This window comes from Micropterus salmoides, unplaced genomic scaffold, assembly GCF_014851395.1.
Source record: "Micropterus salmoides isolate LMB-PRFRI ecotype aquatic unplaced genomic scaffold, ASM1485139v1 Ms_hic_scaffold_17, whole genome shotgun sequence".
NCBI lineage: Eukaryota > Metazoa > Chordata > Actinopteri > Centrarchiformes > Centrarchidae > Micropterus > Micropterus salmoides.
This window is the reverse complement of record NW_024040817.1, coordinates 10,975,900-11,043,906: the sequence shown is the minus strand read 5'-3', so window position 1 is coordinate 11,043,906 and position 68,007 is coordinate 10,975,900. Positions and strand designations below refer to the sequence as shown.

At 39.7% G+C, this 68,007-nt stretch overlaps 8 protein-coding genes across 14 annotated transcripts; 2 read left to right on the top strand and 6 right to left on the bottom strand.

Moving 5' to 3' along the window:
* The first annotated feature begins 1,025 nt into the window (after nt 1-1,025).
* Nucleotides 1,026-6,780, top strand: srsf4 (serine and arginine rich splicing factor 4). Of its 2 annotated transcripts, XM_038725638.1 has the most exons (6): nt 1,026-1,265; nt 2,561-2,751; nt 4,420-4,526; nt 4,760-4,974; nt 5,281-5,358; nt 5,876-6,780. In XM_038725638.1, the coding sequence occupies exons 1-6, from the start codon at nt 1,159-1,161 to the stop codon at nt 6,363-6,365; spliced, it is 1,188 nt and encodes a 395-aa protein (XP_038581566.1). In that variant the 5' UTR covers nt 1,026-1,158; the 3' UTR covers nt 6,366-6,780. The 2 variants fall into 2 exon arrangements, with proteins under 2 accessions (XP_038581566.1, XP_038581567.1); XM_038725639.1 differs by lacking the exons at nt 1,026-1,265; nt 2,561-2,751 and adding an exon at nt 2,758-3,967.
* Nucleotides 6,781-7,267: 487 nt separating this feature from the next.
* Nucleotides 7,268-15,013, bottom strand: msto1 (misato mitochondrial distribution and morphology regulator 1). Of its 2 annotated transcripts, none has more exons than XM_038725634.1 (14): nt 14,822-15,013; nt 12,956-13,085; nt 12,731-12,800; nt 12,291-12,366; nt 11,671-11,728; nt 11,440-11,590; nt 10,517-10,631; nt 10,181-10,315; nt 9,896-10,048; nt 9,371-9,502; nt 9,081-9,265; nt 8,390-8,494; nt 8,177-8,289; nt 7,268-8,074 (listed from the first exon to the last, which is right to left on the bottom strand). In XM_038725634.1, exons 1-14 carry the CDS (start codon nt 14,903-14,905, stop codon nt 7,818-7,820), a joined length of 1,764 nt encoding a protein of 587 aa, XP_038581562.1. In that variant the 5' UTR covers nt 14,906-15,013; the 3' UTR covers nt 7,268-7,817. The 2 variants fall into 2 exon arrangements, with proteins under 2 accessions (XP_038581562.1, XP_038581561.1); XM_038725633.1 differs by having other exon boundaries at nt 11,440-11,593; nt 14,822-15,012.
* A 1,600-nt stretch (nt 15,014-16,613) lies between these two features.
* apoea (apolipoprotein Ea) lies at nt 16,614-22,145 on the bottom strand. The gene is made up of 5 exons (XM_038725640.1): nt 22,047-22,145; nt 21,619-21,682; nt 20,904-21,054; nt 18,613-18,900; nt 16,614-17,030 (listed from the first exon to the last, which is right to left on the bottom strand). The coding sequence occupies exons 2-5, from the start codon at nt 21,659-21,661 to the stop codon at nt 16,724-16,726; spliced, it is 789 nt and encodes a 262-aa protein (XP_038581568.1). The 5' UTR covers nt 21,662-21,682; nt 22,047-22,145; the 3' UTR covers nt 16,614-16,723.
* Nucleotides 22,146-25,775: 3,630 nt separating this feature from the next.
* LOC119907935 (apolipoprotein A-IV-like) lies at nt 25,776-27,581 on the bottom strand. 3 transcript variants are annotated; one of them, XM_038725643.1, is made up of 4 exons: nt 27,447-27,581; nt 27,309-27,362; nt 27,066-27,216; nt 25,776-26,597 (listed from the first exon to the last, which is right to left on the bottom strand). In XM_038725643.1, the coding sequence occupies exons 2-4, from the start codon at nt 27,346-27,348 to the stop codon at nt 26,018-26,020; spliced, it is 771 nt and encodes a 256-aa protein (XP_038581571.1). In that variant the 5' UTR covers nt 27,349-27,362; nt 27,447-27,581; the 3' UTR covers nt 25,776-26,017. The 3 variants fall into 3 exon arrangements, with proteins under 3 accessions (XP_038581571.1, XP_038581569.1, XP_038581570.1); XM_038725641.1 differs by having other exon boundaries at nt 27,066-27,219; nt 27,447-27,580; XM_038725642.1 differs by having other exon boundaries at nt 27,066-27,219; nt 27,309-27,356; nt 27,447-27,549.
* A 3,124-nt stretch (nt 27,582-30,705) lies between these two features.
* On the top strand, nt 30,706-31,944 carry LOC119907928 (apolipoprotein A-IV-like). Its single transcript, XM_038725632.1, has 4 exons — nt 30,706-30,809; nt 30,909-30,956; nt 31,038-31,188; nt 31,285-31,944. The coding sequence occupies exons 2-4, from the start codon at nt 30,923-30,925 to the stop codon at nt 31,862-31,864; spliced, it is 765 nt and encodes a 254-aa protein (XP_038581560.1). The 5' UTR covers nt 30,706-30,809; nt 30,909-30,922; the 3' UTR covers nt 31,865-31,944.
* A 1,505-nt stretch (nt 31,945-33,449) lies between these two features.
* tomm40l (translocase of outer mitochondrial membrane 40 homolog, like) lies at nt 33,450-40,619 on the bottom strand. The gene is made up of 10 exons (XM_038725631.1): nt 40,539-40,619; nt 39,293-39,504; nt 37,742-37,809; nt 37,338-37,430; nt 37,139-37,240; nt 36,570-36,675; nt 36,262-36,384; nt 35,276-35,352; nt 34,777-34,879; nt 33,450-34,224 (listed from the first exon to the last, which is right to left on the bottom strand). Exons 2-10 carry the CDS (start codon nt 39,501-39,503, stop codon nt 34,085-34,087), a joined length of 1,023 nt encoding a protein of 340 aa, XP_038581559.1. The 5' UTR covers nt 39,504; nt 40,539-40,619; the 3' UTR covers nt 33,450-34,084.
* An 814-nt stretch (nt 40,620-41,433) lies between these two features.
* LOC119907926 (probable ATP-dependent RNA helicase ddx6) lies at nt 41,434-55,152 on the bottom strand. Of its 2 annotated transcripts, none has more exons than XM_038725630.1 (13): nt 54,990-55,152; nt 51,543-52,634; nt 51,346-51,450; nt 50,954-51,083; nt 50,559-50,705; nt 50,209-50,303; nt 49,914-50,036; nt 49,394-49,522; nt 49,082-49,198; nt 48,543-48,606; nt 48,341-48,442; nt 47,691-47,910; nt 41,434-45,850 (listed from the first exon to the last, which is right to left on the bottom strand). In XM_038725630.1, exons 2-12 carry the CDS (start codon nt 51,783-51,785, stop codon nt 47,696-47,698), a joined length of 1,470 nt encoding a protein of 489 aa, XP_038581558.1. In that variant the 5' UTR covers nt 51,786-52,634; nt 54,990-55,152; the 3' UTR covers nt 41,434-45,850; nt 47,691-47,695. The 2 variants fall into 2 exon arrangements, with proteins under 2 accessions (XP_038581558.1, XP_038581557.1); XM_038725629.1 differs by having other exon boundaries at nt 41,434-45,855; nt 54,990-55,151.
* A 1,946-nt stretch (nt 55,153-57,098) lies between these two features.
* lipea (lipase, hormone-sensitive a) lies at nt 57,099-67,663 on the bottom strand. 2 transcript variants are annotated; one of them, XM_038725628.1, is made up of 11 exons: nt 67,578-67,663; nt 65,097-65,344; nt 63,699-63,983; nt 63,404-63,494; nt 63,137-63,282; nt 62,845-63,030; nt 62,138-62,290; nt 61,884-62,028; nt 60,566-60,793; nt 59,478-59,869; nt 57,099-58,027 (listed from the first exon to the last, which is right to left on the bottom strand). In XM_038725628.1, the coding sequence occupies exons 2-11, from the start codon at nt 65,334-65,336 to the stop codon at nt 57,761-57,763; spliced, it is 2,133 nt and encodes a 710-aa protein (XP_038581556.1). In that variant the 5' UTR covers nt 65,337-65,344; nt 67,578-67,663; the 3' UTR covers nt 57,099-57,760. The 2 variants fall into 2 exon arrangements, with proteins under 2 accessions (XP_038581556.1, XP_038581555.1); XM_038725627.1 differs by lacking the exon at nt 67,578-67,663 and adding an exon at nt 67,362-67,531.
* Between the last annotated feature and the right edge of the window lie 344 nt (nt 67,664-68,007).

The following is a 68,007-nucleotide window of genomic DNA, read 5'->3' as shown; positions in this document are numbered from 1 at the left end:
ATTACGTTAGATATTAAGAAGGTTCTTCCTATCTACCATTCAACAGATAATCCAGGAACTCTGTTAATTTGTTGTTTGTGACCAGAGCTATCTCTACTACCCGTGGAGAGCATATGAAACACAGAAATTAGTGAAGGGTTACATTTTTGGTGTTTGTAAAATATGAGTAACAGCAGAGTTAATATACTCTGGATACAGTCAAATCCATAATATTTGACTCTCAGTAGGTAGTTGGTGTCAAAACAAAGTGTCACTAAATCAAACCTGTAAGTGTAATTGTATAAATATTATCTCTGAACTTCTTACTCTTAACTCTGATCCTGGCTTTTAAATTTGAAGTGTTCATGTCACCCTACCCCTACTGCCCACACACGCTGGTTGGCTGAAGCCAGGAGAGTCTAGTGAAAGCACTTTGCTGGCTGCTGCGAAACTATGGACCGTGCTTTTAACCTGCGTCTAAACTTTAACACAGTTGGATAAGTAAATGAAATATTAACTGTTAATGTTAGATTTTATACTGATATTTCTCTTCTGGCATCTAGTCATTTTGCAATGGTGAGCCACCATAATTTAATTAATCAATTAGTCGTCAATTGATCAATTCATGTATTCAGATTTTTATTGGCCTCATTTTTGTCTTCATATTACCGTAGAGCATTGTGAGGTAACTAATGATTATTTACAAGAGTGAGTGATTGTTTAAACCCCATCACAGTTTCCTAGACTCCAAGCTGAAGCCTTAAATTACTTGTTTTGTCCAAACAATGGTCCAAGGCCTAAATATATCCAATTTATAATGATAAAGACAATGATGCATTTGAGAAACAGACATTTTGCCTAATCAGTGACTTTAAACTGGTAATCGATTATACAAATTGTTCTCTATTAACCTATCTTTCAGTTGATAGACTAATTTATTAATCGTCTCAGCACAGATATTCAGACCGATTATTAGCCTGGAAATAATGAGTCTACCTGCCAGACTAAACTCAGGCCACAATACCCTTCACACTGCAAGACCCGCCCCTGTAGCAGCGGCCTATTGTGTCAAAGGAGCGCGTGTATGTATCTTTGCAGGCTCGCGCCTCGTCTGTGTGCTCGGATCCCGCAATTCGGTAACACCGCAGTTTATGAGTAGGACACGCAAAAGCTAACACGATGTCGAGGGTGTATATCGGAAGGTTGAGTTACAGAGCCAGAGAAAAGGACGTGGAGAGGTTCTTCAAAGGCTACGGGAAGATACTCGAAGTCGACCTGAAAAACGGGTAAGTTACAATAACGGCTGTTTTAAACTGGGTAACGTTTTGGTTATTTTAAAATCGGTAACGTTAACGGCTGTTTTAAAACCTGATGTTTAGGCTTTTTAAAATGGGTAGCGATCAGCCTGTTTTAAGATGGGTAACGTTTAAGCTTTTTGTCGATGATTTAGGCCGCACCGTGCAGAGAACGTGCAGGCCTTGCTAGCTGCGGCCTGCTAATGCTAACTAGCAAGCGTGTCTAACATTTATCGACGAAAACCATGGAGGACGCGATATACAGCGATGTCTTCGTTTTGCTAAAGCTAATGTTTTCTATTTATTATTTATTTCTAAAAGAAAGATTAGTGTTCGTGAGCGTCGGTATAATATTAATATTAACGCTATCTCGACAATGGTTAACTCGCTAGTTAATGTTAGACGTGGCAATGTCACAGGCGGCTGTGGGAACTACAAGCGAACCGTTAGCTAACTTGCAGGTTCAGGCACGGTCGTTTGTAACGTTAGATTACTAACGTTATAACCTTGCATGCCTTTATGTCGAAAAAGACATTGGGGGGGGGAGTTACATGCATAACTTTTCTGTTTTTCTACATTTAGTTGTAGATTTAGTCTGGTCAGGGTAACGTTAATTATTATTCAATGCTGAAGCTGGTCTCTTTTCATTAGACATAAAGTTACTGTTCCTCGATTAGTATATAGGCCCGCCCATTAGAGATTAATCTTTTTTATTTTCTCAATAATTGTTAAAAAATGCCCATTACTCCAAAAAGCCCAAAGTGGACACAGTCAAATAACGTTAGCTTGTTTTTTCGTATTTCCAGCGGTCTATAGCTAACGTTAGGGCTGGGCGATATGGCCAAAAACATTATCATGATTAAACATTTCATTTGATTTTAATGACGATAAACGTCAAATCGTTATTTCTTTCAGGTTTAAAGGCTGACTTTCTGAGTGAAAGTTGAAGAAACCAGATGGTTAATAAATTGAGTGCTAATTAGTTTGATTAAAATGAATAACATCAATCATTTATTGAACATTTGTTATGTTGTTGTTGAGGAAAATTATTATGCAATTAGTATCATTTTTGGTTTATTGCCCAGCCCTATCTATAGCACTGAAATATGAAGCCACTGCTTAAGGACACCCCTTTTAGGAAATGTAACATGGCCAGGGTCAATGATTTATTGGATGTTGTAAATGGTGTTGGTATGTGTTTGGCCAGTTAGCGCAAAACCTGACATCTGTGTAATGCATTTAATTTACAAACTTTGTTGTGACCCGATATCTCTTCTTTTGTAAAGGTATGGATTTGTTGAATTTGATGACCCCCGTGATGCCGACGATGCTGTGTATGACTTGAACGGCAAGGAGTTGTGTGGGGAAAGGGTCATCGTGGAGCACACTAAGGGTCCACGTCGTGACGGAGGTTATGGTGGTGGTGGTGGAGGAGGCGGCGGCGGGGGAGGAGGCGGCGGCGGTGGTGGTGGAAGAAGTAAGTGTTCAGTTATTGTGTATATACGTCATATTTATTTCACATGAATAATGTCATTGAGGGATTTCATTCATTACAGGGAACCATTAATCTAAATTTCAAAGGGGCAAAATCTTAAGCTTGTCCTTGGTGGCTGATGTGCATTCAATTTATATCCTAGTTCTAATAAAAATTGAAGGGGAGACACTCAAGATGGCTTGACTGCACCTGATACTTCTCAGGGACATTTGTTGCTGTAGATGGCACCTTGAGCTGGGTGATGTTGTGATACTGGATAGCTTTTTCCTATTCACAGAAGCTGCATCAAATAAGGTACTGGCTATTATTGAAAGAAAGCCATGCAGCAGAAATAAGTTTGTATGTAATTTTGGTCAGTATCGCCCAGCTCTACTGGTTCCTCATCTTATTTCCTGATGACTGAATAGAGTCTAATCTCTTCTTGGGACGTTAATTTGTGCATCTTTAAATGAAACTCAGTTGTTAGCATTTCTTTTTGTCTTTGAGTTGCGCTCACACCCATCCACAACCCTCATCTTTATTTCATCAGGGCTTGCTTTTGTTCTTGTCTCAATGTGTCCACCTGGTTTTCAATGGCCTGTTTAACATACAGGCACGTCTCAGTTTCTGGATAGAGCACTCCAGACCTGCAGTTTTGTTTTATATTGTCTTGCAAATAAGTTGGCAGATAGTGTACAAGCACCACTCACTACAGCAACAACAATAGGTGTAGGAGGAGATCTTCAGTGATTAAATTTGTGTGCACCAGAGCCACCAATGACTTGGAAAAATATCTTGATTTCCATATCATGGATTGAAAATGCAGTTACATGTGAATATGTGATGGGGAAATGGCTTACTGGTGGAAAGGATATAAATGTCTTAATTTGAATACTGTAAAATAACCATTTGATTGTCAAATATCTTGTAATCTATTGATGTCTTATTCCGTTTTTTATTTAAAATGATTGTCAATTTAAAGGTAAAGATTTAACAAAGAACCTCAATGTTTTAATTGAAAGAGTCCTTTGCTGACTGCCTGCCCCTATTGCTGGCCATGGTGTCCCCCCTTTCCAAGAGTGTGGTTTGACCATTCTGGGCCCCTGGGCAGACCAAAAAAGGGAGCCATTGTGAATGAAGACCGCTTTTCCCATTAGGCCCAGGCCGGGTGGTGAGGATGCCATGGGGTTAGGAACAGATGTGGGTTCAGCTCTTATAGGTGCCTGAAAAAAGAACATGTTTTGTAACAGTGAAATGTTTCTAGATAGGATAGATTAGAAACTTGCTTTAGTTCATCGCAAGTATTTCCTCGATCAGTTATGTTTTTTGAATTTGTTTTTGTTTTTTTCTTATTTAGAAAAATAGGCCTATTGAAATTTTACCAAAATTGAATAAGCTACAATTGTGTTGTATAGGTTTATGCTTTTAAATCAAGATTTCAATTTAAAGAGTATATAGAAAGAGTTTTTTTTTTTTTTTAAGGATTTAATGAATTTTGTTTTTCTTTTTGTAAGTCTTTTTTCAACTTTGCTTTCTCCCTTCTTTGTTTCCTTTTCCCAAGTGAATATTGGCAATTTTTTTTAGTGTGTAGCTTGGAGATTAGTATAAATGCACCATTTCTGTTTCTTTTTGGTCCTCATTTTTCCTGTCCTGTCCTTGTTACCTTAAAAGGTGGATATGGGCGCTGGGGAAGAGACAGATATGGCCCACCGATAAGGACAGATTATCGGCTCATTGTTGAGAATCTTTCCAGCCGCTGCAGCTGGCAGGACTTGAAGGTATGTGGGTTTTTTTTCTTGCAGAACTTGGTGTAATGTCCAAAGCCAAAAAGTAGCACACCAAGAGTGTTCTCTCAACTCGAAATATGCATGCATTTTAGCAGTCAGACCAGTTTCACAAGACTGGATGTTTCAGAACAAAATATCTAATTACTGTGCCTTTTCCCCTTTAAGTTTGTCACCATGCCTAAGATTTCCCTCTAATCACAGTGAGTGGTTTCATTTCTTTAAAGGACTACATGAGGCAGGCAGGAGAGGTGACTTACGCTGACACCCACAAGGGCCGAAGGAATGAGGGGGTGATCGAGTTCAGGCTCTACTCTGACATGAAGAGGGCCCTGGAGAAGCTCGACGGCACAGAAGTGAACGGTAGAAAAATCCGTCTCATTGAGGACCGCCCCGGAGCCAAGCGCAAACGCTCTTATTCTCGCAGTCACAGCCGCTCCAGGTGAGACATCACTGTAATTATACATGACTTCCTGGTGCAGAATGATGAATCTAAATATAGCAATGATTCATGAGGAAGCTTAGCTGCACACAGAAGGGTTGGGCTGAAGAATTAATTGAAATCGCAATATGGCCATGTGTAATATGCAAATTGCAGAAGCTGTAATTTTATTTGAAGGTAAAATGTGTAGAGCTGCAGATATGCCTCTGACTACAAAGCTTATTCTCCAGATGTAAGTTGTTTGTTTGACAAATGTCACATGATCATACTTTTCAGAGAAAATGATGAACGGATGTGTTTTTTCAGGTCCCGCTCCAGGAGCCGCCGGTCTCGCAAGAGCCGCAGCCGTAGTGAGAGCAGCAGTCGCAGCCGCTCCCGCTCCAGGTAAGAACTTGAAAATGACATGGTATTTCTGTAGTAAATCGTTCAACAACTTGTTAAAGCTGTTGAACAAGCAAGCTGAACAAGATAGGTGTGGGGACTTAAAAACTAGGCATCTCCAAAAAGTCACTGCATGCTGCCTCATTAACCAGGTAGAAGGGCACACTTTTGTATAAAAGTGCACATGCAGCCTGTAATCAGAGATTGCAACTAGTAGCTGTTTTGTAGCCTGTGAATGTGTTTTATGGCTGTAGATTAAATCAATTTAAGCGCCCAAGGCTACATCACCTTTTGGACAGTGGATCGGCACTGATAGTTTATCCTCAAATTTGTGTTATGATAGATGTAGATTATTTTTGGCAACAAATGTTTGGGCCTCTTATGTGATGTGCTCTGTGTGAAAGGGCATTTAGTCTGGTAGTATGATGTTGTAGGAACAGTGGTAATCAAAGTCCTGTGAGGGCATTTGTTTTTTTGCAAGGAATCAAACGGCACTAAGTTCTGCACTCTGTCTCCACAGAGCGGCCTCTCGCTCCCGCAGCCGATCTCATAGCAAGAAGAATAAGGCCAAGAGCAAGAAGGAGGAAGAAGAGCGCAGCAACGGTGCTCAGAAGAATAAAGACCGCAGCAGAAGTCGCAGCCCCAAGAGCAAAAAGGGCAAGAAAGACGGGAAGAAGAGCAAGAAAGATGATTCCAGGTCCAGATCTCGCTCTTGCTCCAGATCTCGCTCTAGATCAGGAATTAAGGATCGCTCTAGGAAGTCTGGCTCAAAGGGCCGCGATCAGCCCAAGAGCGATGATGAGGGTGGCGAGCCTGAGAGGGGCTCTCGCTCCCGTTCACGCTCCCCTGCTGAATCCAAATCCAGAGCCAGGTCTAAATCAAAGTCAAAGTCTAAATCCCGCTCCCCCTCACCCACCAAAGCCCGTTCCCACTCCCGATCCGCCTCTCGTTCAGAGTCCCGCTCCAAATCTCGCTCCCAGTCTCGTTCTCGCTCCCGTTCCCGCTCTTAGTTCAGAATTTGGACAGTTTGTCATGAGCCCTTATCCTAGTGTTGCCCCCTGTTCTCCAATTACATTCCCCAAACCCCACAACACTACCCCTCCTCCTGTTTTTTGATAAATAGCTGTAGAAAACCAGGCACTCATGCTCGATGTCTTTTATGCACACGCTACTCCATTTCATTTTCCTTTTACTCGACATATTTTTTCATTAGAGCTGTCTTGTATGGAGGTGTTTGTAAAACTCACAGGGTGCAATCTCAGTTTTATAAGTTTAAATGATAGTATGTGTCTTAGCCTTTTTTTTTAATCAAACGTAGAAGCATACCATTTTGTCAAAATGCTGGGTGGGAATATGTTCCAACATCTCACCTTTTGTGAAATCCATGTATCATTTTATTTCAAATAAAAAAAAAAAAGCCTGCTCTGCATTTATCATTGGTGGTTTATCATTTATTGGCTGCAGATTTCAAGTCTGACAGTAAATAAGGGTATTAATTTTAAATTTAGGCATGATAATACGAAAGTTGGAGGAAACTTCTCAGGAATAATTGATTCCTTTTCCACACAGCTAAATGTGAATTTAAGCCAGATACAAAGAAACTCCCACACACTAACTTGCAAAAACAAGTTTAAAGATGGAAATGTTTTGGTGCTAGACCTTCATCAGGCAAATCCACTGCTGTTACTACTTTTTTATGAAACAGCCCAACATGTTTAGAAAATTAAAGCTTTTAAATAACCTTTTACCTGCTAAGATTTACTACGTTAAACGAATGGCTTTAGAGCTGAATGCCACAGTCAGACCGAGTCAAACATGGAGTGTCTTGTCTCAACATCAACTGTGTCCTTTAAACTGCATAAATATCTACAGTACAACTTTGCAAATGACAAGTAAAATACAAAGCACTTGCTGGCTTTAAATTGTTTAATAGAAAACTAATTATTTTTGTGGCTGCTAGTCACTTTGGCAATGAGATAAGCAGCTTCCAACATGATGTATGAGAACTCTGGTTTGAAGTACACTATGTCAACATCTGTTATTTACTCTTTCAAGTGCCTGTGCACACAACAAGTGTGACATCAACACAAATACATTCATTTTATAAGTCATTTTATAGTGTACACTTATAAAAACACTTAATTACAAATGAACAGTCATTTGAGGATTTGATACAGTCTAGTCGTCTCATGATGCTACATTCTTCATCTTTCTAAACAGTACACATCTCTTTCAGAGGTCTAAACCTATTAATGTGTCTTTGTATGTATCTGTCTATTTCAACTTGTGAGGAACTCCCCCCCCCCCCCCCCCCCCTTTCTGTTACCATGTAATTCTGTTCTGGTCCCAAACCAGAGGCACAGCTCCTCTTCTTCTCTGTGTATGTGTCCGCGCATGCAGGCTGATGTTACTAGTTAGCAGTCGTCAGTCTGTCCAGATCATGGACCTTAAGACGGTCAGTGTCAGTCATCATCATCCTCTGAGGAGGAGAACATCACTCCGTCACTGTTGTTTCGGTAACAGCGGGCTAGTAGGCGCAGCTGCTCCAGGGCCTCCTGGTAGTCTGTTATTTCAGGACCCTGGGAGAGGAAGCTGGGGGCCACACGGCGGATGTCGAAAGCGCTGGCACCACGATGCAGCTCCAACAGCCACGGGCAAAGTGCTGGCGCAGACTGGAGGGAAGTCATGATGGGTGCAGAGGAGACCACAGTGGGTGAAGCTGCAAGATAGAGATTTTTTTATTAAAACATCAAATCCAAGCTGAAGAAAAGCCGTTTCAAGCTACAAAAAAAAAAGTAAAGTAAAATAGAAATATGCTTACAGCCAGGCAGGGGAGGCTGGCTCTGCAGGAAACCTTCAACACTGAGGGACTGACTGAATATCTGAGGGAAAGGTGGCGTCAGTTTACTGGGAGTAGACACCAACTGCAGAGCCCTGAGAGAGTGAAGACCAGTGTTGGGTTAAAATATTTAGTTTACTCTAAAGATAAACAGAGATTTGTTAGTTCACAGCATGTGACAGCGCGGGGACTCACAGAGGAGCTGTAGGATAGAAAGATCTGATGTAGGAGGCCAGGACGTCTTCCCCACTGTGGAGGCTGTGCAGGGGGGTGGGTGGCTGTGTCCCTGGAGCCAGAGAGCTGATGGAGAGATAATGATTTAACACATTACAGGAGAGTTCAGTTTTAAAGTTATGATTGGGAGGTTGTTTAATGCCCGTTTCTAAAATCCATTTTCTTACTTGATAATTGTACACAGAACTCTTAACTGAATGTGGTCTTTCTATCTCTACTAGTTAGTAAAGTAACCTGACCTCATGCAACTGTATGACTTGATGAAACACTTACATTCTGATGGATTCAGTAACTTGTAATGTATGTAAGCTAAGAACAAGGTCACTTGGTTCATTTTAGCTATGTTTCCATACATTAATTTGCACCTTTTAAACTCTGACTTATAATTTTTCAATTTAACAATATATAAAGCTGCTGTATGTATTTCAACGTTTTAAAAATGTATTTAAATTATTGTTAAAGTACAGACATACATGAGATACTGTCTGAAAGCCTCCGCTTGTCTTTAAATGATTTATAAAAGTATAAAGTTATGTCACTATAGACACAACATGCTCAGTGTAGTCACCGATGTTTAAGATACATTTTTAATTCTTATGTTTAAATTTTGTGAAAGAATGGTACATTACAAATGTATTCATGAAATTCTGACCTGATTAGTCTTTGGCCCTCAAAGCCTTTGAGTGTTGTCCACTGGCCATAGCATCGGCCATCGTTAGGTTCAGAGCAAGCGGATAGGGGTTTCCAGGGCAACGCATCTGTGCAGGCACTCAGGGCGTCAGGGAGAGAGCTGCCATGCATCATGGGAAAGGGGAGGGCACCATAAGCAGCCACCACCTACAATTTAAATTACACCAGGCACCATAAGCTCAGAGTCTTCTCTACAGAGACGTGAACATAACGTAAATAATAACAGGACTAATCCAGCAGCAGTTAAGTCACCTTTCTCCCAGACACAGCCAGCGAATCTGCCACCTGCCACATGGGGACGCTGTTGTTCCTCAGCCTGTAAGGCGAAGTGAGGGCGTCCAGGGCCAATGCCAGGACAGAGCTGGAGTGGTACCACAGTGAGGGCTGGGACAGAGGAAAGACGGGGACAAACAGATGTTGTTAAACCATGATGAAAAGTAAAAGCACATATATCAGTGTGTCTGTAAGTCTTAAAATGTCCTTAAATCATGTCTAAACTCAAAATCTTAAAAATATTATAGTTAAGTTAATGTGGTTTAGTGCTAGTGCAGAGGTCAGAAAGAGTTTACTTTTATTTTTATTTCCATTTACAATCATGTTTCTTTATTAAATATGTGTATTTATCTAAATTTAATGAAAACAAAGTCAATAAAAATGTCAAAATAAGGCATTGAAGAAGTCCTAAAAATTATAAATTTGACCTAACGAAACTTTCTATCACCTCATATTACCATAAAACTTCACTTGAAAAGTTAAACAAAAACAGTGAACGCTTACATCATAAGTTAGGTGGGGGAATGCTGTGGGGGAGGAGGGTCGTCTGCCAAGTCCACCACGCAGGGTCAACGGGCAGAAGAAAGAGCTGTTACTGGCCAAGTGGACTGTCCCTAATGCACAATTTAATTGGTGGTAGAGGTCCTTCATCGGAGTCTGGTTGAACAGAAACAACACCGTATGTACAGAAGCCCATTTAGAAAACAACAGTTTTAACACAATCTCACACAAAACAGTTAGAGATAAAACAGCCAGAGAGATCCTGAGTTGACCGAGTTTGTGACTTACTGAATCTGGGTGACTGACAGGCACTAACCCCCAGGTTAGGATGCCTCTTCCGCCATAAGAGTCCTGTAGCATCTCTGTGACCTTTGACCCCAGGCCTGCAAAGCCATCAGCCAGGTCACACAAAACCTGGAAACCCTGAGAGGTAAACAGGATACAGAGAGAGGAGAGAGCAGTAATGAAAAGGATTGGTAAGAACAAAAGAACCTCTGAATGAAACTGTATGAGTAGATGGGAATGAAATACATCAGCAATAAAACTGGAAATGTAAAATACACTACGTGTTTTTATTATAATATAGTAGAAATTATTTATTGGGATTAAAAACAGGTAACTTACCTGAAGGTAATCACATTCCTCTACAAAGAAGTGTAGTTTGTCCTCCAGCTCCTCGAGCACTGACCCCTGCAGGAGAGCCTCTCCCTGGCCAAAAGCCTCCAGACGATGAGCCTCCCTGAACACCCACAAATACAAATATAGAACTGTGTTGAGACTCATACTGTACCAATTGACTATAACACAATCCAATTATTGACGTTACACCATGCCTTCTTTTAAATCAGCTGTGAAAGGTTTAGAGATCGCTACTTAGGGTGCAGTCAGAAGTGCAGCAAGATTTAAAGATTCAGCACACAGAGAGCAGTCTGTGATTCAAGCACAAATATTTGCAAAGCCTGACATCTACTGGAGAAAAGTCAGTATATTTATATTTATATTATGTTATCTCGTGCTCACTCTTGTTATGAAATGTTAGTCTGGGCTTAATGATGTTGTTGTAAAGTTGTTCATCATCATTCTCACTTGTCAGTGTTCATCATTAAGGAGTTTTTTACAGGGAGCCTCCTCCTCAGTTTCTCTGCGAACTTAAGATCCAGACATCCAATTAAACTATATAGTTAAAAATGACCAAGATCTAGAAAGTGTATCATAAAAATGTGGCTTAAAACTGGATGAAGAGTCCATTTCTGCCAGACAACCAAATGAAAGTTACATACTGTATCTTTAGGTTCTCCCTGATATGCTTTAGTCTTCATTTGAAGCTTTGCCTCTTAGTAGAAATTCTATAACTACACTGATGTGATGTCTTCCCCTCTTTTGCCCATTTTAAGTCTTTGACCATGGGATGTTAAAATATGGTTTTCCATCATTTGGACTTGTGGAAGAAATATGAAAATGTTACAAATAGGAATTTTATTCTGGAATAAAACGCGTTCCCTCATTTTGTTCAACTAAGCATAGGAAGTCTTGACATTGCACTTTACCCATCATGGTTGTACTGGTGGATGACAGAGATGGTGCGAGGGTGCAGGTGGATCCTGAGGAAGTCCGACCACACCTTCACGCTGCCCTCCAGCCTGTAGCCCTTTTGGACTTTAGCCAGCTGTCTGTTCACAGTATCCACTCTCAATCCAGCTGCTGGTGGGAGAGTTTACAGAGCGTTAACTTGGATGTCATGCAGAGTTTAAAAAAAGGTTTATTAAGGTTTTTCTTACCTGAGTGCCAAGGCTGGGCACTAGATAAAAAATCTGCTTCATCCAGGATTTCCCCTTTCTGGAGACAAAAAACAGCTGTCAAGATAAGACAATTATTTTTTTGAGAATGTTTACATGAAGCTACAGTAGTATGCCTCTACTGTAGGATTAGAATTAGAAGCAGTATGGAATCCATCAAGCTAGTAAATCCAGGCTGTGATGGATAGGTTTGCTCTCTCTGCCAGTAACCTGCCATGACTTGGTCCTACCCTCTTCTGAATATCTACTTGGCAGGTAAAACAAAGCAAATGTAGCTAGAAACCTAAGAAACCTTTGATGAATGATGAAAACAGAGTCTGCCCTGTTTGGAAGCCGACAGTTATGCCAAAGCTTTGGAAACTGTACTTTTAGTGATGATTTTTGTTTAATGTTGATTCAATGACTTAAAAGCTACTAAATGAAGATACTTATTCAAATATAGAGCAGCGACGAGACAGTTTTCATTTAGCAAACAGCTCTACAAACTGTAAGTAATGCTGCTTTTTTATTCCTACCGTCACCATCTCGAGACAATATTGTGATGGAAAATCTTATGTGTCATTAAGCTACTTGTCCGTTTTATTTCTACCATAAATACTCACATCCAACTTGTCCAGATCTTCAAGAAAGGGGTTCTTCACAGGAGGACTTTCTTTGTGCATCGTGAGGCTTCCCCCCCTGCCAGATGGAGCATGTTTTTTATTTGAAAAAAAACAACACCACCAAGCAGTGTCCAAACAAAGACTCTTGGGTTAATAAGAAAGGAAACTGTGTTGGATCTAACATATCGATCAATGGTGGTTTCATTTAGTATGTAAAAACCACTGTATGGATTGTTGTTGTTAATCTTACAGTATTTCATTACACCAAAACAAATGTGTAACAGAAGGTGCCAAAACAAACAAAGTGCTTCATAGAAACTCCCCAAAATGTTGAAAAGGTGCAATAATCCCCTAGTGATACACTGGTGACAAAATAGGTTGGGCCCTGAAATCTGTAAACACACAGAGATTAGTGTACATACAGAGACTCTCTTATTTACCATGTGACAGCAGAGGTGTCTTTACCAGCATCATACAGGCTTCCCTGCAGCCGTAGAGTCCGAAGACTTCCTGTTACAGATGAACAGAAAGCAGGTGATTCACAAGCATCATACACATCCAAATTATTTTATAAAACCATAAACAAACCTTTGATAATGTAATTAAAGAAGTACACAAAAAAGCTAACATTGAAATCAAAACACCAACGTGATAGGAAAAGTCACCTTTGAGATCCATGGCAATGAGTCGAGGTGTGTGGGTGACATGTCCGGCCAGAGTCTGTCCTTCACGAAACACAACGTCGCTCTGGATGTCACCGGGTGGCGTCTCTGGATCATACGATAAAGACGCATCCTGCAAACAAATACAAGCCCATCGTCATTTTGTTTCGTCACAGACCATGAAGTATGAAAATATGACCAAAATTACCACAATGCATTCAGCTCCATCTAAGAAGATACGGTCATCAGCATCGATACATTAAATCTGACAGAACTCTCAGTGGTGAAAAGAAAATAGACTGAAAACCAACAACTTGTACACCACTATTAGTTCAACATGAGGATGCACATAATAGTTTTTATAAACTCTTAAGATGCACTAAGATTTTACAACAAAGTGTTTCGCTTATTGCAGACCCTTACAGAGAAAAACATTGAGGTTGTTATGACCAACTGAAGTCCAATTAGTAGCAGAAATAGAATATAATTAGGATATTCACATGGAGTTTCATTTGTTTCAGACATTATGACATTCAGACGTTATGTAGGCATTTATTCTGGGATAGCTGGTAAAACATATGGGGCATTGTGAAGAGGACTCATGGCTGTTTTCATGTACATTTATTCTGAACAAGTGGTGCTATAAAATGGAAATCATACAAAATATAAATGAAAACACTCACACTGCATCAATAACAAATTATGTTGATTATGCTTTGTCGATTAATGGATGAAAAGAAATAGGAAACCGTTTTATTATACAATTATGGAAATAATCATTAGGGCTTAAAGGTTTTGTTAAAATAACTACCATGTAAAGATACCTGGCAGAGGAATAATCTAAAAGTGGTAACACACTTGCCCAACTTCCTTAAAAGGTATAAAAGGTTTTAAGAGGGAAGCCCTTGTGTGGCAGATGTTATTAGAACTTTGCACAGGAGACATAGTTCAGCCCTGCAGCAGTATGTTTGGAAAACACTCATGTGGGCTGTGCACTCACACAATTAACTACCTCTAAAGGATATCTTATCTGCTGGATGCAGACTTATACAGGAATATGTTTTATTGTTTTGTATCTTAAACTAGTGTATCTCACAAATTTCTGTCTAAAAATGTGATTATCTGATCACAAATAGACTAATAAGCGAAGTCATTCTGCTTCCTGGGCACCATCATCTCCCTTACCAAGAAGGCCTAGCAGAGGATGTACTTCCTGTGGCAGCTGGAGAAGTTCAACCTGTCAAAGACAATGATGGTGCACTTCTACACCGCCATCATTGAGTCCATTCTCACCTCCTCCATCACCATCTAGTATGCTGCTGCCACCACCAGGGACAAGGGCAGGCTGCAGCGTATCATTCGCTCTGTTGAGAAGTTGATCGGGTGCCATCTTCCAGCCTTTCAGGACCTGTACGCCTGCAGGACTCTCTGGCAGGAGGCTGCGCTCCATCAGGACCAAAACCTCCAGCCACATGAACAGTTTCTTTCTGTCTGCAGCGGGCCTCCTCAACAAGGCCCAGGTTTTTACTCTTTCTATATTTACATGTACTGTTAAGCACCAATATATAACGTTACAATGGCAAATTCCTCGTATGTGAAAATGTACCTGGCAATAAACCTGATTCTGACGAATTAGCATCTTTAGCCTTTAGCATCATAAACCCTGGCGGCTGACATTATCTTTATGTTCTTACTCCTGTATGGCAGCTTAATTATATCGCCCGTCCTCGGTCTGTTAAAATGACTTTAACTGTTCGCCATCTCTACAGCTCAGAGCAGAAACACAGTGTGGTCTCTAAAGTTTGACAACACATGCGAAGCTAACGCTAGCTAGCTAGCGTCGCCGTTAGCCGTTAGTGTGTTCCTCACCTGTAAATTCCACCAGTGAGTCCCAACAAAGTTTGAATAGTGTCCCAACTGCAGAGTGATGACTTCTCTACAAACGCTGCCCATCGTGACGGAAACCAACAATCAGAAAAAATGATCTGCTTTGAACATGATGGGCATGTTTTGAAATGACAACACTGAAGAGCGACTACCTAACACGACGTTGTGCTTCCTGTTTTGTGATTGGTTGGAAGAAACGTATGAAGAAATGTGATTGGATGTACAAATGACGTTTGTGTACAAGTCTGGTTTCACCGTGCCTAGCTTGCTTCACGTGCTGTCCCTGCAAGCTAGTAACTTCTCGAAGTATTTGCAAGTTTCCTAAAAAATAAAATAAATAATTACGGTTTTATGTGCATTTTTTATTGAACCTACAGATGTCTAAATAAAGTATGCAGATTAAATATAAGAAATTGTTGCATGTGATGCTATTGAAAATATTACAAAAGCGATTTTTGCTAGGAAAATCATAATTCATGAGTTCAGAATAACAGCTGAAGTCAATTAAATATCACATTTGGTGTTATCTCTGTTTCCCTTTTAATGTTGTGGGTTCCCCACAGGATTTGAGTAGTGAATAGTTAGTCCCTTATATGGTATGTGCCCTGCTTTCATCAGACAATCTACTGTAGTCTATGTATAATGTGCAGCAGTGTAACATATTTGTGATTGGCCCCCGCTGCAAACATTTTTCTTGTGCCTCTCACCCCTAAAAGCTTGTTCGTGAACACACGGCGTACAGACACAAAACGACTCTATTGCAAACCTGCACCCCTGCTTGACAGTAGCCAAAGTGCCAAAGGCAAATCTCACAGCCTGTCCTCGACTCAAACCTGCTGTCTCTGACTGGCAAACAACCGAAATAGCTTTACCCAGCCTACAGTAACAAATCAACAGAAAGTAGCTGACACAGTATGTCAATAACCACAGAACAAATACCTATCAAGACAAACACAGCAACTCATTATGTCAACACAGTATGAATTACTGGAGGCATCTAATCACGATCCACGTAGCAATTGTTGCTCTCCCTCCTGGGTCCTTGTAATCAGCTGGGCCCCTGCGCATTGCATGGTTGCACGTAGGTACTTGCACCACTGCTAGTATGGGCCTATACTGTGAGCAGTAAATCAACTCATCTCCTTAGATATATCATATATGCACAATAATTTGGTTCACATCGAGCCCATAATGCAGCCAAGTGATTCAAAAATTCACTTTAGTTCCATTCATAAAAACCTAGCATAAACACTGTATGAAAACCCTCAGAATAAACTAGTGAGACGTGGTCTCTGTAGGACTATATAGTAAAAAGGATTCTCGGAACAGCTGAAAATACTGAGCAGGACCTTTAAAAACATATCTGATTTTATAATTTTTCTCATGGGGATGTTTTTAGTGCTGATGGTTGCATAAAGCTCATCTAATTAAAGTTACTGTGTGTGGAGTTTTGATGTTGTGCCTAAAATGCCTAATAGAAAAAAAAATATATTATTATTAATATAGCATGCTTAAAATGATTCTGATGACATATATTTTGTTTTATAGAAAAATGAAACAATCCCACTGCAGTCAATGTGTTGTTTTCAGCCACATCACCCCAAACAAATGTTCAGAACCGACATAGTGGATTAAAAGTTGAAAAGCAAAAAGTCAATTTCAATAAGAGCAGATGACCTTTACACAAGACACGTTGTTGTTTCCCAATTTCAAATTCATTCACCTTCTAGTTTTAGTCATTTAATGTGAAAACAATGGATTTAGACAAGATGACTTCCCTTTTAACAGCTGAGTATCTTTATTTATGAATCCTTTTTCAGAGGTGGTTTTAAACAGAAAAAATGATGGATAAACAGATAGTCCAGACTGCTTGATTACAGGATTTTACATGTTACCACTCATCATGGAGACAAAAGGCTGAAACCAGTTGCTCAGCTCCTCCATCTTCTCCTCCAGGGTGGATCGCAGGTCTTCGGCGGTTTTCTCGAAGCGCTCCTTGATGTCCTCAGCTTTGGTCTGAATCTTGTCCTTCACATTGTCCACTTGCGACCTCAGCAGATCACTCAGGGAGGTGATCTTTGCCTGGACGTTGTCACGCACATGAGCAAAAAAAGGGTCGAAACGTGTCTTCATCTCCTCCATGTTGTCTGAGGTTCTGGACTGAAACTCCTCAAGGTAGTTGGCAACTTGTCTGCGAAAAGGCCAGAACAGTTTTAACTGAGTGAAGAATAAGATTCAAAAACATCCGATTTATCACACTCCTTTAGCACTTAGTATTTTGTAAAGAAAGTGTTATTTTATATTGTATAAATTCAAGAATTCAGACCCCTTCACCTTATAAAATGTACCACTACAGCAATGTAAATTACTTACAAGTAAAAGTCCTTCATGATAAACATTATAAGTAAAAGTATGGAAGTATAACCAGCAAAATGTTCTTTCTCACAGTATATCAAATTAAAAGTAGTGTTATCCTATGTGTCCCTGAGCAAGAGACTTAACCCACAGTTGCTCCAGAGGTGTGCAACTTCATGACATATATAACAAGTGCAAGTCGCTTTGGATAAAAGTGTCAGCTAAATGAAAAATTATTTATATATTAATAATATTATTATCTATACATATACTGTATATCTATTAAAAAAAAAACTGTGAATAGCCTACAGTCTCAATCTTGATAAAGATCAACGGACTGTGAAAACAATCGGGACAACGATGGTAACAAGTCCATGAATTATTGTTCTGTACTTGACAAAGTCTCATATGGTGGCTATAAATGTATTTATGTTTTACAACATTGAATCAAAGTAGATTTAATTAGGCCCTTTAATTTCAAAGTGAATTATATTACTTACAAATAAAAAATGCAAAATAATGTTGTAAAACAATAAAAAGTCACTTATTGATTTATTTCAATTGCTGCCTCTAGTGTTTGTTGTCTGACAATAAGAAATATTAGAAAAAGGTGAAAAATGAGATCATATGAACAATTGAATATTTCTTTTTAAGGAAGCAGATGTGTGTGCAGAAAAGTTGTCACAGATACCCCACAAAAGATTGCACATCCTAAAAAACAAATATAGAATATTTGTCTCATTAGAGGTCGAGACACCAAATCCAACAAATCAACATTTGGTTGAAAACTCTTACATTTGTGTGGGTTTTTTTGTGCTGCAACTAACAATGATTTCCATTACTGAATGATCTTCCACTTATTTTGGCATTTAATCGAGAAATTGTTTTAAAAATAGTTTTAAAAAATGCCGTTGTAATTTCCTAGAGCCCAAAATGACATCTTCAAATTCCTTTTTTTTTTGACCAACGTTCCAAAACCAGAAAATATTCAATTTGCAATTATATAAAGTAAAGACAAGCAACATGGCCTAATATTCATGAAGCTGGAATCAGAGAAAGTTTGACATTTTAGTTTAATAAATTACTTTAATGATTAATCGATTATCAAAATAGTTGATGATTAATCAACATATCGTTACAGCTCTAGCACTCAATTCAGTTTGCTTCAACAGGATAATTCACTCACTATCAATACTGCATTCTGGGAACAGATATTCAAAACAAACAATAATAATAATACAATGTAAATTTGTATCAAAATATTTCTGATACTAATTCTGAACACATCCTCTCAGGAGAGCCCAATAAAGACTCAATAAAACAATTAAAGTTTAGTTAAGTTAGAAAAACTTTCTGAGCCTCTTACTGGACATCAGCCTCCCGGTGAACGCTGCTCTGCGTCAGTGGATTTCACTCACCTTTTGATCTCCTGTGTGTCCTTGTTGAGGCGTTTCTTCATCTTGCGGGTGTAGGCGGAGACTCTGACCTTGACGTCATCTGTGTTCTGCTCCATCATGGTCTGCAGCTCCTCGCTGTACTTCAACATCTGCTCCCGGCCACTGAGCATGTGTTCTTGGAGTTTGCTGAACAGCTTCTGCAGTTCCATGCCCAGGCGCTCTGCAGACTCCTGAGTGTAGGGAGCCAGCTTGATCTCCAGGTCGTCCTTGTACATGGCCAGCTCAGACATACTGTCCTGGATCAGGGTGCTGTCGGGGGGTCAAGGTAGATGAGTTTAAGGATGTTGTTGGTGTTTTTGTGAAACATTCTGGATCCAAAGAGGGTTAGGACTGAGGTGAGAGCAAAAAATGCCTTTTCAAGATGAAAACAGGAAATAAAAAGCTTTTTTGTTTTCGTAAAATGTAAAAATAAATCTAAAAACTAAATCTCGGCAGAGCTGTGGATGTATCTACAGAGCCTCTGTTAGTACTGAGCCCTTCCATGTCCAAGAAATCACAAAAGAATTTAAAGTGAAAACTTGAGTAAAGATTCAGTTGTGGCTGAGACGGAACCAACAGAAGTCCAAATAAGATGTCAGACAAGTGGACGAGTTCACTGCAGGCCTCAGTCAGCAGCTCTTTAAATGTCTCACCTCAACGACACATGCTGATTAACTTCCTCACACTCATCCGAGGGCTGAATGTGTGTTTTGTAACCAAGCAGAGGTCTAACAGCATTGTGTGGATGCTTTTTACTCCGTCCAACACACTCTGCCGAGAACACAAAGACCCAGATAAAAAACAGTATTTACAGTGATTTACCAACGCTGGAAGAAGTGTTCAGATCATTTAGACCTACTTGAGTAAAAGCAGCAATACCACAATCTAAACATACTCACGGACAATACTCAAGGACTGCATTCAAACATTTACTGAAGTCAGAAGACAGAAGTATTATCAGAAATACTGTATGTAGCTCACTAAAAGTATCACAAGTAAGCTAAAACTAATTCAACAGTTCTGTGATAAATCATCCCTTCATGAAGGTTATCATGTTCAGTTTTTGTTGAAACTGTTTTAGAAAGGTGTTCATTCAACTTTAAGATCATTTTGGAGGCTGCAGTTTGTGCTGGTGTTGAACCGTGTTTCTGTTATTTAGCCTGCTATCACAAATTGTCACAATCTGCTCCTCCTTGACCCCTGTCTCCAGCTCCTTAGGATTTGTTTTATTTTTCATGTCATAAATCCATTGTTTCCTGTTGTATTATGAAACGCTCACTTGTCCTCTTCCCCAGTGTTGTTTGGACTTCTTTGTTTTCTTCAACCTCAACTGTTTTATGAACCTTGGATTTTGCCTGTTCTCTTGGATTTGTTTACCCGTGTTGGTCTGATTTCCAGGGGTTGACCTTTGCCTGCCTCATCATTCCTGTGAGCCTGCTGTACATTTACTTTACTGTAATAAATCTTTTGAACTGAACGGCTCTGCCTTTGTTTTCAGCATTTGGGTCCACGTCCTTGCGTTCCTGCTTACCCTGCTTACACTATTGTGGCACATATTAAGTGTGTATCTTCTACACTTAGTCTTTTAAAAGCAAATTTCCCACTTTGTGTTTCCACAGACAGACTTGCTGAACTGTGCTGAGCTAATATTAACTTAAGATAAACTTTGGAATTTACTTTTGGAGAGAACTGTGGATTTTTATCCCCCATCACTTACTTTGGAGGCTCATTATGAAAGTGTCTTGTAATGGCAAACATGAGTCCAGCTTTCTCTTGACTGAGATCTGTTTGGACATATTTAGTTTTTTGTTCCTTCAACATTACTGTGGTGAGTGGGTTATTTCTCCAGTCAGCATCATTATAATTATATGTACATTTTTATCCATTCCAGTATTTAATGTTTTGAACCTTGGGGAAAAAGGAACTGTATATTTATGCTGAAATTAATTTTGGAGGCTGCACACAGAGGAGGCGTTAGCTGAGACGTTGGTGCTTATTACTCTTCTGCGTTACAAAAACTAAAGATGCTCCAAAATTGACTATATTTTTACTCTGAATAAGTACCAGTTTACCAGAGTTTGCTGGTTTAAACACACAGCTGCAGTGGTCCAGGTGTTACAGATATAAACAAGAAATACAGTATGATCTGTAGACAATGTACAGCTGTAGGAGTCTGTTAAAGCAGGCATGTCTGTAATATATTCACATAGAGGTCGCAAAAATTACTTTGATAACTATTGCAAAATTCATCACCGTGATGTAAATGAACTCACGCCAGTTCCCTGCTGATCTGGGAGCTCTTGATGCTGTTCACCATTTCATCGGTCTTGGAGTTCAGATCTGTGAAATAATCCCTAAACTTGTCGACTGCGACCTCCCAGGAGCTCTTCTCCTCATCCTGAAACACACTTCTTGCATGGCAACCTAGTTTTGACAGAGACAGAAATCTTTATTTAAAATATTAGTTATTGTAAATATTCACAAAATAGAAGACAAGAAATTGGACTAAAGATAAAATACCGTCTTAGAAATAGTGACTGTAACTGGAATACAGATAATTTCATCTAAGGATTTCTTTTCAGCTCTGAAAGACAAGCCACCTTATAAAATCTGAGACCTGTATTTGGACTACATGGGCTCTGAGGAGGCCCAAAGACTGATATCTAGGCTGAGAGATCAGGCCTGGAAAAAGGTCTCAGACCTTTTGAAAACATCAATGAAACACCACAGGTTTAGAGACAACTTGTGACTGTTATTTAAGATATGGTTAACAAGAAGCATTTTGCTGCCTTTATATTATTATTAATAGTGTGAGAGTTTTGGGGGGTGTTGGGGTAGGCTGTATTTTCAAAATAAAAGCCCCAAACGGTAACAAGAGACAACATATATATGTTTTTTTCCCTTTCTTTCTTCCATAGATCTGTTATGCCAGAAAAAGCATAATTGAAAAGGTATATCCCTAAGAAGACATTTTGAACCTGACCTCACCTGACAGGACAGCCAGAGCAAGGATTACAGCAAAGATCTTCATGATGATCAGAAATAAGGACACCTGGAATATCATATAATAAAATGGTTAAAATGATATCAACACTGACATACAGGTTTATTTAACGTTTTCACCTATTGAACATTAACTTCAAGATCTTTTTTAACTCATGTAACATTCAATCATCTAAATTATTGACAAGTTTGTGTTCTTGAGGGATCAATGTGATTTTTTTAGAATTGCTATCCACTGTTTCTTTTTACAAAAGATTTTATTATTGACTAGATTTTATACAGCTAGTTTATAGAAGCATAAACTGTACAAATGATTTGACACAGTTTAAAACAAATCAAAAAGAAAATCATTCTCAAACTACAAAATCAACTAGCTGAAAAAGATTTACAGATATGGTCTGAGTCTTACTTACCTCACTGATCCTGATCTGTGACGTCTGTGAGACTGACTGAGCTTGTCACTCAGTATTTATACATTTTAGGTGGCATTGATGCGATCCAATAAATGACAGGAGTCTTGCTGACCTACGTCCGAAGTTCTCAGCATGAACTGTGTTGTCATCTTTTATTGCTGTGTCAGTGTGTGTGTGTGTGCGCGCGAGCGTTATTTTGGCTCCACGTCGCGTACTGAAAGTACACATGCAAGCACAGATGAGAAATTAGGAACACCCAAAATATCAGAGTTCAGATATTATCTGAACTCTGATATTTTGCATGGGGTTAAAGCCTTTGAATCAAAAGTGCATTAACTGGATTTCAGTACTCACAGTAGAACAGTACTTTAAATAAACTGTGATTCTGTATTTGTCCCACTCAACTGCAGTTTAAGTGTAAAACAAATGTGACTGCACCATCAGATGATCAGAAAAAACTTTTACACTGTCCCTGTCTGTCTGTCTGTCAACCACAACAGCGAAAAGGCCAAAGGTCATTCTTGTATCATATCATTGTCTAGCTGATCTGGTTCATAGTCAGCTTTAACAACCTCTGCCTGCATTTATACAGCTTTTATAAGATGGGAAACCTTCAACTAAACTACCTTTTATACAGATAGGAGTAATCAATGGATAACTTGTCTGCAAGTGTGGAAATGTACTTTGGGCCTTTGTGTTGATACAAATATAAACAGACACGAGGTATTAAATTATTAACAATCACCAGAAGTTTTGTGAACAACATGAGTACTTTCAGTACATTAATATGTACAAGTAAAATTTTTTTTGAGGCAGGGGTCTTAACCTGATTTTCAGGACCCTCCAAAGGGAACGCAAACTAAATCAAATCGGGTGTGAGATGATAAATGCGCAATAAAAGCATAAAATCCTGTTTATTTTTTCAGCTAATTTTCTTCTAGTGAATTCCTGGATAATTTGACCTCTTCAGGGTTCTGACAGGTATTTAAATAAAAACATGATGAGCATGTTTATATACTGCTTTAGTTTGATGAGTTACAAGCCCAAAAGGTTGGGGTTATTTTGTATCAGCTCTGCTCTTTGAATATATGGGATGTTTTAAATACTTTTATAAGCTTCAGAATTGTAAGTTTGATATTTTATGTAACTCTTTCTGGTAAGAAGAAGTCAAAACTCATCATCAAACACATCATCAGAGTCATCCGGGTGGCCCCTGATGAAGGCCACAAGCCGAAAAGTGTTGGTCTCACAATAAAGTTGTTCTTTATACTACAAGTGTTGCTGGAGTTTTGACCTCTTCACAGTTTTTTTCCTTCTCCATGCATCATGGAAGTTGGCAATGTTGCGTCAGAAACCCAGTTGTGTTTCTACAAGATCCTATTGGTAACATCATCATCAAGAAGTTTTAGTGGGAACATAATACATTGTGAAATTGTTTGGGTGACTTTGCCTTCTTTTTGGTGACTCAGCAGTGAAAATTACCCCTCAACTGTTCACTTTCAGCAACTGCTATTTGCTGCTTGATACACTTTTTATTTTGGTTGTTATTTGCATGTGGTTGTTTGCAAAGTTAAAGTGAGACCAGGGGCTGGAGGTCAGGGGTGAAAAAATTAATAATAAGGGCACCAGCTACATGAGGTGGGGCACCAGTGCACAGAAATTTAGGATGTATTATGGCATCTTCAATTAAACAAAGATAAAACTGAAGTTGTTTTTCGAGTGAAGGAAGAAAGATTAAAAGTCAGCACTCAGCTTCAGTCGGTAATGTTAAAAACTACACACCAAGCCAGAAATCTGGGTGTAGTCATGGACTCAGACCTGAGTTTCAGCAGCCACTTTATGACAATTACAAAGTCAGCCTTCTATCACCTGAAGAGTATATCAAGGATTAAAGGACTTAGGTCTCAGCATGACCTGGAAAAACTTGTCCATGCATTCATTTTTAGTATACTCGATTACTGTAACGGTGTCTTTACAGCAGTGGTTCTCAAACTATTTCCCGTCAAGGACCCCTAAACTGACACAAATTAGACCGCGGACCGTCATGTGATAAGATTTTGTCCCAGGATTGCCCATATGGTAGGATTTTGGCTTTAGATGTTTTATTCCAGAAAGTGTATCCAAGTGAAATCCATGACCAAAATAGTCATTTGTTCGGTCACAATGTCACTTATGGACATAGGTGTCATTTATACTGGGGACACTGGGCACATGTCCCCACCACTTTTTGAAATGACTAATTTTGTCCCCACCACTTTTTTAGAGCACTATTTTTTATATAGCTTGCAGTTAAACAACAAATGAAAATGCCTTTAGAGGTTTATTTGCTCATTAAGAAAACATGCAATGCAATTAATATATGGAAGAAACAAGTGTGCATTGTCCAATAATAGTAATTTAAGCTTTATAAAAACAAGCTACAGATGATAAAATGAACCAAAAACGTGCATGCATCAGTAACTTTTTGGCCAAGTTTTCCATTCTCTCCCTGTGAACATGACAAAAGAGGAGAGAAGACTAAATCATGCCTACATATCCCCTGCTTTACAGGTCTGCCTAAAACATCGATCAGACAACTGCAGCTGAGTCCTCACAAAGACCAAAAAAGTGTATCACATCACTCCAGTTCTGAGGTCTTTTCACTAGCTTCCTGTCTGTCAGAGGATTGATTATAAAATGTGCTTTTAGTTTATAAAGCACTGAATGGTTATGGTCATCATCCAGACCTCTCAGGTCATCTGGGATCAGGTCATGGAGAAGCAGCGTTCAGTTCTTATGCTCTATGTATCTGGAACAATCTCCCAGAAAACTGCAGGTCTGCTGAAACTCTCACTTCTTCAAGACGGAAGACTTTTTTTTTACCACTGTCTTTTATTCAATCAAATATTGATGATGATTTGATTAATAACTTATACTACACTGTAGCTTTTACTGTCCTGTTTTATCCTGTTTTTATTTTCTATTAAACTCTTTAATCTAAATGCATTTTTATATGGTCCACTGTTGCTTTTATGTAAAGCACTTTGAGTTACCTTGTTGTTGAAATGTGCTATTCAAATAAACATGCCTTGCCAATGGTGAAACAGTTACAAACCCAATTCCAGCATGCAGGGTAGCCTGTATGGCAGGCCATTGCATTTTCTCCAGTTAAAGGGCACTTCATTATGTTTTAACTACCGTAAGGGCATGCAAGAGGGACCCTTTGCAGCTTTTTGCTACGTTTGCTGAACAGCAGTCAATGTGGCCATAAGCAGCAATGATAAGTTCAATGGTAAAGCTTAACAAGAGCACAAGTAGTTGCTATAATGTTTACAAACTGACTCAGTAAATGTAAATCAGTAAATCACTTACACAGAAAAATGTATTTAACGTTTGCTACTGACTGTAGCAGCAAAAGCCCTCACAGTACTGAATTGAGCAAGTGTGTGTGTTTATGAATTGAACTTTTCATTCTTAAGAGATAAATATTTAAGTTTATATTAAGTTACATATTCTTTGCTTTTATTTACCTTTGTGAGATTATCTTTGACGCATGAATGCCTCTGTTTAAAAATGCTGGACATAGTTACATTCCTGAATGTTTAGCCTCCAAATCCATCGATCGATCGTCAATCGCTTATTCTGCGGCCTGGGGGTCGCGCTATCCATTGGACCACTGGGCCGCCCTAGCCCCCAAATGCTATTTTTAAAAATTATTCTTCAGATATGAATATAAGTGACAGCATAAAACACATTTAACCTGTTTATTGATATTGTATTGCAGATGGCAGCTTATAGTTATAAGTAAGTTATAGTTAAATACTGACATTACTTAGAAGGTTGTTTTTCACAGCATCTTTCATCAACATACAAACATATGAGGTATTGCACTTTTTATCTGTCCCATGAACACCACGCTCATTCAGCAGAGATAACTAACAATCAGGCAGTAGAAACAATACATAACTGAGTAATTATAGATGTTAGTCCGTTTATTTGGTCAACTTAGTGAAGGACTCCCACAGAGCAGCCAGCTTTGTCTTCAGGTTCTGGGTGTTGGCGTCCAGCTTGGCCCTCAGCTCCTCTCCGTATGGAGCCAGGTTCTGCTGGATCTCCTGGGTTTTCTGGGTCAGCTGGGTCTCAAAGCTCTGGGCCAGGGGGATCATGCTCCTCTGAAACTCCTCCAGGCTCTGCTCCATCTTCTCCTTCATCTCCTCGGTGTAGGGAACCATCTGGGCCTGCAGCTCGTTCACGCGATTATCCAGCTGCCCCTTCAGCTCCTGGCTCTTCTGTAGCAGGACGGCCTTCAGGGCCTCGGGATCCATGGCCTCAACGTAGGGGGCCGCCTCCTTCTTCAGCTCCTCCACCTGCCTCTGGACGTGCGCCACCATCTCCTCAGCGTAGGGCTGCAGGTTAGTGCTCACGGTGGTCAGATCCTTCTCCAGACGGGCCCTCAGCTGCTCAGCCTGCTGGGAAAATGCAGTCATGAAGTCCTGGGTCAGAGGAGCCACCCGAGTACGGAGAGCGTCGGTGAGCTTGTTGACGGCGTTGGTGCTCTCAGAGATGAGGGTGCTGCAGAGACACACAGACTTTAAATTAAGCAATTTAAATGTAAACATGTTCTGGTTCTCCTCTATGACAGTAAAGTGAATATGTTTAGGATGTGGCCAAAACAAGACATTAGAGGAGGTCATCTTGGGCTTTAGGAAACACTGATCAACATTTTATAGACCAAACAACTAATCGATTAATCAAGAAAATAATGGCCAGATTAATCAAGACTGAAAATAATCGTTAGTTGCAACCTTATTCATCATCTTCTCAAAGATGAACTACAAATTATTCAAACAAAAATCAGTGATGAATAAACTTCCCAATTAGCTTATTAGGTTAGTAGAGTAATGAACAAAAATGAACAAACAACTTTCTGTTTTACTTTTTGCTCTTTTACCGGACTGGTTTAAAGTGGGCAGGGCTCAATAAGAAAACCCCTCAAATATGAAAAGTTAATAATCTTTAACAAGCGCATCTTCAACTCACTTCACTTCCTTTCCCAGCTCCGACTGTCTGATCTGCTGCAGGGAGTCCTCGGCCGTCATGGTTGCCTTGGAAACGTAGTCCCAGAAAGCATCTTTCACCATGTCGACCCGCCGCTCGGGCTGGTTTTGCCACAAAATATTGGCATTGCAACCTGCTGAAAGCCCGGAGGCGACGAAGCATTTATTGTCACATCTTGTTCCAACTTTTTACAAGTTGAGTTTCACCTAAATCAGCAAACCTTACCAGTGAAAACAGCGAGGGCGAGCACCAGGAGGACCTTCATGGCTGACACTGCAGCTTAAAAACAAGCATGCAAAATTAGCTTTTTGTTGTTATTTAGCTCGCAACCTGCAAAGTGACATCCTCTTACTGCTGTCTTACCTGTGTGGATGAGCTGGCTGTTTGGTCAGGGAGCAGCTGAGTACAGAGAGTGTGTTCTGCACTGCTCATGACTGAGTATATAAAGGCTGCTGAGTCCTGTAGAGGAGACACAGGAGTAAAGTCCACCGCTGAGTGATTTGCTGTCACTACTGCTTCCACATCACAACAGTGCCAACAGTGGAAAATCAGGGAGGACATCACCACTACCTGATAAAACCCTCATGTACATTATACATTATGCAGACAGCTTTCAGAGTAAAGATTTCGCTCAGGTATTTTATTGTAAAGAAATCTGTTGTAATGTCTTTTAAATGTCTTTAAACATATTATTTGAAACTTGATTTTGTTGCCAAAAGTTTGAGACTGTAGTGAACACTCAATAATTGGAAAAATTGGCAAAACAATAATAACTGATAATAAGAATAACTTGAAAAACAGTCTGCAGCCTCTCTGAGGCACTTTAAGCTAAATGCTACCTTTAGCATGCTAACATGTTCACAGCATCTGCACTTCCTCCCACTAAACAATTTTCTAGTCTAGTAAAATTGATAGAAAGATGTGTAGAGAAATGATCGATCGATCGATCGATCGTCAATCGCTTATTCTGCGGCCCGGGGGTCGCGCTATCCATTGGACCACTGGGCCGCCCTAGCCCCCAAATGCTATTTTTAAAAATTATTCTTCAGATATGAATATAAGTGACAGCATAAAACACATTTAACCTGTTTATTGTTATTGTATTGCAGATGGCAGCTTATAGTTATAAGTAAGTTATAGTTAAATACTGACATTACTTAGAAGGTTGTTTTTCACAGCATCTTTCATCAACATACAAACATAGAAAATGAGGTATTGCACTTTTTATCTGTCCCATGAACACCACGCTCATTCAGCAGAGATAACTAACAATCAGGCAGTAGAAACAATACATAACTGAGTAATTATAGATGTTAGTCCGTTTATTTGGTCAACTTAGTGAAGGACTCCCACAGAGCAGCCAGCTTTGTCTTCAGGTTCTGGGTGTTGGCGTCCAGCTTGGCCCTCAGCTCCTCTCCGTATGGAGCCAGGTTCTGCTGGATCTCCTGGGTTTTCTGGGTCAGCTGGGTCTCAAAGCTCTGGGCCAGGGGGATCATGCTCCTCTGAAACTCCTCCAGGCTCTGCTCCATCTTCTCCTTCATCTCCTCGGTGTAGGGAACCATCTGGGCCTGCAGCACGTTCACGCGATTATCCAGCTGCCCCCTCAGCTCCTGGCTCTTCTGTAGCAGGACGGCCTAAATGTTTTTTTTTTAATCTTCTCTAACCTTTTTGCTTTTGACCTGTGATTTTCAACTGATAGCCCCTCTTTCTTTTTTAATTTGTTTGTTATTCGGCATTGTTTATTGGGCTCTTGTCATTTACACTGACCAGAATCATATTATAGCCTACGATTTAAGTTTTTGTTTGTTTATTTGATAGGGACAGTGCTAACATTAAAATTGCAACCTAAAATATACACAGGAAATATACAATATCACAGAATGTATATAAAGCCATCAGGTAGATTACACATTAACCAGGGTGCATTTAATTCAAATTAGTGAAACAACAGTCAGGAGACATGATTTTGGGTTACTCATTTATGACATGCGTAAAGACGGTGATGATCTCAACAGTCAGCAGATAAGACTACGAGGTTGTTAATATTTCACTCTGTTGTGACATACGGTTCAATCACTGCATTGTTTCTGTTGATTACTCTATTGTTACTTATGAAGGACAGTAAACATATTGATTCAGCTGAATGTCAACTTTACGTAGACAAGCTATTGTTTTCAGACGTTTTATATGTCAGTGAATTGTGAGCAGGACTTTGATCCAGTTCTGAACTGCAGATTACCGTTACGAAGGAATGTTATGTTTTCTTGTACAATGATTCCCTGATAAGACGTATGAGCTAAAGTCTTCTTCCCAGGAGAAACTACTGAGAAACGCCCAGGTGTTTTCATATGACGCACACGTAGACCTTGAAACTAGTTACAGGTGCATCTCAAAAAAGGCTTAAAATATTTCACTTTATGTGTAATGAATCTAGAATATACTGTGTGGAAGTTTCACATTTTCAATTCAATAACAGGAAAAAAGTTACTTTTCCACAACATTTTCAGGAATACTTAAGACGATAGTCCTTGTTGCCAAAAATGCCTCACAGAAGACCAATTTAGACCAATTTGTGCTTTTTGTGTCTCCTCCTCAGTGTTCTGTCTACTTTAGGCCTTTTATTACAGATTTTAGTTAGTAAGTAAGTAGGTAAAATTTATTTAATGTAGCACCTTTCACAGAGAAAGTCACAAATATTAATAAAATTAATAATGAAAGCAACAATACAAAGGGGAGCAATCAGACAATCATACATAAGCATCAAACATTATAAAAGGCATCAATCCATATAATCAATGTATTTGTGGCACATCAATAATCAAAAGGCACATGAACATTTTACCCACAAGTCCAGTGCACACAGGTGCAGGTGAGCTAATGACATCAGTAACATTTATGTATTGCCTCTGTAACTGCTGATACTTCTGTGCTTCTTTTTGCTTAAAGCTGCAATAATCATTTTTTTTACATTAGCAAAAAGTTAAATGACTTGGTGTTATATGAAACATATCACTCGTAGTGACGAACCAACAGAGCATTTTCATGCAACTCATCAGTTCATTGCAGCTGTATAGAAGTTTTTAACACCTTTCAGCTCATTGTCTTAGTGCTCTCATCAACCTAATTTAAGCTCTAAATACCCACTGTACTCTATCTGCTAAGCGCCAAATGACAGACAGACAAACTTAGAGACAAGGTGGTGAACATAGTGGAGCATTTAGCGGCTAAAGAGCCAGATATTTCCCTCAAGAGTTGGTAGAGATTAAAAAAAGAGCTAAAAGGAGAGTGAATATTGGACTCATCGCCACGGGGCCAGACACAATGACTCCAGATGCTAATGTTGCTCTGTATCTGCTGGATGTGTTTGCTAATGAGTTAGCCATACCAACTTTGCACTGCCCCCAAGATGCCAACAAAAATCAATCAATACAGCTTTAAGTTTTGGGGCCTTTTCCTTACATTTATTTGCTACTTTAAAATTGAAGTTAATGCATGACTACTTTAAAAGATTGCATAACCCATTCAGATGCCAGAGAATATATCTCACAGGATGAAAAAGGCGATGACACTTAAATTATGACGTGGAATGAGAGTAGTGACAAGAATCCGTCCAGCAGGGCAACCGGAGAAGGACTTTACCCTTCAATATGGCTATATAGACTCTGAACGGCCGTCTGCACAACACAAGTCATCAGACACAGAGTGAGGAAGAGACACCTCTGCAAGGTAACACCTTTTGTTATTATTATTAGAACATGTTTCATAAATTCATGACTAAATTAATGGTCATTATTTTAAATCACATTTATTTTCTTTATCCAACAGAGTCAAATTCCATCATGAAGGTACTTGTGGTTCTCGCACTTTTCTCTGGTGAGTTTTTCCTTTGAATAAAAGACAGATCCGTGTATACCAAAACTTTTATAGGTGCTAAATCTGCTGTTTTCTGCACAGTTTGCAATGCCAACATCCTGTGGCAGGAGCCGCCCAAGACCAGTCTGGACATTGTGAAAAATGCTTTTTGGGACTACGTTGCTAAGGCAACACAAACGGCCGAGGACTCCCTGACCCAGATCAGACAGTCTGAGCTGGGACAGGAAGTGAAGTAAGATTCAAATTGATAAAGAAGCCCAATGACATTAGAAATATAGTGTACGTTTCAATTAAATAACTGTTTTGTCTTTCTTACTGTGTTTGTCAGTACCAGGATCTCTCAGAGCGCCGACACAGTGAATCAGTACGTCGCTGCTCTGCAAACTCAGGTGGCTCCTCTGACGCAGGACTTCATGAATCAGTTTTCCCAGCAGGCTGAGCAGCTGAAGGCACGCCTGGAGAAGGATCTGACCACCGTGAGCACTAACCTGCAGCCCTACGCTGAGGAGATGGTGGCGCACGTCCAGAGGCAGGTGGAGGAGCTGAAGAAGGAGGCGGCCCCCTACGTTGAGGCCATGGATCCCGAGGCCCTGAAGGCCGTCCTGCTACAGAAGAGCCAGGAGCTGAAGGGGCAGCTGGATAATCGCGTGAACGAGCTGCAGGCCCAGATGGTTCCCTACACCGAGGAGATGAAGGAGAAGATGGAGCAGAGCCTGGAGGAGTTTCAGAGGAGCATGATCCCCCTGGCCCAGAGCTTTGAGACCCAGCTGACCCAGAAAACCCAGGAGATCCAGCAGAACCTGGCTCCATACGGAGAGGAGCTGAAGTCCAAGCTGGACGCCAGCGCTCAGGACCTGCAGGCTCAGCTGGCTGTTCTGTTGGAGAGTTTCACCAAGAAGACCCAGTAAATGGGATCCACCATCAGCCTCCACACACCAAATATTTAACTCTACCATCTCATTAAATAAAAATGTAATGAAGAAGTTCAGACTGTTGGTGTCTTTATTAACATGGATGACTTTTTCACAGATGAGTGATTCAAACCCAGAGACAGTGTTACTGTATTTACACAATACATTGCTGAGCAAGTTTTTATTCCTGTGTTGGGTTTGACAGTTAGAAACCAACACTACCCATTACAAAAAAAGCATTTGACCAAATTACTGTCTCTCACAGGTTCATCCTGTGTTAGCAAACACACTACTGAAGGGCGTTTGGGCAACATGCTAAAGGATTACAAAATGTGATTTAAAACAAAAAAACTTTTCTGTGCTCATGCTTTACTTAAACTCAACTGTCACAACCTGGCTCAACAGTATGTGACAAAAAAGGGAAACCACAGTCTGAAAATACTAGATATTTTAATAAGTAAAATAAGTAAAATATACATTTGTAGGTGTTTGTCAGGTCAGTATGCATGCAGTGTATGTGTGAGTGGAGTGTATGGGTGTATAACACAAAGAAACAAAACAGAATCAGTTGGCAGGCCAGGAAAAGAGACAGTCAAATCATCATGCAGGATCCTTTACAGCCACCTGAGCAGGTGGGGCTCAGGTGTGTTGAATCTCACACAAAGTATCAGCTCCACCCACCAACTGCCTACCTATAGATACACAGCAAGATACAAAGAACAAAAGAGGGCACAAACCTAGGGCCGTCACAGAGTTCCCTCTGAAAGTCTACAGTCACCTATGCAGGAGTTGGAATGCGCACACTGCGAATACATAACAAGTATCTTTCCTGCATGTGCATTTAAAAAAAACAACGTAAACATACGTTTGAAAATGGTTTTCAATGTCATTACCAGATTCATGAATGCATTTCACAAATTCCAACTCAAATCAGAGCAGCAGACTAATCGGACTTCCTCTTAATATATTTATTTACGCTAATAAAGGGCACGCAGGGACCCCAATTATTTACAAAAAGGTTTTCTTACTTAGTAAAGTCCAACACTTCACGAGCAGTATCAAACAATCTTTTTTTTTTTTTTTTGTTTTTTTTAAACGAAAGGTCGCACACGTAATCCTAAAAAAAAACAAACAAAAAAAAAACACACTTGGATCTAATGGTGTTCATACAATAATATATTCTATAATATATTTCAAAACTTGTATTTATTTAAAAGGCCATAAGCACTGACACTGTGCCAACATTTAAGGTAAAGATAGGAAATCGAGGTGCAAATAAATTACTAGTGTTCACAGTGAAGGAGTAACCGAATGTCATTTTACATTAATGGCTGGTGGGGGAGACAAACATTTTGGTCAAGATTGTGGGAACGATGAATGGCATGTAGATGTTGCTTGAGACATTTCTCATGTCTTTCCCCCACTTTTGTGTAAATTGAAATTGTTTTTAGTTTGGTTTTCTACTCTCCGTTTTCAGTACCTGGATCAGTGGTTTAAAATGTTAGACTGACTTAAAAAAAAAAAAATAAATAAAAATAGAAAAGAGTAGACGAGATGACTGAAGGAAACGACCAAACACATGCAGTTTTTGTAAGAAATGTTATTTATCCGTTTCCAAGAGGTATATACAGGTCATATATATACGGTTCCATATGTATGTAACATAAAAAAAAGGCAACAAAACAAGTGATGGGTTGTACACGTGACATGCGGTACAGTACACTACTTCCTGATAGCTGGTAAACTTGTCTTTAACCAATAAATCACCTTTAAACAAGCAAATGACAACAAATCCATTCACTGCACGCCAAGACAGACTTTACAGTAAAAAAAACAAACAAAAGAACATGAATAAAATTCAAAACTGGACAGGCACTGAACTCAGTGACAAACAAAGAGCTCTGTGATTCTGTAATGTCTCTTAATGTGTTACGTCTTTCTACAGTCCAAATTCCTGACCAATCATACGTTACACTTCTAATCAATCAGACAATTCATCTTATAGCATTAAATGCATTGGATTTACATTATTCCCTTCTAATCACCAACATTTGATGTGACAGTCTGGGAAACCAATAACATGACATTGGCAGAGTCGAGTGACAGAATGAGGTGATGGGACACAAGTGTTGCATGTGGTATAATCTGCTTGTCCATAGTGAGTCTGTCTGTTCTGGGAAGTCAGTCTACGGGTCGATAACCTGCGGCTCAGTCAGTCTAACCGATAGTGACGCCAAAACCACACTGGAACTTGTTCTTGCGGTGGTTGAGGAAGGTGCAGAGGACCAGAGAGAGCGGCAGCGGGAGCAACTTCTTTTCTAACGTTGCACCAACGACCCAGTTACTATCTACTGAACCTGAAAGGATAGGAATAGGAGACGGAGAAGATGGTTTAATTATCAAGATCAATACATTTCATAAAAACATGTCTGCACATATGTATGCCTGTGTCATTTAAAAAATGCATTCTAAAGAAAAAGTAACAACACAAAATCATTTGTATATAGGCCATTTTTCTGTGGCAATATCCAACTTCTCCTTAGGATTTTCTCCCTTTTCCCTCTCTTGGAAAACTCAGTTTCAATTCAAATATGCATCATTTGCATGATATTTCACAGACAAGGCCGAGGAACAGTAACAATTCTTGAACGAATAGTTCAGCATTTTGGGAAATTTGCTCAGTCGTTTTATCTGTCTACAAATACAGTGAGGATCCAGGATACAGTCACCTGCTGTTTAACAAAGGCTTGTAAATCCATCAACTCAATATAAATATAATAATATAATAATAATTAAAAAACATTTAGATTTTCCTTTGGCTGGTAAAAAAAGTTCTTTGTACAGCTGTGGTAATGAATGCACTGTATATTTAAGTTTTTCCCCTGACATCGAGTGTACACACGTGGTACCTTTAAACAGTAAATTGGCTTTAGGCACGTCTAGCTGGTAGCCGAATGACACACTGGTGTCTTGCATGCGGGTGCTCGCCTCAAACTCCACACCGACCTGCAACTGTTGAAGAGACAGACCGTTAGATCATGATGAATGCAGATACACGAAAAACGCTATAAGCAAGGATACACAAACAGGTAAAACACAGTCAGGGAGCATTTACATTATACATATGTAATTATCAAGGAGGTTGGCTTTACTGCGCGCGCACACACACACGCTATTTGAAAGCCAGTAGTACATATATACTAAAGTAACATAATATCTGGACTCATTTTTTGAAGGTAGTCATATGTCCTCCTCAAAAGAGAAATAAATATATGAATATAAGAAATATTGATTCCTAAGGTGAATTTTCTCTCACCTAAAACTGCCTCAATAATCAGCCATGTGGTCTTCCAACCAAATTAAACACTGAGTCTGACAAATGGGAAAAATAAAAGGCAGCAAAGTTACCTGCTCATTGGCTTTGTGATAGTATGAAGCATGAGCCCCCGCTGAGCCGAGTGTCAAAGTGGCGATGTAGTTACTGCCTGTGCAGGGGGAGATCAAGTCAATACTAGTTTAACAAAAAATAAATAAACAAATGTATGGTCTCATTAAAGAGGTGGTATTATGCTCATTTTCAGGTTCATAATCTTATTTAGGGGTTGTACCAGAACCAGTTTACATGGTTTAATTTTCAAAAAAACACCATATTTTTTGTCATACTGCACATTGCTGCAGCTCCTCATCTCACCCTGTGTTGAAGGCTTAGTTTTAGCTATGTAGTGATACATCTCGTCTCTAAATGATCTTTGTTGGGAGTTGCACATGCGCAGTTCCTAGTTAAGGACTACTAGCCAATCAGAAGCAGAGAAAGGCGGGTCAGCGAAAAGAAGGTAAACGGCTTCGATTCAACTGTAGGCTACATGTATGGACTGGAGCAAGAGTTTCAGAGTGATGAGTTATTGATCTGTAACAAATGTATCTTTCATCCATTAAGTTTTATCTGAGCTCTGTCTCTACATCACACTAACAACTTCATGTCCATTGACTGCCTGGAGGGTGGTTAGTGTTTGGAAGGGAGAGGAGAGGTGTGTGCTGCAGCTCAGGGTTTTTCCACCGGTGCTTTTGAGGGCGTGTTGGACTAGTAGCGCAGCGAGCATTATGACACATATTTTCATTGTGACATCACAAGAAAGCAGAAGTAAAGGCTGGACTACAAACGAGCTGTTTTCAGGCAGCTCAGAGCAGAGTTTTCTGTAGGAGATGGGAACTCCCTTTGGGCTGGACTTTGGGCTTTTTCACTTTGCAAACCTGTTACATGCACAAAAAAGATATACAACTCAATAAAGGAGAAGGAAAAAGCCAAAAACCACAATACCACCACTTTAAGTCCGAGTAAATAGGATCCAGGAGAAGCTATGAGTCCAGTCAACAGCTTACATAACATGTCTCACCTGTGTATCTGCCAACTAACGACATCACTGCGCCTTCCTCTCCTGGCCTTCGGTGGTAAACCAGCTCCCCTCCCAGAGCCAGAGCCGGCGTTATGGACTGGAGGTAGTGTGTTACAACAATACCTGACGGGCGGACAACAGCAAGATTATATGAGGTTGTTTTGGTCAACATAGATATCTACTTTTGGAAAATCAAAAACTATCCTAACACATTTGCAGACATAACCCAATTTTAGTCGTTGGATGACAAAACGGTAACTTTTCAGCAGACAGGATCCTCAATGCAGCATTACTCACTGAAGACCTACCAGAGCCAACAAGGACATCTGGGTTTCCGAGAGTAATCGTTGCAGTAAAATCTTCTCCCCGGATCTCAGCATCACCTTGCCAGTTCACAAACTTCTGCTGTTGTGTCTGCGGACATCACAGATTTTCACAAAGTTAACACTTTACCAGACTACATTTTGAAGATTGATACAGAGATTTTTTTTAAAAATCTGATCATCAACATCACATATGCAAGCATTTTTGGTAAAGATCTGTTTAATTTGATTATTTAAGAATTGTGATCAAGACATTTTACATTGTAAAAAAAAAAACATAACCAAAGAAAATACTTTCCAGTGCTCCCTGGTGGACAAACTTTGTAATGAGGCAACTGAATCTAAATTTAATGGAATTTTTATATGCCAATGCAATTTATCTGCGAAAAGGCTAGGCAGATCTATCACTCTAGCTCCGGTTTACATCATGCATGCTGAGAGAAATCAGGGGAATTAAAAAGAAATAAAATAGAAGAAGTATACTAGTACACTATGGTCAGGTTACAGTGGTATTAAAGTTATTTAAACAGGGAATTAAAAAAAATTGGTTTTACCTGGAAGGCCAATTTGGATCGTATTCTGTTGGAGACCTGGTGGATGATCTGCGCGTTAAGGCTGCCACTGTTGTCCATGTCTCCCACCATGACCGGAAAAAACTGAACAAAAAAAGAGCAGAGCATTTATGTCACAGTTCATATATAAAAGAAAATATAAATGTCAGATGAGATTCACAGTGATTTTACTGCAGCATACCTCTGCTGGACCTGCTTGCTTTAATCCAACGTATGTAGCACCAAACCTGTAGGTGGAATCTCCCATAGTGCTCAGCAGCACAGTGTGATTCACCTTAACGAGGGTTTTAAAAAAAAGGACACAATTAAAAACGTTTGCACTTCACTTTCTTTAGTCTTTAATTGAACTGATTTTATCATTGCTTATTTATTTTCACACTACCAAAAGACTGATGAACCTGCGTTTAACAAGGCACCAACATGTAGATCAATTATCAGTTTTGAGAGGTCAGTGGATGTGTTCCAGACTAAAGTCTTATAAAAAAAAAAAGAGCTTTTCACACAGTAAGGATATATTTTGTGTATCAGTTAATCTTAAAAACAGTCTTGATTTGTGTAGTAAAAATTTCTAGTGTAAAAACTCACCTGAAAGTGGTTACTAAGGCCCTTGTTGACCACCAGCCTGACGCCTTCCATCTGCATGGGGAAAACCTCTGAGAACAAAAACACATGCAGATAAGACACAGGAAATCCACACTGCAGGCACTTTTAGGATATTTTAGGATTTTAAAATCCAATATTCCAATAAATCTGCAGGCATTCTTTTCAGAAACACATAACATAAACAAAGATTATTCCTAACATTTGCTATGTGTAGTTAACAGACCTCAGCAAGATTAAATGTAATAACACAGCTTAAAATTAAACTTTGTATATTGTTATAAATAGTACTTTGAACTAAAGCCCCTTTTCCACTGCACAGTACCAGCTTGACTCGCCTCAACTCTACTTCTTTTGGTTTTCTATTGTGGAAAAGTTGTACCTGTAGCTGCTACCAGGTACTTTTTTTCGTATCACCTCCGTCGAGGATTCAAGCGAGCTGAGGCGATACTAAAATGTAATGTGAAGACACAGCAGACTGCTGACTGGTCAGAGAGAATCGACACTATTCACTGCTTCATTGTGCGCCCTGGACAGAGGCCAGCAGCAGAAAGTATTATATTTTACAATTTTCATACGTTATTTCATCACTAAATCCACTTCTGAGAAGTTTCGAGGTGATAAATCAACTGTGTAGATTTCGAATATTGACAGTTTTACGAGAAGTGATGGCGGGAAAAAAAATATATGCTCAAATGAGTTGAGGAGCTCCGCAAGTGGCTGCGGGAGAAGCCTGTACCAACCCGCAGGATGAGTGTGTGAGGCCGGCCAGCCGCCCGCTCACAGAGCCCTCTGCTCCCGTCACACAGACCACTGCAGCAACAACGGCAGAGGAAAACACAGCTGGAAGGTTTTCATACCGCTTATCTGTCTTTACATTCTGAGGAATGTTGAAACGTTTTAACTTAAATCAAGAGAAAGCTGTGTGGATCGCTGGTGTGTGTGTCGCATTGATTGGTTGCCTACACACTCAGTCAGCTCTTGTGCTAAACATTACGTGTGGGTCTCCCTTTGTCCAAATTTTTATGTCGCTTCTTTGTTCCGACAAACCAGACGACAACGACGAGTACTACAACTACTACTTCATAAGTATTCAACATACTGACAATGTGCTCTGTAGAGCAGTTTGTCTATCTGGGCTACTGCAGAAACTTGGTGACTTTGAGAAACTTTGTGACTTCCATGTAAGGGGACCCGCGGTATATGAAGATAGAAATGACTCATTCTTTATACACCACTGAAAACATAGTTATGGATATTATATTGCATTGCTGTCAATAGATCCTAAATATAACACACTGGAACTTTAACTGACATTTATCGGCTGCTTGAAACAGATATATCTGCAGTTAGTTCATATGAGCCGATGATATCGGCACAATGATTTCTCAGTCGGGCTCTACTTGCTATGTTCAGAGCTCCATAATGTTCTCACAGACCACATTATAAATGTAATTTATAACACGGTGTATCTTGAAATGTCTACCCAGTCTTCTATTTTTACTGATTTTCCATTTTAGTGTATATTTTATTTACCTTTGCACTTGCGATGACACTCATCGAATGTTCCCGGGTTAGGCAACGAGTTCTCTTCCTGCTCATGTCCTGAGGCTGCCTCGCTGGGGGTGATAACTGAGGAAACTGGAGGCATCCCAAAGCCTGGCGGCACCGTCAACCCTGGGACGGGAGCACCGCCAGAGGCTGGTGGTGGAGGGTTTGGGGAGCTGGCAGCCAAAACACTGCCCATTCTGCCAGAGAGAAATTAAGGGATAAAGCAAGAGAAAGGGTGACTGACTGACTGGGATGAAAGCAGTATTTGGCTGTTTGCGTCACTGAGTATCAGCAGGTACATCAACACAGGAGATAACATTAAAGCTGTAGATCCAGTTCCTCACATTCTGCATCCTCAAGTTCACATAATGCAACTCAATAGTCTTTCATTAAACCTTCCATACCTGGATCATGCCCATGTCTTTCAAACTCCACATGTCCAATTTTTAATGCAGACCTTTAGTTAAATTTTTTTAAGTCTACAATGAAGCATTCGTGCCCTGAAGGAGAGATGGTCACCTCAACACACCTCATTCAACTCAAGACAGTTGTATGACTGCAGATTTCTCATTTCAGGCGTCATAAGATGGTACACTGACATTATAGCAGGCACTTTTATATCATTAAAATCCAAGTCAGAAATATACAAGCTTTCAGACATTTCCCATTTAACAAGAACACAGCATACCATGATATCATCAGGGTTATTCACTTAGTATTTAGAAAGCTTTCCTCAGAACAGAAGACGACACTAAACAACCGTGGCCACAGGCTGAGTAATACTTCCTATAATGAGTAGACTGATCTCTATGTGTAATTTACAACCGGTGTGCCCCTTTAACCTTTCACACAGATCATGCTCATTCATATAAAGTTATAGTAGCAGGTAAGAAAAACCGGCTACTAATAACTATCAATAACGTTATGTGATGTACATAGGTAAGACCATCATGATCACTAGCCTCGTTCTGTATTATCTGTAGGTAATGCTTTGAATGAAACCTAACAGTTACCCTCACCTACAAGCCAGGCTGCAAAAGTTAGCTAAGCTAGCTCCCTAGCGCCGTTTGCTAGCTCTTTACTGAGCAGCTTTAACAAAGCGCTGGTGAAGGGAATCAAAGGACGCTTTGTGAGATGGCAACTGCCGAAAAAACAGCTTATATGTTATATGTTGATGTTTCCAGTGAAACCGCTTGTTATATAAAGCACACTGGTAACGATTGCTACTCACGTTGTGATTTCCAGAGGACGATACAGCCGGAAGTTGAATCCGGCAGCACCGAAGAAGAAGACGTGAGTGACCCTAAAGCCCGCCTATTTTCTCAAGACACGTTATGATTGGATGATGGACCGTGACCCTCAAAAATGATTGGCCGAAACACCTCTCAGTCATTTATCTTGCTTGACGACTCGAAGGCGTGGCTTTGTGTTGATGATGTCACGCTCATACTGAAACACTATTTGCTAATAGATGTGACGCCCGTTCCAGAGGGGCGGGATGTGATAGTCTGAGGTTATTGATTGGCGGAGAGCCGTCACGTCGGCGGCAGACAGCACAACGCGTGTAGAAGATACCTTCAAGGTCAAATGGCAGTATGGAAAGCCGGTTTTAACACTTATTCCTTCAAACTTATTAGTCGCTCTTTAAAAACTACAAGTACTTATTAGTTACTAGTAACAATTGCCGTTTGACTGCTAACAACTGATTAGATACTTGTACTTCATTTTTGGTTAATAATGACCATTTGATTAATTACTAGTGACTAAATGCACATTTTTGCCAGCAGTTCAGATATCACCTATTCATTAGCTACTAGTAACCATTTCCATTTTGCTAGTCACTATTATTTAGCTACTAGTGCTTATTTTTATGGCAATAAAAAAAAAAAAAAAAAAAGTATACTTGGCGTGATGCTGTATTAATCACCCCCCCCCCCCCCCCCCCTAGTAAATATCTTAACAAAAACATTGGTAATAGTCCTTTAAAAATGGCTTACACACCAACTTGTCTGCATCCCTCTCTGTTCAGGTAAGTATAGATGTAACCTGGCTGCTGACACCACAGCTAAGCTACGACCTCAATATAATAAAACATAGGAAAAGCTAAATGAAAACACCAGGCAGCATAAATTTAAGTTCAATTTATTGAATTTTATAACCCCTGCATGTATTTCCACGTTACAACAGTAGAGGACAGAGTGATTAACACAAGTCGTTGAAAACCCTTGTGCCTCTCAATGCATTTCGTAAGGAAAGAAAACAAACAAAAGCATTAAAAAGATGAACAATGCAAGAATTACATTTTTTTTTTTGCTGTACCCCCCCAAAAATCATTACCGAGTTCTCATGGCACAAAAAGGAAATCATGGGACAGTGAGGGAGGAAAATGAACAGACATCCTAAACATGTAGTCAATTTACAACTGAAGTCCAAAGTGGTGTAACTCACTTGAACGTGGGGCTGGAAATTGTTTTGTAAGAATCGGGGCCACCAAGGTACCAATGAGTACAAAGAAGACTGAACAACTCAAAAACTGACTGTTTATGAAAAGAAAACAATATTTTTAAGTATGAGGGATCAACTGAACCAACATTTTTGCAAGCCAATTTAGAATCGAAATGTATTAACACTCCTTCCCCTCCATGTTGTATAGCAAATACGATTGCAACTTTATCCACAGCTGCATTTAAAATGAAAAAATTTGAGAGCCAATTTAGAGTCTTAACACACTGTTTTATATCCACATTGCAAGGGAAATCCTGCAGTAACTTAACCCTCAGCTTACTACAATAAATTCTGCTGGGTTCTTCATTAAGTTTGGGTGAAATCACCTGAAGCGTGGGTGAGTCTGCATTAGTGTAACAAATTAAGGGATTCAATTCAATTTAGCAATGCACAGTAGAAATATTAGGGGCAGTTCAGCCAGCAATACTAGTTTTAAGTCTAGTGTTGACTTTTTACATTTAATATAGAATTTGTAGAATCCCAAAGCTGCGATTTTATACCCAAATCCTCACCCTTTTTCAAATTTTTTTTTTTTTTAAATGACCCTTTTCAAACAAGTGTTTGACAAATATCCCTCCCACCCCCGTCAGCTCTCCTGACTCCACAGTCCAGAGTGCTCACACAGACAAAGACGTCTCGACAACACCAAATGACAAAAATCAAACGCATCACACAACATTCATACCTGCATTCATCATAACCTCCTTTGTGACCACTAATGAACGTTTACTCCAACACAAAATGTACAAATTCATGTTGAAGAGCTTAAATGAACAAATGTGTATGATGAAACTGTTCTTACCAAAGTTAAGAGTTGAGCTTTCAAGAACACCACCTTGCAGCTGTTTTTAGTGACGTTGGTGTGTTCCGAGATCTCCACAATTACTTTGGCGAGTAAAATCTTATAACTGATTGCTGGAGCTGCAAAAATGAAGTTTTAATGGAGGGAAGTTGTTCTTAAAAAAAAAAAAAAGGGGCACAAGTCTGGGATGACATTATTTAGTTAGTTCCAACAGCCTAGAGATACTTTTAAATGTTACCTCCTCCAAAATAACATGGAAAATTCAACACCTTATAGGTTCAGCTATAAATCTGACGCAGCGTACTCTGCTGTTTTTTGTATCACAAAGGAGATCATGGAATAACTGTCAGGGATGTGATCAGAGATACAAAACATAGAAAAAGAACTGAAAAGTGGAAAGTTGTCATTAGAAATGAGATTTATGTCCACAAACTTGAACTCCTGGAGGAAGCAGGAGATGGAAAGGCAAAAAATCACATCCCTGACCATTTTAAACACTCATACTGATATTTAAGATACACCGCCAACAAAAACACAAGACGAGGCTGCACACAAAAACACCCAGAAACAAACAAAAAAAAGAGACAAAACAATTATGCTTACATGCCGCCTCAAACTCTTCATGGGACAATTATTTTCCCCCACAGATAAGGTTTAATTGAAGCTGCATGTAAACCTAACAATTAACAAAACTCAGCCTGTCACAAACATACGTCTCATGACCTCTCACACACACATTGTTCAGACAGTCCCACACATATCCCGCCTCTCCTCACACACACACACACACACCTGAATGCCTCTCATTTAAGTGTGCCACTCATACGACATTCTCCTTTTTTGGTTTTGCTTCAATGTAAATCTTGAAAATCTATTTCAAGGAAAACAAAAAGGGAAACACAAAGTCTACCTCCTCCTCCTCCTCCTCCACCCATGAAGCAAAGTATTTTCTTTTTTTTGTATAATTGTAAACGATTAGTGTAAACAATGAATCATTTACAATTTTGTTTCCTCAAAATGATTCATAACACCTCGTATAAAGATTGCCCTAGTGGAAAATGGATTGAGTTGCTGAAGACAAATCATAGCACTTTGATCGTCCGTCACACAAACATGGAACAGGTTCAAGAAGATCACAGTGCTTCAACACTTTCCAGAAACTCTCTCCTGTATAACTTAATGCTTTCTCTGGCACTTAAAACATGAAGCCAACTAGGGTATTTTGTGTACTTTTAAAAAGGGAAGAGGAAAAAAAAGAAATTTAAATCAAAAGCTTTCTTTGCTTTAAGTACCAGAGAGAAGGAACAATCCAAGACGCCCAGAGAGCATCTGATAAAACACTTGGCTGCTGCAAACCCACCCCCCCGAAAAAAACCTCCAGAGGTAACCCAGTGCTAGAGCCTCACAGCACTCTCCCCCTTCAAACTGCTTTAAGCATCAAAAATAAATTTTAAAAAGCAAAAATACTTTTTTATGTCTTTTCTTTTTATCATTACTGACGCTCTTTAAAGGGGAGGACAAAAACAAAAGAAGTCACAGCTGCCTGTTCAAAGATGCTACAATTTTGCTTTCAAACACAGAGCCCACCCCTCACAAAAGATAATCCTCACATTTTATAATTTTAAAACATAGTGGTGGGGGAGAAAAAATTAAAAATATATATATATATTGCTGCTGCAGCAGAAAGAAAATTGACCCTTTCTTCAAATTTTAGTCGTAGTTCAATTGACGATCAACGTGGGCCTTTATAGACTGAGCAGGTTTCATCGCTCTGTGGCCCGTGGAACCATTTCATATCCAGTATACACTTTCATAAAAGCCTGTAGAGCAGTTTCTAATGCAACAGCAGCAATACAAAGGACAACTGTCAAATATACTTAAGAGCTTGGCATTCAACCACTGGACTATCGAGAGTACACATTGGCAACTAATACATTCACCAACTTTTTCCATGATGGGGCTCAAAAATAATGTTTTACCAAAGGTTTTGCAAAATGCTCCGTTATTAAGTCCACCTTGTATTTCAACTGTATGTGAAGCAGTAGGGGAAAAAGACAATGACAGAAAATTCTAACTTTTGTTTTGCACCGAATTCCAGAGAAACCATTTAATCATTGGATGTATTGATACTCAAATTTTGCATCACCTTAGTAATCAAAACTGTTCTGAACCAGTCTCTGATGCATTAGTCCTGCGCCGTAGATGCGTACAGGACAGGAAACCAGTTTTTCCATTTATTTACCAGCTACAGTGGACGACGGGTTTACAGTATTCACCAGCCCAATATGATGATATTTTATGTAAAAGAACCTCCAGACGACAGCTGTCTGTGGGAAAACTAACCAGCAAAAGCCATAATGTAACAGCATGGGGCTGCTATTCGTTTCGCATGCCGTTTGTGTGGTTGCAGTTCAACATCCATGAATCAGTATGGGGACTTGTATCTCTTCTTGTATTAACTCTGCCTATGTATTATTCATAGCAAAAGGGAAAAACAGTCACGCAGTATTTAAATAAAGCTGCCCTTTTTTTATTGCAACGTTCACATTAAAACTAAACGTTCACATTCAGGATGTTTTTTTGTTTGTTTTTTTAAAAGATGTTTGAGCCGTGTTTCCACACACACCTCTCAGCAGGACAGTGTGCGTCTTTTCCCCTTGCATAACGGATGTTTAAATAAACTTGGGTTACTATTAAATTCATATAATTTGTGCTCGTACTCTGCTGCATGACAGAAACAGCAGGCTATGAATGGATGAGTACACATGGGAGTAAGTAAGGCACTTGAGTGACAACAACAGTGTACGTGGACAGAACGATGGCTGGTGTTAAGTGCACCATTGTAACAATAAAAAGAGATCAACCTTGCTGCTGGCAATTAAAACTGTCTCCGAGGGTGACGGGTTCAAAACTGTTTTGATACTCATTAGCACTGCTGTGCCTGTTTCAATCGCAAGTGCTGTCTAACCAAGATACATTTTAGGAAAAATACGCTAAACTCATACACAGGATGCATCGTCGTGGAGTTTGGTGCAAAACAATGAAGTTTAATTTTCATTAAAAACAATGAGGCAGCTGTCTTTGAGGAAAAACTAAAGAAATGCTTAAAAACAAAAAATAAACAGCCTTTACATCCATTCAACAGACTGAGAACAGGTGAGAAGTGTGAAATTGAAGAGTTGCCTGAAGCTTGTAAGCAAGCGCTGATGTCTGTGCAAAAGCCCCCGTGTGTCCTGCTGTCCTGGAGGGAAGACAAAACTCACATTAGGAAGACGGGTCTTACATTTTCCATGCAACTAGAATCCCTGCCCCGCCACTGTACTCAAATAATATAGGTAGTGAATACCAGGAAGGAATTTAATAACTCAATGGAAGATATGATTTCAGTGAATATACATTGTTGAACTGATTAATGAAAGATTATCATAGATGTATTTGCTAAACAGGTACATGCAATTAATTACACTGTACAGATGGATTCTTATAGTGCACAGCTAAAAATAGGGCTGTTGCGATAACCGCAAAATTGAGATGCCGCGCTATTGGTCAAGCCTACTGCGGAGGATGGCAAGCACCGCAACGTTGATACTTTACACTTCAGGGCGTGTTAAATTAATAAATTAGTGCTTCAAAAGTTCCACAACCGTAACGAGCTCTGTAACGGTTCAAGGACGGATCGCCATGGGCTGTACGTGACCTGACTTCAAACGTGGAAGCTGCAAGTATTGCCGTGTTTTGTCTTGTTTAACTGTTTATTTTAAAGGTTAGCTAATTTGGCATTAAGCAAATTGCGCGGCTTATGTGGCTAGCAGCTCGGCAATGTTGGACTTAATGTAATACTGAGGGATAGTCGAGAGAAACTGAGCGGTAAGCCTCATTTGAATCTCACTAACTAACGAGTGTGTCGGATGCCTGCAGCTGTTTTTCATGTTGCTTTCTGTGGAAATTTAGTTATAACGTTACTACAGCACAGTGTTTAGTTGTGGACAGCCCATTCTGCTCTGCAAAGGCGTGTGTGCTTGCGTTGCTGCGGTATGTAAATTGACTTGATAGACATGCCTGAAGGTGACGATATAGCTAACGCTGCGCGTGAAAAAGACACGGTCAAACTACAAAAATGAGTTTGCTTGGTAATGTTGTTTACTAGCACTCAGCAGCTAGCTTACTCCAACCATAAAGCTGCTGTTAGCGGCTCTCTGTGCAGTGAGGTGAGATCCACAGACACTCTTACTATGCTTTATGGCACCAAATTACTTCATTGATGAAAAATGCAATAACGCATACCACGCTGTTGAGCCCCAACATATTACCGCGGGGGAAATTACTTTACTGCGACAGCCCTAGCTGCAAAGATGTGCTTCTGTTTTTAGATGCAAAGCTTCTCTAGGAGCTGTACATGAAACTCACTGACAGGGCCACGATTAGGCCGGTGCACATGATCACAATAACACTCGAAATTCAAATTACGGCAGAAAGTGGGAGAATGGACGAGATGGAGAAAAGCCTGTGCTGTCAAAGTCATTGTTAGTCTTTGCATCATCCCAGTCAATAAGTGTGTAAAATCTGGACTCACCCAATTCATTTCTAAATTATGGCTAAAAACCTATTTGGAGGTCACAATGACCTTTGAGCCCGAGTGTCACCTATTCAGCGTCTGACCAACTGCTAACAATGGTCACAATCTGTTCTGTTCCTAAGTTCTGATGTTGACAGTGAAGCGGACCTTTCGGGTAAAAAAAGTCATCACTTCATTGTATTCTGGTCAACATCTGTGTTTTTTCATAATTACCGCATAAATCATTGAGTTATGTATGTCAAGGTCATTTTGAGGTCACAGTGACCTTTGAGTCAAAAATGCCACCAAATCATTGTCAGACCAACTGTGAAATATGTTCATCAATTCTTTAGTGTTGGTCAAGAGGCCACATTGACAAACAAATTCTAATGAGTTTGTCCTCGTGTCCAAGTCAACATTTGCTCCAAATTTGAAGAATTTCCTTCCAGGTGTTCACGACAACCCGAAAACATAATGAAATATGTTTACATAATAAAACGTCTGATCTCAAAGCATCTCACCTGTTTTAGGTGCTGTCCTGTTGGCGTCCTGGTTTCTCCTCAACCTCCTCCACATCACAGTCTGCGTCGGATGAGTGGAACTCTGCCACATAGAGGCTCTTGTCGATGCTGCCGGGAATGGGCTTGATGTCCGTCACCAGCTGGTCTTCGATGGCCTTCAGGTTGAAGCGGTCCTCTGATGTGATCAGGTTGATGGCCAAGCCCAGGTGACCAAATCTCCCTGAGTGAGAGAATATATTTAATATACAATTTCACCATAACGTCTTCTACCTACCCATAGTATTCATTTGATTTATTCCTGAACAAGACAGGCTTTACTGTAGATTTTGGTTCTGATTTATAGTAGAATGAACGCCAATTCAGATTCTGCATCCTGTAGTGTCCATATATTATCATAGTGAAAAGCAAAACAGGGCAGATGGAGCTGCATTTATGGTCTTACGAAGAACTAGTATATAATTTGAACAACTTGTATTGCATAAAAAAAAAAAAGCTACAGATTATTTGACTGCTTGTATTTCTTGCTTATGTTCAGGTTTGTCATCATTTAGCTTTGCATTTCTTTTCAAAACCAAACCTGTTACAACAGTTGAGACAATGAAGAGTGAATATAACAAATCAGTGCACATTATCAAAAGGAGTAAACATACCTGATCTTCCAATACGATGGAGGTAAGTTTCAGCGTTCTTCGGGAAGTCGAAGTTGATGACAACGTTGACAGCCTGTATGTCAATACCTCTGGTGAAGAGATCTATCGGAAGACAGTGGAAAACTGGATTATAATCTCCGATAACCTTTGTGCCTTTCTGGAGAACACTAGTTGGTCAGTTTTGAAATGAAAATAAACTCACCAGTGCAGACCAGGTTTCTGCACAGTCCATTTCTGAAGTCGTGGAACACACGGTTTCTATATTCCTGAAAAGAAACAAGACATAAAACGCTACAAAAGAGGCTACTGGCTATAAACAAAAGACAAAACCAAAACATTTTAAGCCACATTAAGATCGTTTTGGCCATTTTACCCAGAAACAGATATGGAGGATTAAATACGACCTCTAGTCCTCCAGGACATCAGCCAGCTTCATTAATTAACATTCATACTTTAATGCTATGGTCCAAAATAATCTAAGTTTGTTTTATTACATGGTTATTTGTATTTTATATATTTATCAGTGGTCTTTATCATATATAAAAAGTTATCCACACAGGCTGGGCTGTATGGAGGTAGACTGGAAACATGAGGAGAGACAGGGTATGACACGTGACTCGGCCCCGAGTTGGAATCAAACCACCATTCGGCTATCAGGGAAACCCAGGCTACAAACCCAGTTTTATTCTACTCAAATCCAATTTGAAATAATCATGCAGCAAAGCATTTCTGCACACACACCTGCATCATCTTTGCATGGATGTAGAAGCAGGAGTAGCCCAGCTGAGTGATCTTCTTGGCTAAGAGCTCCACCCTCTGAGTGGAGTTACAGAAGATGATCGACTGGTTGATCTGAAGCTAAAAAGGAAAAAAAGAGAAAGAAATCAAAATCCTAAATTGACTGATTTACTGTTAAAAGAGGAATTAATAAATTACACGTTAATTACACGTTAACCTAGATTTTTCAAAAACTCTAGATGCTCTGCGGTACCGTGTTGCCACTCAAGTTATTTGTGTTTTTTGTGTGACATCGATGGTGAATGAGGTAGTTACCCTGGAGAACAGCGTGTTGAGGCAGTGGACTTTCTGCCTCTCTGTGACGTAGGCATAGTACTGAGTAATGCCCTTCAGAGTCAGTTCCTCCATCAGGTTTATCTCATAAGGTTTCTGGAGGTGCTTGGCCTACAGCAAGGGGACAGAACAAATAATTTAAAATGTTAAAAAATAAAACAACCAAAAAAAAACACACCCGTAGAAGCACGTAGAACATCCTTTGAATATGAAATGTGTTGTTTGATGTTGTGGTTTGTTGTCCTACTTGTAGTATTTACATATGTAGTCTGCATGACTCCATTCCAAAAGGACAATGTCGAAGACTTTTACACTAAACAATCAAATCCTGCGACTGACTGAGCTGAAATAATTTAGGCGAAGACAGCCCAGAAAAAGTATAAAAACACAAACACAGGTCTGCACGCAGTGTTAGAACAGCTTGGTCTTGGAGCCAAGTGGTGCCAAGTGGCCCCGAGCCATCAGGTTGGCTGAGTGGTGCAGCAATTAGCTGACTACTCACCATGAACTTCTGCACGCTGATGGGGAAGGTTGCAGAGTAGAGCAGGATCTGCCTGTTCTTGGCCAGGAAGCTGATGATATCCTCGATGAGCACCACAAAATCCTGAGACAGCAGCTTATCCGCCTGAGAGGAAATGGAGAGAATTTAACATGAAGCAGGCAAAGCTGCAGTCCGAAACTGGTTTTGATGAACATGGAATGACGCAGGCTTGTAAGAATACCTGATAAAAATGAGATGCCTTAGACAATATGTACAAATGGTTTTAGTATTTTTAATTGTTTTTATTCATGTTTACCTCATCCATCACCATCATCTGGACTCTATCCACCTTTGCCACTCCCTTCTTTATCAAGTCCAGGATCCTACCAGGTGTGGCAATGACCACATGCACTGATGTAGAGAGAATGACAATTGCACAAAAGGGTCAAACACTGAAATATAATTATCCTTTTAATTGTCTGTTCACTTGTGTTTAATCTTATTGAAGTGCAACCTTTAAAAAGAATCAGAAAAGCTCCTCCTTTCTGAAACACAAGCTGGCCTCCATAAGCCAACAGGCAGATCACATTTACCCATTTCTGATATTGTGATAACTGTGTGCGTAGTGGCCCTTTTTGGACAAAGTAGGCCAGTGAGGATTCTTACCAGTCTCATCCAGGCGCATGATGTCATCTCGCAGGTTGGTGCCCCCGGTGGTGGCCATGACTTTAACTCCTCCGAGGTGTTTGCTGATCTGGATCGAGATCTGGCTCACCTGCAGTGCCAGCTCACGGGTTGGCACCATGACAAGTGCTAGGGTATAAAAATTTGCAGGTTAGAAATATGGTGGATAGTAAAAAAGATTTCACGTGTAGAACAAACAAGGCCAAACAGCTTACTGACTACAGAAAAGGGACACTGTGGGCACAAATGAGGAAGGAAGCACGACAGAAGAGAAATGATGACCAAAAGGAATTGTGCATGCAAGTTAAGGATGGAGGACGAGGGAGGAAAGCTTCTATTAGGGAGACATCCGTTTAAAACTACAGGCAGCTTCTCACCCTGTATGTGGTCCTTTTTCAGGTCTATTCTCTCCAGCAGTGGGATGAGATAGGCTCCACTTTTCCCTGTTCCGTTCTTAGCCCGAGCCAGAATATCCCGTCCAGACAGGGCGATGGGAATGCTCTCCTCCTGCAAGGAAACACAAATATGGTCTCCAGTCTTATTATGTGACATGTCATTAACATACAGCTGCATTTACAATTCAGATTTTTGTAATCCACCACTGACATTATGTTGTTTTATACATTTCTCTACTGTAATCTACAAAACAGAAAATATGCAAGAAAAGGAAATACACAATTACATCCAGAGACAATAAAAATGCTATTCTCAATAACATATCACATTGGGTTCTTCTGGACAGCAAAGTAAATTTGACAATGAACCACACCTGGATAGGGGAAGGTTTCTCCCAACCCATCTCAAAGATGCCCATCAGCAGTTCTCTTTTGAGACAGTAATCTTCGAATTCATTCCCCTTAGTGGACGTCACATCCTACAGTGGATACAGAATGGTTAGAGTGACCTTAAAAAGATAGTTTTAGGGCTAAAAGTAGGATCGAAAAAATGTTTTCAAGTTATACTCACTGAAGTTTTGACCCTGGTGTCTTTGGGAGGGAGCTTTAGGCTCTTTTTCCAATCATCTCCAAACTTGATGCCTACTCCGTCCTGGGAGGCTCCACCTGCGATCTGGGGTGCACCCAAAGTCTTTACGTGAGTTGTGGGTGCTGGCTGGACTGAAGCTGGTTTAGTCTGTCCTCTGAGCTGCCCGTTCTGCTTGTTCAGTCCCATGACGACTGGGCCAACGTTTTCTGTTCTGGCGGTTGCCATTTTTCCTGTTTTCCTTGCTTTTGTTTTTTTTCTTCTTCCTCAAGGTATTAGATTTTTGCCTCTTAGGTTTTACTTTTTAAAAATTCTCTTCAAAAGTAAAAAAGCTTAATAAATCATTAACAAACAATATTCTCTTCTTAAGTCCAAAGCTTTCACAACAGAAGTCAATTCATAGTATTTACATATACACATGTACGTGCAGTTCGGTCCCCTTCAACAACAGAGTGACTGACGTACAAGAACAACAACAAAAAAGTTTTTATACAAGAGCTCTTCAAAATGAAGAGAAATTTGCATTCATATGCATGAATATACTTGCCCACAATATAGAAAAATTATATGTGAACAAGTATCAAAGCGGTTCAAGTCCTGAAATAGAACAACTAAGGCAATCTGAACTTGGGGTTTCTTCAATATAATCTTTGTTCAATACTTAAAACTTCTGTTTCTAAATTGAACAATACTTCCTGTTTCCACTTTGAGTCCGTAGAAGTTGCTCAATATCCCGGTCCTTGAAAACAAGGATGTCCAACTTTGTACAAGTTTCCCCCCAAAATCATGTAGTCTGTAATGCTCTCCGTTTATTTCCACTGTGTGGATGTGTGTCGGTCTACAGGAGAAAAAAAACTGGATCCTGAAATCACAAATCTTACAAGGGGTTATCTAGTCCAAAGCAAAAAAGCTTTCCGCCCCTTTTGAGTCCTCAGTGTGCGTTTCTTTTCTCCTCCAGGTGTTTGACCCTCTCCCCACAGACACCACGGGTCTTCAGGTCAGTGTGTGAAGTGTGCGCGTGTGGCCGTGATCAACCCGCTGCCTCCTCAAAGTCAGCCAACAACTCAAACTTGTCACCTAAAAAGAAAAATCTTTTTATCAGATATATATGGTTTTCTCAGTCGTTTAAGTCAGATTACATACAGCTTCAACTAACTATTTTCATCAAGCTTGCTTGGTATGTCTGACCAACGGTCCACACACAACTCTATTCAGCTTGTGAGCAAAGAAAGTCAGCAGTCTTTACAATTAAGAAGCAATAATTAGTTAAAGAAATAACTTTTTTTTTTAAATAATTTAATAATTACTAGTTATTAAAAGTGTAACCTTTAATCAAATGTTGACTATTAATTTCAGCTCTCTAAATAAGCCTAATGCATCGCTCGTCATCACACTTGCAGCTTGTTCAGAGTGCAGCTGCTAGATTGTTGACTGATGCAAGGAAGAGTGATCATATCTCACCAATATTGGCTGCTCTTCACTGGTTACCAGTCAAATATAGAATTGATGCTGTTAATTATTTTTAAGGCATTACATGGACTGTCTTATATTTCTGATCTCCAAACTCTTCCAGAACCCTCAGATCAAACAAATTCCTTTTCAGCCATCCCATGGTCTCCTATTAAAACAAAGGGTGATCGTGTCTTTTCAGTAACGGCCATGCAATAAACTTCCTCCGATTATAATAATAATAATAATCTTTATTTGTAGAGCACTTTTCAAAAACACGTTACAAAGTGCTTTAACAAGTGTAAAGACAATAATACCCAAGAGACAATAATACAAAAACAATACAAGATAAAAGCATGAAAACATTGAAAAGACTAAAATACACGTTTAAGATAAATATAAAATAAGTAAAATAGAATAAAATAAAAGGGATAAAATAAAGTCAAATAAGATCGGGAAAGGCTCTCCTATAAAAGTATGTTTTAAGAAGGGACTTAAAAGAGTTCACTGACTCAGCCGACCTGATTTCCTCGGGCAGGCTGTTCCAGAGCCTCGGGGCCCTGACAGCAAACGCTCTGTCCCCTTTAGTTTTCAGTCGAGACTCTGGAACAGACAACAGACCTCTGCTCGAGGATCTCAAGGTACGTGCTGGTGTGTATTGGACTAAAAGTTCAGAAATATAACAAGGCGAGAGGCCATGAAGAGCTTTAAAAGTGATCAATAGAATTTTAAAGTCAATTCTAAAACATACTGGGAGCCAGTGTAATGAAGCTAAAACAGGAGTAATGTGGTCATATTTCTTTGTTCTGGTTAAATTTTATCAGATTGTTCCCCACCACCAAGTCTCGTCTTAAAACGGATTTTTATTCTTTGGCGTCTGTTTAGGCACACTTTAACTGTCTTGTTTATATAGCTTTTTGTTGTATATCATAAATTGATTGGCCTTTTTATTATTGCATAATTTTGTTCAGCACTTTGCTAAATAAAATGATTGTTTTGACTACCTATGTTGTTAATAATATGGCAACCCCACTGATTTTATTCCAGAAACCAAAGCAATTTCAACACATCGCTTTTTTACTCTGGAAACTTGTGATGGGGGTTTGTCATTGCTGACATTTAAAGAATATAGGAGCTGTCGGTTTCAGCGTTATTGGAACATAAAGCAACAATGCAAACAAGAGTTAGATGCAACATTGATAAAATAATTATCAAGCTAGACCTCACAACAACAAGGGAAGGATTCAACAACTAATTCGCTAAATGGTTTGGTTTAAGATTGCACAGGTGAAGTTGCCAGGTGGCAGCATCTGAGACAGATTAGCGAAGCGCAAACTGCCAGGATTTAAAATAAAACACTGATCTACAGTAAAGACTCTAGGTCTGACTGAAACAAACATAATAATAGCAGTTTATATCGATTGTCAAAAACCGATGCTCAGACCATGTTTATTAACTTTAGCGTCCGTTTTCCATTAAGATAACGTTAAACGTCAATTTACTCCCCCTCCCAGTTTTCTAAACCTTTTCTGCAAAACAGTTAACATTAACTTTAAAATATTTAAACCATCGCCGTGGCTGTGATAGATTTTTACCCATCTTCCCTTTTAAATCAACAACTTAACGTTACCTTTGGCGCTGCGTCTCAGGAGAAACAACATTAGCAACGTTCAGCTACGGAGTTACAGCTAAGCCAGTGTTAGCTCTACGCTAAGTCACCGCTAAGCCGCTCAAACTCCCGCATTTCGGACTTTTGGTAACGAAATACAACAATATATGTGTAAAGTGTAGTGACAACAACGTTACATATATTTCACGTTACGTTATTTGTAAAATTATCGTTAAAAGCTACGAGGCACAATTATCGAAGCTAATTTAGCACAAATAACTCCACTCGCTAACGTTAGCATTGTGCTAATCAGCTCACAACAACTCCGGTGTTTTTAACGGAAACTGGACGTTTCCATGTCACCACAAACCTACCTTAGTTTCTTTGTTGTTTTACAAGAGATGCTCAGTGTGTGGTTGATCAACTACTTTCCTTACAATTCGTTTTAATAACTGAATTTTACTTGAAATAAATCGCCTCTATTGTGTTTCTTCCTTTAAATCAACATGGTCGCCTTCTTCTTCGTCTCCTCTTCCTCGGTGTCTCTCTCCTGTTTATTAGATGCGAGATTCTACGACGCTACTGCCACCTGCCGTCACACCTACTTACTGCTGCAGGAGGAAGTGCTCAGATTATTTTGTACTGTCTATGGTACATTTTAAAATAAATCTGTATTTTCAAAACTTTGTTCTCCATTAGATTCGATTAGATGAACTTTATTGTCTTGGGCCCATCGTGTACATTGCGGCTTCGCATACAAGACATACAACCACACGTCAACCCAGAGAGGTGCTGCAACAGAAGAGAAGAGATAACAGTAGACCATACATGAATAAAAATCCATGTTAAATATAAGTAAGATAATATATAAATGTACCTTTCCACAATAAATAAATACAGCTGTTAATAATAATTAAGCTAAAAAAACACAAAAAAACTGCAGACCAAGATCACCTGGAGTTACAATACAATATTTAACCAAACTGTGTAATCGTAAGACCTAAAAAAAATCTGTTGCCCCTTGCCTTCACCGAGGGCTTTGCTTATTGAGTAAAGAAACTGAGGTGGGGAGGAAAGACAGTTTAAAACGATTACCTCTGCGTCTACTAGCTCTAAATTGTCTTCCTGATGGCGTTTATAATCAGAAAATACTCCATGTGAAGGATCATCTAAGATTTAACATCAGCACACTCAAACAAAGACTGAAGTGACCGCTGTATCCTTAGTGCTGCCAGAATATGCTACTTGAGTAAAAGCACTGCAGTGATAGTTTACTTTTATGCCAGTTAAAAGTATGCTGGCAACAGCTCTCAAGGAAAATATAAAGGGAACTTTTACAGGACCATACAATTGCATTTACATTGTTTAGATTCTTATAACTGGAAATCAAATATGATTTATGTTTTTGCTTTTAAATTTTTGGACATATATTTTAAAAATAATTTCAAGCAAGTGTTCCATTAATTTCTGTCCATCATGAAAATCAATAAGAAGTATCTTGAAACTTCATTCTATTATCTAGGCATTTAATTTGTCAAAGATACATTATTGTTGTGGAGGGAGTAGGTTAAAGGGCAGAGTTTATACTTAATAATGACAAAGTACATGCAGACTTGATGTTAAATATGATCGATTACATAACTAAAGCTAGTTTCAAGAGGATGCCAATAGATTTTCATATCATACAGAAAAAAAACGGTATTAAATGACCAAATTGTTGTTTGTTTTTTGAATCACACGTACAAATTCTCATGGACTGGCCAGCGTCATGACCCGGAAATGTACAATATATCTTGGATATATTTTTATACCTTACAAAAAGTTTTATTCTAAAGTCTCGAGAAGGTATTTGTCAAAAATCAATCATGTAAAAGGTTTATTTTCACTCAAACCTACCATTGTCACCAACCAACACAAGAAAAGAACAACATTGTGGCTTTTGATTTGGACCTCTGCAGACAGGGAGGCATCTTTTTCACCTCCTCAAATTTAAAGTATGTTTGCACCCCATGTCAACATCATTGACAGCTGATAATGAGGAGTTACCAGTAATAAGATGCTGAGGAAGAGGGACTTGGTACCAGAAAAACCTTTCATACCTTATGTGAACTGTGCGACAGGAGCAAACAGTGCAAACACTTGGTGTAGAGTTACCATGAGGGATGGGACATGTCAAGCGGTGTTATGAACTCAAAGTCAGAGGTTAATCTGCCAGTATAAGTGTTATGTTTGAGTTTGACATGTGTTGACTTGTGTACAATAATAATAGTAATCATCCACCTGTGAAACCCAGTTCAACAATGTTTCTACACAACATATTTAAAAATAACCACAATGGCTGATTGAACAGGGTCAAGAGGTTTATCGGGTTGTGCCGGCAGGAGCTAACACACTAACACTTAAGTGTCCCACTTAACATCGTGATGTACCTTTTCAATTCACTACTCAACATATATCAAATAGGTTCAAATAAGCACACGCAATCTCTGCAGTTTTGATTTAATTCAGACTTTAAATATAACACTGTGTTCAATATATTAAGAATGAATTTACAGTATTAACACCCACATACAATGCTGGTAAATACAAGGTGAAGGCCTCCTTATCAATATGTTGTAAACACATGACAAACTGGAAGAATTATATTATACATTTAAGCCAAATAATAAATCATAACAACCATAATCCAGTGCATCTGAAATGTGTTTCCGGTAAACCTTAAATCCTGGTCAGTTTGGTAATGTAGGCAAAGTTTCTCTACATACACTACGCAACATACAGCAGCACTTTAAAGTCAAGGCACAACAGCTCCGATTCCTGACATGTATCAGTTAAGAGATTGCTACGAGGGCTGGTTACGGTGACGTTTCTGTCATAATATTCATAATGTGCATTTGATTTGGATCCTAAACACGTAAATCTTGTTAGAAAAATATTTAGTTATTTAATTTTTGTTGATTAGGATCATATTATAGCTGGTGCCTACATAAAATGTGCAGTATAGGTCGTAGTGCCCCTAAGCTTCCACAAGTTTTACAGCTTGTGTGGCGTCCTCATAATTCTTCCTGACTGGTTTCCCTTTCTTACATTTATTGCAGCTCTCTCACCACATTATGTCAATCAAGTCCCATAAATGACAGATACATCAGCCTGAAGGATTGGTACTCAGATAAGTCTCTTCCAACTTGGATCGTTTGCGAAGAGCAGGCATCGGGTTTTCTTGCTGAAAAATCTTCCTCATTTGCTCCACGCAGATTTCTGCAGCGACTTCCGTCTCTTTGGCAAGCTGCGATAGGCTGAGGAAGCCGTGGGGAAGGTCCTCCACCACCGTCAGACTCACAGGCTGGCCCATGTCTCGCAGCTTCTTGGCAAACATCACAGAGTCATCCAGCAAGGCATCCAGAGCAGAGGCCTGTGAGGAAAGAGGAATTAGGAAACAAGAACAGTTATTTGGAAAACATGCAAACTCTACAGGGACTAAAAGGAGGAGAGCCTGACTGATACTGGATGTTTTTTTAATACTGTTTTTAGCTTTTACATAAACACATTCTTGGGGAGAAATATCTTCCTCTAATGCTCCACAAAGTTCACCAGCTAGTCATTAACTTTGTCAGCCTGTCATTTTTTGCTGAGCAGGTAGCATATAGTGAGTTCAATCAGAGCTGTTTCACTGAAAACTGCAATCAATGAAAACTGGGTTGATGAAAGTGCAGAGGTCTTGGCCAAAAATAAATAAATACAATCATCCAAAACAGACTAAAAGATCCAGAGAGATGAGGGGAACTAGAGTTTTTGTCACTTCCACATCAATGTGATCCAAAGTATTATAAAAACAAACCTTGATTAGTGCAGCATGGTATGCTTCGGAAAATGGAGTGCAGAAATGTTAAGCTGTACGCACACCAAATCAGGCGTTGTGGCAATTAGTGCAGTGTTGTGTGGTAGTGTGGCTGTGTTTATTTGTGCTTTAGAACGTAACTGCTTTGAAACAATCAGAAAATAGTGTTTTATTTCTGTGATTCACCGGCTTTCTTGCTACCACAGCTCCCTCTTCTTCATCCACTCTCTAGCTCGCTTGACCTAAGTGCAGCTTAAATGCACGACCCCTATTCAAATGAAGGGGACTGGTGTTTTCACCACGTGGCCTGATTTGCCGTGAATACGGCCTGGTTTGCATGATTTGTAGGGAAAAAATAAAAATAAACATGCAAAGAGTACAGTAATCTAATATCTAAAGAATGATTAAACAAAAAACTGTAAAACTTTTGAAATGCCAAGGGCTGGAATATGGTGTCCAAAACCAGCCGACACTTTGGAAAGGAAATTTTGGGAGTAAAATACCAGATTAAATTACCAGCATCTGGCATAAATGTCATTAAGCTATGAACTCAACCCAGCCATGTTGTAATTTTGTACTAATTAGTAAAATAGTCTGGTTCCAGATATGAATTGCCACCCATATCTCAGGTTTGTAACAAACCTGAGATATGGGTGGCAATTCATATTCATTCAATGATAATAATCATTATCATTATTATGTTTGTTCAGAGAGATGAAATAATCGTCAATAAACAAATGTATGTGTTAATAAACAAATGTCAATTCAGCCTTATAATCAGGCTAATCATTTTTAATAACCTCTTTAATCTCATGATTTGAGACTTGAGGTACAAGAAGATGTTCTGCTGTCCTCCGTAGTAATCTATGGAAAGCCCATGTCAAAGTCCGTAGCTGCTGAAGATACACACCATGTTGAAAATAAATGAGACTAAGTGGTTAACTGTGAAATTATTAAACAGTATTGCTAGAAAATATAGACTCTTCCACCCTCAGCCTCCTTTAGTTCTTCTTCCCTCGCTTACCACTATGTGTACAGGTGGCAGGCCTCTCAGCAGGTTGTTAGGAGCCAGCACGGGCGACACAAACGGGTTCCTTATAATGGGGGAGGACGATGGACGGATAAAAGCCAGGCACTCTGAGCGCAGGGGTTCGAAGCCCTGCGGGTAAACCGTGTAACCTCCACAGTTTGGTGTGGGGGTGTTAGTGGATACCCTGCGAGTTTCATTGCTCTGGGAGCTTCTCTGCGTTGATGATGGTAAGTGCAAGCCCCCTGAAGTCAGCATGGGGTTCAGAAAGGACTGGATCCAGTTGGAGGCTCCCTGTGTGAGATCGCCGAGAAGCACAGCTGTGTCTCTAAACTGATCTCTCAGACTGCTGCTTCCCACTGCAGGCTGCACCGTCTGACAGTCTGCTCCTGGGAGGGAGATGATGTGACGACACAAAGAGATGAAATATATTTAGAGAAAAAAAAGACACCTGTGAGAAAGAAGCACCGCCACAAAAAGGGTTATTTACAGCTTGAATAGGTGAAGATGGTGAGATATGGGATCTTAAAGAGATATACAAAATTGAAAAGCATGAGCAGGTGAAAACTTTTGGCGGGAGCTACGCAATAAATCCCAATTACTTTCTTACTGTGAACACATTTGACATGACAACAACACACTGTCATTTCTCAATTTGCTATATTTACGTAGAAGCATGTTTGGTCCTGTTGTGTAAGATCTACTTTAAATACAGGCTTTAACACAAGTAAAATACTTTTCACTGACAGTATATGAAGTTACTTTCATAACCACATAGAGCCAGTAAATGTGAGGTAACATAATCTAGCAGTGCCTGATTATACAGAATATTTAAACCAAATATAGAAATCAATCTATACAGATCGATTTCACTGCAAATGTAAAATCATAATTCTGTTTACACTAATGTAGGTAACGGGAAACAAAGCGATTTCCTCATCCACAATGACATTAACAGTAAAGTACACGATCAACAAGCGAGTTCAGAAAAGCAAAAGGTGCTGGAATGTGCACGTGTTAAATGAAGCATAGAGCAGCACACGCCTACTGTTGTGCCCACACGCACATCCCGTACGGCCACATACCTCCATAGGCATTGAGGCACTTTGTGAGAACACCTAGAGGCAGCAGCGGGTCGATGAGCGTGAGCAGGCGGGAGGGCGAGGCGTCAATGGTGAGATTGGTGGCGGGGTAGGCAGCCATGATGCCGTCAGGGATTCTGATGCCGCTGGATATGATCTTCATGGACACAGTGATGCAGAGGTTTCCTCCGGCGCTGTCACCTGCCAGACAAACCCGCTCCGCTGTGGAGCCTGAGACACACAGACACAACTACTAGTATCTACTACTTCTTTTACATGTGTTGAAACGATAAGCTGATTTTAGGATTTTCTTCTTTTCCATTAATTTCTTTTTTTGTGTACCCTGCCTTTGAATTTTGGACAGTTGGTTGGACAAAACTTTTTGTAATTTTTAGATGTTTTTTTTTTTATAGACAAAACAATAACTCAAAACATAATTAACACATACATATATAATAAAAATTATCATTAGTTGCAGCTCTAATAATTCTATTTAACCTTTAATCCCATTATCAGTTCTATACTGTCTTTATTACTTTTCTCCATCTTCTCTGTAAGTTGGCACATGTTACACTTCCCATCGTCAAACACCGTACAGATAATTCACAGGCCACTTTGAGTTTATGTGTGCCTCCTTCCAGAGCCTCTAATAAGAGACAACCAGTAACACCACGTATGACACCACTGTGTAATGTGTGCCACGTACCTTTGCGAAGGGAAAACAGAGCATTTATTAAGGTGTATAGATTCTCCATTGCTTTCTGTACAAATGTAGCCATGTAAAGACCTGCTTGAGTGGATACACATTTGCATTTTTGCACAGGAGCATGTTTGTTGCTGTGAATTTACACAGATAGTTGTACATACAAATTTACATATATTTATAACAAACGCTCCTCTCATTTGTGGCACGTTCTGTCTGTAAGAGGCATTATATGTGTATGACTGTAAGTAAACACACAAGTGATTTGATCACTGTATATTCACATTGTCACCAACATAAACTAACACCACCACAAATGTTTTGATTGCTTTTTTACTTTTATTTTACTAATATTATGCCTTTTTTCTCTTGCTGAATCCTCTTACCTCTGGGTATCTTTACAGTTTTCTCTCTTAGGTTTATTATTCCAAAAAGGCCCAGAAGAAACTGATTATTTAAGATAATCAGACTATATCTGTATAAACAATTTTGTCTCATCCCATCTTAAAATATATTGATTCCTCTTACAAACTCGATATATCACCTAGCCCTAACAAAATAAAAAGATATGAATTCTCCCTATTGTGTCACTACAGTCCTGTGTCATCATATACGAACCCAGCAGATGACAGTTTTTCAGAGCCCAGCAGTAGGCGTAGAAACATTCCTCCAGAGCTCTGGGAAAGGGCGCTTCGGGTGACAGAGAGTAGTCCACGGAGAGGATAGGTACGTTCAGTTCCTTGGACCAAGTCCGCAGATAATTCTGATTTATGAAGGGTTAGATTGAGAACAGAGTACACATAGATGTGAGATGAAATGCAAACCATCAAGGGTTAACATCAGCAGCCTTTCACCGGCCATCTGTACTGTACCTCATGGGATTTGGAAGTCTGCGCCACAAAGCCCCCTCCATGGAAGTGGATGAGCAGCCAGGGGGAGCGAGGCTGCCTCTGTACCCAGGGGAGATGGGACGCGGAGATAGTGGAAGGACCATTTTGAGAAAAAGCTAGCAACTCTTCACTGTCCTATAAAGTAAGTCATAAGGTCATTACTAAAAGGATGCAAAGCAATGAAAACAAATACAAACATTAAAAGAAAAAATTCAAGACCACATAAACACAGACAAATAGTAAAACGAAGACATAACCACTTCCCCAGATTATTACAGCATGTCTGCCTATCGAGTAAACACTGTTTTATTGATTTAGAAAGGCTTGTATTTGTTTAATGAATTCATTGAGTGGAGGAGGGGCACGACAGACCATGAATAATTTACAGTAAAATATCTGCAAATCGATCACGTTTTTTTCCAGTTTAAGAAATCATATTTAGTTGAAAATGTGAATTAGACTTTTTATCCAATGTTTTCAAGGCCTGCTTATAAAAGTGTTTCTGCTGATTGTAATGTGGTCCAACACTGTGTCCAGCTGGTAAGAAAGTAGTTCATGTGTGAGAGAATCATGGCATTGATGTACAACTTTGTTCCTAATATACGTAAAACTAAGTCTGGTGCAGATTCAGGTTCTACCAATTTCCAAAGGCCACTATTGTCTTCTATGTTTTTCCCGTGCAGCCTCACCTGTCCTTCTCGAAGCTCCCAGGAGATCAGACGCATGTGGACTGGCCCGGGGCCCCAGTGGGCTATTGGAGGTGACACAATGGCTGTTAGGCTGGGGTCTAAGGCCAGTGGGAGGTGTAGAGTCACAGGAGGCAAAGTCAGCGTGAAGTTCACCTGCACTGGCCTAGAAGCTATTCTGCTGAAGCCCTGGACAGAGACAGACAGACAATGACGGGATTAAATAGTTAAAACATTAAAAAGGAAGACTGCAACTAATTTGAGAGTTGGTGGAAGAATATTTGACCCTACTTACTGTTATAAGGCCGGACTCTGTGAGGTTCCAGAAGGACTTCCAGAAATGCAAGTCTAGGTTCTGGGTAATTCGTTCAAACTCAATGCCCCGCAATTCTGGATCAATGACATACTTCCCAGATGTGAGGAGGGAAAGGGCGGCCATACCTGGAAGAGGTAGATTATTTAAAGCATGCACACCTCTGAAAAGGCCACAACAAGACCTTCCATCAATTCACCATGGACAAAAAACAAAAAAAACAAAAACAGACAAAAGAAAAAGACTAACCCAAGCCAGACTGCTGTTTACCATACGTCTCCCCATATGAAATCATGCTTATGACTACAGTCTGGAGGAATGGACGCAGACTTGGTGAGAACTGTGAAAAGAAAAAACGGATAATAAATTATAAGAGCTTTCAAATAATTAAATGAGTGACACATACGTTCTCATAACTAAACCAAAACTGACAGTAAAGCTTCATAAAACATTTTACTTGAAAATGGGTAAAACTACAACATTCTAAAAACTGGACAAAAATAAAAGCAAGTAGTGTGAATTAAGTTTCTTTTTGCTGCCTGACCTGAAAGCCCAGACAGCGTCCATAGAAACAGGCTTTGTGCATGGAGCTGTACTCTTGCACAAACCTTCGGCTCAGGTCCCCGTCATGCAGGGAGTACAGCTTGCCGGGGTCATTGTCGTTGAGCAGCCGCTGGGCGAGGTGGAGCAGGGCACGCAGCTGGCACAGAGCGCTGCAGTAGGCCTCTATCTCAGACGAATTGTGGTCCGCCCTGAAGAAGGCACTGTTGCAATTACTGGCAATGTAACGGCCCTTGTGAATGATGTGCAAAAGGCAAGACAGCAATACCTGAAAGAAAGAAAAAACAGTGTAACCTTTGCTGAGAAGGTAGAGACACTGCATTTGAAGGATAAGGGCGGTGGTATTCAATATTTTTTTACAGTACAGTCCGTGTCAAAGCTCGATATAGTGTAGCTTATTTCTCTGTGCCATAGAGCTTCATTGTTCTCCAAAAAAAAAAAAAAAAAAGAGCCACACTGAAGGCCACAGAGAGGGCAGGGAAGTACCAAGAGACAAACTAACACATTGTTGGCTTTGGTGTTTTAATGAGATTTTTGTCAAAGAGAAAAACACGGCCACGACAAGTCTTATCCTTTAATAAATTAAATGTGCGCAGCAAAGTCAGAGAAACTAGGGGCTGGTTAAACAATCTCTGAAAGTCATCTTCTCTGCAGAAAAGTTAGACAGGAAAACATAAAAAGTGCCATAAATGTGAAAACATTTAGGAAATACACAACATTTTCTGTTTTTTGCAGATTACCTACTGATGCAGTTGGACGTGAACACAGTTAACGAGTAACGTATATATTTATGCCAATTGTTTTCATTAGAGGGCTTTTTTTAATGAAAGCTAACTGCTCAGAATTCAGTTGAGTGTTGACATGGACATGAAACATCAATTTGTCACAGTCATGTTATGTCATGTTTTGTTTGTGTTTTGTACACAGGGAATTTCCCCTGCGGAAATATCTGACCGCCAACTTTCACTGGAACACAGAGTTAAGTATGAACATCTTGTGACAAGAGGCAACAGGATTTATAGGAATTGACGTCTTCCCACTACCGAGTGCTGAGAGCTAAGCTACCAATCACCTCAACCACACTTTATTTAGTGTACTTAATAGTGTAGTAGGCCTACAGAGCTGAATCTTACATCTAAAAGTTCATTAGTTGTAGCTTCTCATGTGTGAATATTTGCTGGTTTTCTTAATTTAATAGTTTTGAGCTTTGGTTTGTTAGTCTAAACAAATAAATTTGGTGTGTTTACTACGGTTTGGGAAAATTGTAACATACAATCTCCCAATTTTCCGATATTTTAAAGACTGATGATAAATACATTAAATCAACAAAATGATCAATAATGAGTGGAATAATACATCCAGTCAGTTGGGTCAGTCCTACCTTGACCAGGGTGCGGTAGCCATTGCCCGGCGTTTGTGCGTCAAAGTCATAATGATGGTAGACGGCGGTGAAGCTGCGGACCACAGGTTTCAGGGCTCGGCCGTGCTCCTGAATCTGTTTCATACTCGTGACCAGGCGCTTGGCAACAGTGCCATACGGCAAATCAGTAGGCCCACTCATAAGAGAAACGACATCTTCACATACCGTCTCCAAGGCTGCAAACACAACCTGGTAATCCATCTCTGAGGCTGGGAGAGAGAGAGACAAGAGCAACTATTATTAGAACTCAGGGTCGGAGATTTCTTGAATCTCCTTTATATGTGCCTCTGCAGCTGTTGACACAGCAGACATGTGCACTGTCCATGTTGAAGACACGAGACCATCACCCAAAGGCTAAACAGACAGATCTTAATGACCTCATCTCTTACAGCACAACTCATTGCTTTGGTGATTACAGTCTTGTTATCCGGTTGGTCAAGGGTTGAAATTCCAGCCTGGAGGATAGTACTTTGAAACTAGGCCGTTAAGACTAACAGAATGTGATGGTCTCATACACTGGAGATGATTTTATTACAAAAATAGTCCAGATGAAGCATAAACTATAGGCTCTGAATAAGTAATTCCTCTTTTATGTCAATAAAAAATACAAAACTTGTCTGACTGGAAGTCTTGCACAAACATGCATATCTGTTACATTGATTGAAAAACATGTATATCAAGAGTCTGCTCTCTTCTGCATAACTGACACAGGCATGTGCATTTTTTGATTTGCATGCCACCGTGCAAATTAACTAGAAAACGGTTATGGGTTCTTATATGAAGCCTATAAAATATAAGAAATGGATAAATGCCTTTTGGCTTAATCACACAAAGTAAGGGCCCTGTCAGCTGTTATCTAAAAATCAAACAAAAACACAGAGGTCTTATTGCATGTCCCTAAAATTAAGATACTACCAGATGACACTGTTACAGTGTCTCTCATTCTTGGTGCATTAGTGGTTTGTTAGGTATTTAATTTAAATCTCAATTTTCCCATGAGAGTATCATATTCACATTGCCTAGTCCAACCCAAGTACTTTATGCCCATACATGATGCAAATGTACTGAGCTTGCAGCGTGCTGTTCATCGACATTAGCTGTACATGTTACCAAGCTTCATTAAAACAATCAGACCTGTTGTGGATTTGTGTCAACAGCAGCTTTCACTTAATAAAGACAGCAGCCGAAAGTGAAGTTAGGATCCTGCGCTAGTTGTGCAAAGTTCATAAACACTGGGGATGGTCACAGTTATGACACATGCTTGATTGTGTTTTTCTATTTCTGGTCAGCAGTCAGTGTCTCAACAGCCAGCATTTTTGTGTCATAACATCAACAAAATGCCTGTCACTAGGCCCCAGGGTGATCTGCACGTGAGCACAGGCAGGGCTTTATCCAGTTCTTCCTCAGTTCTAAAGAGATGAAATGTCTTCAAGTATCCTCAATAAAGTCTAGTTGCCCTTGATTAGAACCTTTCTTGGATAATAAGGACCTGGATAACCGAGAACCTCCACATACTTCTAATCTTATCTTACTTATCTGATAATGTTTTTCATCAGGTCATTTGAATCCCCACAAACAAAACTGAGGAGGATGTAACTTCAATAGTCTTCAATAGTTGCTACAGCCCCAAACACTAATAAAGCGCTGTCTCAGACACACACAGCAGAAAGGATTACTCTTCTTAGTTATATTTTGGTGTCAAACTCATTATGTGACTGCAGAGATAAAAATGATCAGTCAATTTTTAGGAGGTGTATAGCAAAATTGCAGTGCATTATCAAGTATCAATTCACAATACAGTTAAAACTATAAAACAATGCTAAATTAAATGGATGACTTAGAATATCCCGGTATCATTTGTACAGTACAATGAGTTACAGTTTTGTTTTGCATATTTAACTTTGAATCTTACCATTTACCACAAACACACAAAAAAGCAGCAGCAGCCCTTTAAACCAAAACAGCTGATAATTTACGTAAAGCTGCCCACCGGCTGGCCTCTTGTCACTGTCCAACACTGATGTTAGTGTTGCTAGATATCAGTTTTCAGCAAAGATATCAGCTTCTCCTTACGTTACTCTCAAAAAGCCTCTCTTCGGGCTTTGGTAGTGTGTTCAGGTGTAACTGCACTCCCGCTAGCTTGTTACCTACCTTCACACAGACTCGTGTTGTTAAAACATCACACACACACACACACACACATACACAGCCGTTATCACTATTTACCGAGCAACCGTTTACTACCCGGGAGACAACTTCACCCACAAGTTACACTTGAAACTGTCGATAACTGTTGTTTTCGGTTTTAGAGCCATGTAAAAACACTAAAAACACAATGACAGTCCGCGAGTAAACGCTACACATGTGCCAAACACGACAGACATGTGGGCAAATGTGCACATTTGTGCGTTGGTGGCGTTTTAAACGAGCTTCGTCACTTACCGGACCCATTAACGTTTCCTCTTCCTTGATCTGTCTGTTTCTGTCCTACAGGATGCTGCGTAACGTGCGGTCTAATGTCACGTGGGCAGTGCGCGAGGCCCGCACCGCGCGTGCCACAGCCACAGCCAGCTTAATGAATCAAAAGGTAGGCAAATACATTCACACATAGTAGGGTATTATTATTAATCAGGTTTAGATTTTGGTGATATAAATGTTGTAAAGAGGCCTTTTAATCCCTGGGAGGAGTTTGATTAAATTTGGGGTGATTGTCTGACATTTTACCCCTGTGAAGTAGAGTAATTTACAACAGTATGTTTCATTACAAGTTCAAGACAATTGTAGCCTAAGGTTAGCCTACTTTATATTTTATTTAATGTACTGTTGGCTGCAAACCAAACATAAAAATTTAGTTAGAAAGTTTTTAAAAATT

Coding starts and splice junctions, on each gene's coding strand:
- tomm40l (XM_038725631.1), bottom strand. CDS start 39,503: ATGGGCAGTGTTTTGGCTGCCAGCTCCCCAAACCCTCCACCACCAGCC. Junction 37,810..39,292: donor GTGTCATCGCAAGTGCAAAG/GTAAATAAAATA, acceptor TTTTGTTCTCAG/AGGTTTTCCCCATGCAGATG. Junction 37,431..37,741: donor GCCTTAGTAACCACTTTCAG/GTGAGTTTTTAC, acceptor ACCCTCGTTAAG/GTGAATCACACTGTGCTGCT.
- LOC119907926 (XM_038725630.1), bottom strand. CDS start 51,785: ATGGCAACCGCCAGAACAGAAAACGTTGGCCCAGTCGTCATGGGACTG. Junction 51,451..51,542: donor ACACCAGGGTCAAAACTTCA/GTGAGTATAACT, acceptor TATCCACTGTAG/GATGTGACGTCCACTAAGGG. Junction 49,523..49,913: donor TCAGCGTGCAGAAGTTCATG/GTGAGTAGTCAG, acceptor CCCTTGCTGTAG/GCCAAGCACCTCCAGAAACC.
- msto1 (XM_038725633.1), bottom strand. CDS start 14,905: ATGGGCAGCGTTTGTAGAGAAGTCATCACTCTGCAGTTGGGACACTAT. Junction 11,594..11,670: donor TGCCCAGCCTTGGCACTCAG/GTAAGAAAAACC, acceptor CTCTCCCACCAG/CAGCTGGATTGAGAGTGGAT. Junction 9,503..9,895: donor TCCCCCACCTAACTTATGAT/GTAAGCGTTCAC, acceptor CCTCTGTCCCAG/CCCTCACTGTGGTACCACTC.
- lipea (XM_038725628.1), bottom strand. CDS start 65,336: ATGGATTACCAGGTTGTGTTTGCAGCCTTGGAGACGGTATGTGAAGAT. Junction 62,029..62,137: donor AGACTTCCAAATCCCATGAG/GTACAGTACAGA, acceptor TTCATAAATCAG/AATTATCTGCGGACTTGGTC. Junction 58,028..59,477: donor TGCCACCTGTACACATAGTG/GTAAGCGAGGGA, acceptor CTTTCCTCACAG/GCCTCTGCTCTGGATGCCTT.
- srsf4 (XM_038725638.1), top strand. CDS start 1,159: ATGTCGAGGGTGTATATCGGAAGGTTGAGTTACAGAGCCAGAGAAAAG. Junction 4,527..4,759: donor GCAGCTGGCAGGACTTGAAG/GTATGTGGGTTT, acceptor ATTTCTTTAAAG/GACTACATGAGGCAGGCAGG. Junction 4,975..5,280: donor CGCAGTCACAGCCGCTCCAG/GTGAGACATCAC, acceptor GTGTTTTTTCAG/GTCCCGCTCCAGGAGCCGCC.
- LOC119907928 (XM_038725632.1), top strand. CDS start 30,923: ATGAAGGTACTTGTGGTTCTCGCACTTTTCTCTG. Junction 30,957..31,037: donor GGTTCTCGCACTTTTCTCTG/GTGAGTTTTTCC, acceptor TTTTCTGCACAG/TTTGCAATGCCAACATCCTG. Junction 31,189..31,284: donor GAGCTGGGACAGGAAGTGAA/GTAAGATTCAAA, acceptor TGTGTTTGTCAG/TACCAGGATCTCTCAGAGCG.
- apoea (XM_038725640.1), bottom strand. CDS start 21,661: ATGAAGATCTTTGCTGTAATCCTTGCTCTGGCTGTCCTGTCAG. Junction 18,901..20,903: donor CAGATCAGCAGGGAACTGGC/GTGAGTTCATTT, acceptor ACCCCCCGACAG/CACCCTGATCCAGGACAGTA. Junction 17,031..18,612: donor GACACACAGGAGATCAAAAG/GTGAGTGAAATC, acceptor GCCTTTTCGCAG/ACAAGTTGCCAACTACCTTG.
- LOC119907935 (XM_038725641.1), bottom strand. CDS start 27,348: ATGAAGGTCCTCCTGGTGCTCGCCCTCGCTGTTTTCACTG. Junction 27,220..27,308: donor CGCCCTCGCTGTTTTCACTG/GTAAGGTTTGCT, acceptor CCGGGCTTTCAG/CAGGTTGCAATGCCAATATT. Junction 26,598..27,065: donor GAGCTGGGAAAGGAAGTGAA/GTGAGTTGAAGA, acceptor GTGTCTCTGCAG/CACCCTCATCTCTGAGAGCA.